This window comes from Rhamphochromis longiceps, linkage group LG11 (assembly GCF_057381845.1).
Source record: "Rhamphochromis longiceps isolate RC_006_pf linkage group LG11, R_longiceps_female_GT1.1, whole genome shotgun sequence".
NCBI lineage: Eukaryota > Metazoa > Chordata > Actinopteri > Cichliformes > Cichlidae > Rhamphochromis > Rhamphochromis longiceps.
The window spans coordinates 37625285-37686232 of record NC_140567.1 but is presented as its reverse complement, the minus strand read 5'-3'; the positions used below and the strand labels follow the sequence as shown (position 1 = coordinate 37686232).

At 41.3% G+C, this 60948-nt stretch overlaps 2 protein-coding genes and 1 long non-coding RNA gene across 5 annotated transcripts; 1 reads left to right on the top strand and 2 right to left on the bottom strand.

The window, feature by feature from the left end:
- Window positions 1-4716: 4716 nt before the first annotated feature.
- dnajc28 (DnaJ (Hsp40) homolog, subfamily C, member 28) lies at window positions 4717-7658 on the bottom strand. Of its 2 annotated transcripts, none has more exons than XM_085423939.1 (2): window positions 7630-7658; window positions 4717-6306 (listed from the first exon to the last, which is right to left on the bottom strand). In XM_085423939.1, the coding sequence occupies exon 2, from the start codon at window positions 6291-6293 to the stop codon at window positions 5142-5144; it is 1152 nt and encodes a 383-aa protein (XP_085280065.1). In that variant the 5' UTR covers window positions 6294-6306; window positions 7630-7658; the 3' UTR covers window positions 4717-5141. The 2 variants fall into 2 exon arrangements, with proteins under 2 accessions (XP_085280065.1, XP_085280064.1); XM_085423938.1 differs by having other exon boundaries at window positions 7560-7646.
- A 24478-nt stretch (window positions 7659-32136) lies between these two features.
- LOC146659951 (uncharacterized) lies at window positions 32137-56003 on the top strand. 2 transcript variants are annotated; one of them, XM_085423925.1, is made up of 24 exons: window positions 32137-32295; window positions 32803-32846; window positions 36485-36737; window positions 38652-38680; window positions 39260-39551; window positions 39778-39818; window positions 40127-40400; window positions 41253-41300; window positions 41588-41631; window positions 42005-42287; window positions 42660-42703; window positions 43261-43546; window positions 44056-44099; window positions 44405-44678; window positions 45061-45110; window positions 45199-45272; window positions 45449-45663; window positions 45776-46026; window positions 46129-46257; window positions 47154-47289; window positions 48306-48335; window positions 49936-49983; window positions 52361-52408; window positions 55092-56003. In XM_085423925.1, exons 1-24 carry the CDS (start codon window positions 32175-32177, stop codon window positions 55352-55354), a joined length of 3321 nt encoding a protein of 1106 aa, XP_085280051.1. In that variant the 5' UTR covers window positions 32137-32174; the 3' UTR covers window positions 55355-56003. The 2 variants fall into 2 exon arrangements, with proteins under 2 accessions (XP_085280051.1, XP_085280050.1); XM_085423924.1 differs by lacking the exons at window positions 32137-32295; window positions 32803-32846 and adding an exon at window positions 32865-33670.
- A 1528-nt stretch (window positions 56004-57531) lies between these two features.
- LOC146659950 (uncharacterized) lies at window positions 57532-58274 on the bottom strand. The gene is made up of 2 exons (XR_014913841.1): window positions 58086-58274; window positions 57532-57576 (listed from the first exon to the last, which is right to left on the bottom strand). It is a non-coding gene; the product is annotated as an uncharacterized LOC146659950 (long non-coding RNA).
- Between the last annotated feature and the right edge of the window lie 2674 nt (window positions 58275-60948).

Below are 60948 nucleotides of genomic sequence, written 5' to 3'. Positions count from 1 at the left end.
TTATTTCAACCATTTATGGGTATAGTTTTGTACATAATATTAATTTTTCTATTATCACTAATTATTGTTAATTTTCCCACCAAGAGCCTTGTGGGGAACTTTATTTCAGCCTATTCACAGTTCTGATGATTGGAAGCAAATAATTGAATTTTAAGAGGATATTTACAAAATTACACTGCAGAACAGCATTCTGGGTAATGCTAGCTAGTCAGCTAACACTGTGCAGCGTGAAGAACAGTGAGGAGGTGGAGGCTGGAGGGAAGAGAGCAGAGACCAGCAAAAGCAAAACGACGACGATGTTAACTCTGGTTTAAAAGCACACACAGTGACGTCTAATTAGACAAAGGTTGTACAATCATATTTTTGTTAATATTTGTCCACTGTTTTTGCTACACTGTTTCTAAACACACACACACATGTGTGTATTTATATCCTTGTATCGTCTCATTGATAATGCTTTCCCTAGCTGCTTACCCTAACCATCAAAAATGAATGCCTAACCCTGACCCTAAACCTGACCATAACCTAATTGTAATCCTGACACTAAAACCACATTTTGAGTCTAAAAATGCCTTCAAACTCGAAGGGACTGGCGTTTTGGTCCCCGCGATGGCTGTTTGTCCCCACAGTATAGTAAACTATCCATCTTTGGTCCCCATGAAGACGTTAAACCCGTCCACACACACACACAGTGGTGAGAGGACATTTGGAGGTGACTGTGCTGTAACTCAATCTAGTCTGAGCTGTGCTGCAGACGATCCAAACTGCCTCTGGTCTGAAAGCAGCTTTGTTCTTCCTGCTCGCAGCCCGGCGCCGTCCCTGCAGCGACACACGCTCCCTCTGCAACACAACCCGGCCGAGCACATACACATCTGACAAGCTGCTGTCTGGATGCTCAGAGGAGCATGGATGGCGATCGTATGAGCAGCACTGAAATGTTCATATCTGACATGCAGTCAGACTCATGATACATAATGAAAGTAGTGACATTGTACTGGGTAACGCTGCCTAAACAAGGCCTGATGTAAAGATAATAATCTTCCTGCAAAGCTGCTGCTTGGACCAGCACAGGGGAGTGAAATTAGGACACCCCTGCTGCCTTTGACCTTGCCCTGTGACCTCCTGGTTTCATTAAACGTGTTGACATGTTGAGCATGTTTATGGGTGAGGACTGAGCATTAATACTCAGGGTTCAGCGACTAGCTGCTTCTTTCCTCGCTGGAGACGCACAGGTTGATGTGAGTCCTTCTCAGGTAAGTTTTTCTCTCTAATGCATGAAGATTCAGTCAGGATGTGTGTGCACAATGAAATCTCTAAACATCAGTAACGATAAGACAAACTCGATCATCATCCCCGAGAATGTGAGAACCCTGATATTGATTTGAAAAATGTGAGCTGCCTCTCAGATTACACCTGATTACACCTCCCACTTGCCTCCCTTGTAGTTTATTTTAAATCTCAGGTGAACGGGCTGAAAACTGGAACTAGACCTCTCAGGTTAAGATGATCAGTTTTTTTTATCACAAATTTTCTTCTGATGATTAAATATGTAAATGAGCCATTAAGTATTTAAATCTTTTCACAACACATTTCTTCATACTGCATAAAGTCACATTGAAATGAGTGTTTTCATTGGGCTGCTGCACAAGGGAACAAGAACTAAGCTGAGGGGCTGAAAGATTGGAGAGTCGTGCAGAAAACATTGGGACAAGTTTTACTTTCATGGAAGAGCTGAAGTTTGTTTTTAGGTGAACAGCTGTTTGTAAATGTGATGACAGAAATATTTAATCACTTTATTTAAGTAATAGTCATAATCGTAGTTGAAGAATAGAACAAAAGTTATGAAAGTACTCATGGAGGATCCTAAACATGATATTAGTGATTACTGTATATATCAGTTCAGTCACTTATATAATACCTGACACCGTTTCCCCTAATAATACATCATCATATAATAATAGATTTATGTTTTAAAATCTGCCAAATAATAAGCAAGTAAAGCTGAATGGCTCCTCGTATGCGAGGCCCCACTGGGACGACAACCCACAGAGACGTTCTGCAGAGGCTGTGTCTCTGCGGTGTCCCTCTGGAAGAGCTGGAGAAGGTGGCGGGGAGCGGAAGGCCTGAGCGTCTCTGCATGACCCCGACCAGAGAAGCAACAGAAAATAGATGGATGGAGTGCAAGTAATATACAGTCTCTGCAAAACATGGAAATACTTATATAAAGTAAAAGTATATTAAAATGTACTTTTACTTGAATAAATCTACTGTTCAAAATCTGAAAAATCAAGTGAAAATTTTACAAAATTAAAAGCTTTTTAGAAATATATTGATTGGTTGTAAAGACTTGAAAACTGAAAAATCTGCACAGCGTGCGGAGCACTGCAGCCCTCGCTGTGGGAATCACGACTCCTCTGAACGACTCACTCAGAATTTTTAAACATGAGTTTTTAAAATCACTCCACAAATGAAAAATTATTATTCATTTGTCGTGTACCAGAGGCATATATCGCATTTCTAAATAACTGCATTTCTCTATAAATTTATCTTTTTTCCTAGTTGCAGTTTGCTGAGTGCCCAGCAGAGGTCAGCCATGTCCCACATCAACAGTACCGAGCTGCAGTCTCTCCTCCTCTCCGTCCTGCAGCACTGCCTCAACAGCACGAGCTTTCTGTCTCCTGCAGGGCCTGCTGAGAACTTCACTACCCAGCAGGCTGTGCAGCACGTGGCTGCAGGCAGGGCCCACACTGAGTCTCAGGGAATCATGTACATCCTGCTGCTGGTGGGCATGTTCAGCTTCTTCACGTTCGGTATCATGCTCAGCTACATCCGCTCAAAGAAGCTGGAGAGCTCTCACGACCCGTACCACCAGTACATCGCCCACGACTGGAACGCGGCCACGGCGCCGTCCAGGGCCGTCGCTCAGGCTCTGCGCAGGGTGGCCACGGGTGATGGAGCGGGCAGCAAGGAGCCCGTCATCATCTGCAATCCTGCGACGCAGGAGCAGCTGACGGACTAAACGAAGACAATCAATGACTCAAATAATTTAAATTGCAACACTCTCCACATTTAATTTAATCACATTAACCAAAAGTTACAGTGTCGGGTTTGCATTTCAGTGATTTCACAGAAATAACTCCAACAGTTACTCACACTTTGCACTCTGATTCTGATTTCTTTTAAACTTTTATCTGACAGGAAACACCTGCAGCTCTGAGCTGGGCTCTGATTGGCTGAGCACTAAACAAACAAATGAAAGTCTGGATCAATCTATCAGCTCTGCAGTTTAATGCAACAAACAAGGACATGGTGGCGGTGTAGGGCTGCCACGATTAGTCGACTAGTCACGATTACGTCGACTATTAAAATCGTCGACGACTGATTTAATAGTCGACGCGTCGTTTGAAGCTTTGTAAGATCCCAAAAGCAGGAATAAGTAGCAGGATTTAAGAGTGTAATAACGGACTGAAACAGAAGATGGCAGCACTGCATGTACAAGGATGCCAGCTGCCGTTAAACTCCGAAGAAGAAGAAGCAGCTGTGTCCCAGAATTCATAGCGCAGCCCAGCTTAGTTTCCAACAATGGCGGCAGCTAGTTAGTTTTAATATTACTCTTATTATTCTTTCTGGGTCACAAAATAAACGTTTAACATGTTTTCAGGCGAGAATGTAGCTGTGTAAACCTCAAATATCTGCTCAGTTTATCAAGACACCGCATATTTTCAAAAGCGCTCCGACGTTTTCAGAGACGTCTGTTACCCACTAGCTTGATAGCTAGCCGGGGGGCTAGGCTAACTAGAGCCGTGAGAACACCGGACTCCCGGCTAATCGTTTTCAAACCCACCGCCATCTTTCCCTACTCAGGTTAAACATGATATATGAGTCACTTAGATAACTTAACAATGTTATTGTTTGGCTTTTTTTAGTATTTTATTTGTTCCTGAGTAAATCGGTTTGGCTGAGATTAAAGTTATAGTTTTTACACAGCTGAATAAACGTCAAGCAGACAGCTGATCATCAGAAGTGTGAGATGCTCGAGAATTTACTCCGGTGTCCTGTTAGATTTTAGATAGCAAGGAGTTTATTAAACTTCACCGAAACAATCTGCAAATGTCATTAAAATTGAATAAACTATCATCTTGTCTTTATTGTTAGTTAGCACAGACCTTAAACACTTAAAGCTGTAAGCTAATGATAGTTATATAAGAGCAGATGCTGCTGGTGCAATAAGCTGTACGTTTTATGTCCAATGGATGATGATCTGATTAGTCGACTAATCGCAAAAATAATCGGTGACTAGTCGACTATCAAAATAATCGTTTGTGGCAGCCCTATTGTGGTACACAATCCAACCACTTACACTTTGTTACGGATACCCCGACTTCTGGACATCTACAGAAACCAAGGACCACAATCCACAGTGATGAGCCTTTATTAAAGTTTGAAACCACAAGTTTCCCTACATCACCTTACATACCACCTATCTTTTAGCTATTAGCTATACCAGGTGTCCACCACCTTTGGACTGGAAGATGCTTTCACCTCCTTACCATGAGGAGGGAAAAGCATCAAGTCGAGAACGGACCGTTTAATCTTTTTGTTATTGAGCTGGAGGAAGCTGGGCACTTAACTCATTCACTGCCATTGACGTCTATAGCCGTCAGTTGCAGTGAATGAGTCAATGGGTTTAACTCATTCACTGCCAATGGCTGGCAGTGAATGAGTTAAAGTACTCATGGTGAACTTTTTAATTCAGAAACAGTTTAAAATCCTTCAAACCAAAGTATCTGATTGGTCAGTGAATGAGGGTTTTTATGTTCTGTTTTTCCCAGTATAACCAGTATAACCACGACCTGATGTGACGTTCTACCTGAAGATGCTTTGTACTTCAGGCCTCTGAACAGAAATCTATGGGAAACCATCCAACAGCAAAGCTGATGTTAGAAACATAACTTCCAGGGAAAATTAAAGATTTTAAATGCTTTTTTGGGGCAGAGTCAGCTGATTTGACACATGCAGTGTTTATGTCCTGGTGACCACTGAAATTACTGTAAGAATTGAATAACTCAGATGTAGCTTCAGTGCCTTCGGGCAGACCTTTGGTGCTGGTTAAATTAAAAAACATAATTGTTGTTGTTTTTTTATCGGAGCAAATTCTGCATCCACGACACGAGTCCGTGTTTTCTGTTCTTCGTCATCGCTGCGGCGTTGGCTCGTTTCTTCTCCTCCTTCCTCCTCTCGCGCTCCCTCTCTCTCTCCGTTTGCTGCTGCAGTCGGCGTTGGCGAGCTCCTTTCACGGCACACTCGATCTCTCGGGACAAACTGAAGTGAACCATCTGCATGCTGAGCATCGGCACGATCAGGTTATAATTGTCTACCAGCTTGTTCAGTTTGACTAGCTCCTCCTCCACTGACGCACACAGCTCCTCCCACTCCCGGCTTTCTCTGGGAGTCACGGGGTCACTGAGCCGGGCCTGCCCGTCCAGCAGCCTGTTTCGGATCTGAGCGGTGGCCTCTCTGATGTCGCGCTGCGTGACAACCCAAGGGGGCTGGTAACCGTTGTCTACGAGGATGCGGTTCAGGTTGTGGGTCATGGGGTCGGTGTAGGGATTGTGCTCAAACTTGTTGAGGGGTTTTCCGGCGCCGCTCAGGTTCCTGAAGTCTCCGCGGGCCATCGACTCCTGAATCAGATCCTCCACGAGCCGCTCCACTGCCTGGGTGATCTTGATTTTGCGGCTACGCTGGCGCATGTCTCGTTCCACCAGCGCCCCCTCGCCCGCCGCCGCCCTCTCGTGCTCCTGCTGTCGGTAGTTTAAAACCTGCTCGGATGCCCGGTCGACACGAATCTGACGGTACTGACGCTCGCGCTGGCTGGGCGTGCCTGTGCCCACGCCCTCGTAGCTGAGGTAGTGTCTGTGCTGGAGTGCTGCACCTCTGGACTTATCCTCATCTTCAGCTTCAGCTTCCTTCTCTCCGCTCAGCTGCTTGACTTTGCTCTGATGCGCCAGCACGGCACGGTACGCCTCCTCGACCCGTGCAAACAGCACCGCGTCTGCAGTTGGCACCCCTGAGTCAGGGTGGTAGAGCTTGGCGAGACGCAGGTAGGCCTCTTTCACCTGCACAGGACTGCTGCTGCCCTCGTCAGGCAGCTGCAGAAGCCGGTAGCTCTCCCGCAGGCTGCGGCTGATTCGAGGACCAGAGCTCAGCGATCGGACCGACTGAGACCAGATGAGCAGAAGGCGTCCATGATAGCAGTCGCCGCAGGAAACCAGGAGGCGGAGAGTGAAACTCATCTCCAGCACACTCCTGCTGACACAGAAGGTTCAGTTACACGTTGAGCATGTTGTGGCTGTGTACTGTCACCAGGGTTCAGAGTGAAGAATAATGAGGGCTACTGCTGTTAAGAATAATAAGTCATAATAATTTAGATTTGTAAAGCACCTTTCAAGAAACTCAGAGACACTTTACAAAAGAACTCTAGAAGCTGAAAGTGTTGTTGAAAAAGTGAGTTTTAAATAATTACCTAAAAATGCCAATCGATTCAAATCAGTAAGAACTATTTAATTAATAATGATATAATTCAATTAGTTCAATTCAATTAAAAAACTCATTTATTTCTGCATATATTTGGATTTGGGTTACATGGCTGACGCTATGTTTCAGTGATTTGGTGCTTGTTCACCTGGATCACCACCTTGTCTGGAGCAGATCTACAGGTTATGGTGATGCACATGAGAAACAAATGAACCACCTTTGTAACACTGACAACCGAGCTAAACGCTGACGTTACCTGGATGAGCCACAATCCTGCTTCATATTTCAGACTTCTGGTGAGGCAATGAGTTACTCAGTTATAGATGCGTTTTTACCCAAACACAAGCCTGCCACAAACGTCGAGAGTCTACATGGAGTTTGTTTCAAAGCCGCACTTCACTAATGTTTGTGAACAAGATCTTTACTGTGTCTGAAAACAGCTGTAACAGGAAATAACATCACAGCTTCACCTGAAAGAAGGGCTCGATGTTGCGTTTATTGCATTGGTTGTATGAGTTTATTTTATTAAGATTGTCTATTTAAATCTGGCAGAGAAATAATATAAAGGCCACATATGCAGAAATGATACAGTGAAACTGACGGATGTTGGATGATACCACCCTAAACGAGGCCATTCATATAACTCTAACATACTTTATACAATATACATGCATAAATACAAAGAGTGCTGTAAAACTTCCTAACTCTGCATATATTCATAATTAAACAAAGACAGCATGCACTGGTCTTAGCACTTCCACTGCAGCCTCTGAATCCTTATAACAGTGTTGGAGGTGTTAACCAGAACGGGAGGTCCTCACAAGTGAGCACAAAATGCAAATTAGCCGTTATTTAATAGTTTAGAGCAGCTCGAAGTCTTCTGTCAGCCAACAGCTGAGATCAGTGTGCGGAGGAGGAGAGGCTACCAGCCAGAATGACTGCTAGCTGCTGTTTTACAACTAACATCGAGTTAATGGAGACTGATTTAAAACATTTAGACCCCAAAACTGAACGTAAAACCAGACCTGTTTATTCACCAGAACACGTTATAACACTGCATGACCCACGGCCTCGCACAGAGAGAAGACAGGTCACCTGTTTGTTGTTAGCAGTGGATCTTCTTCTGCTTCCTCAAAGGTTACGACGTCTCTGTATTCACCTGCGATAGCGCCCTCTGTCGACCCAGAGACGACCAGCAGCGCCTTCGTGTTATTGTACAGTAAGTGGCTGCAGTTCAGCCAGCGGCCAGCAGGGGGACACTTCTCTATGAAAGGCTGTGGAACTAAACGACCTGCTCTGCTTTAAGAAAAAAAAACAAAACACTTACGCACTATAATGTGTCAGAATTAAAATGCATTTATTTTTAATTACAGTGAAGCATTCTATCAAAAACATGATGAAATTTATCAAACGAATAAAGTTAACCCAATAAACTGAGTTCAAATTCAAGTTCAAATTTTATTTGTCACATACACAGTCATACACGATATGCACAATATGCAGTGAAATGCTTACACAACTGCTCGTGACCTAAAGAAAAAAGAAAAGGCTATGAATAAGATAGGAAATAAATATGAAAATTAAAAAGGGTAAATTTAACTAGGAAGGAATAAAATTGGGTTTGGATAGTCCCCTTATGTTTCCTGTTCTTAGTTGTTAAACATTATGTGCTACATTTCTGCTTCTCGTTGCTGCTCCAGCAAACCACAGGTCTTCCTGTCCAATGACAAACAATTAGTAAATGAAGACACACACTGCATATGATTTACAATATCTTTAATGAGTTACAACCAGAAAGAAGAAATATACGTCTGGTTAGTTTGTGAATGCATATCTGAGAATGTGATGTGGAGCTTTTTACTGAAAGTTAATGAAAAAGCCTATTATTTAAATTCTGTTTCTGCAGCTGCTGTTTTGGGGAGTGAAAATGTTGATTAAAAGGAGACATCAGATTTGAGGATCAGCCCCAAATAACAGTGCCAAAAGAGGCCAAGGGGCACGGCTATAGGCACTTTTTTTTTTACAAACCTTAAAATAAACCCCAGAAAGATCAGAGAGAGCGAGAGAGAGAGCTAGATGGAACTAGTTTCTCACACTGAGAAAAAATACGTTGCATTAAACCACAGACAAGCTCCTGCTCACGCAGCAAGAATGATTTACCAGGTGGACAAATTTGAGATGAGTCCTCAAAGGTAAGCAAGGATTAAGTCACTTTTTAACTAATGTAATTGAGAATAGTTTATAATTATAAGTTATATAAAGAGCTGCTGGTTTTTAGGTTCATGTTAAGTCAGAGCATGAGTGTTCTTGTGTTCTTGCATTGCTGATGTTATTGGGATATAATTATAAATGAAAGATCGACCGATGAGGCTTTTTTATCCACTGTAACTTTGTGTAGTTTCACTCACTCCTCACCTTCTCTGTTGTTGTTTTTCATGTGGAGAGCATGTTTTAATTAATAATTAGAGCAGAGTACATTACAAATACAAATATTTTTGGTTTCTTGCTGCTTGGTTACCACACGGTCAGAGGTCAGGTTGTTTTAGTGACAGTCCATTTGAGAGGAAGCAGCCCTCATCTTTCATTTAGTTGAAGCTTTGTGCCGATGAACAGAAGCAGACTTTCTGGGGCCTGCTTTTCAGACTAGGATACAAAATGTGATGGAAGAAAACTATATTAAGGTCAGACGTGCTTATGCCATGGCTAATGCATGCATTCTAGACTGAGAAAAAGTTTTCACAAATATTTTACATAAATTATGGGGAGCATATGAATTCTGATAGATTTCAGCAGGTACTGTGACACTGATGCTCTGGTTTGTCATTAAGGACGTTATAAGAAGGATGAGACTTGATCTCAAGTTCATCAGAATCAGAAGACTTTATTTATCCCCAAGGGGCAATTAACAAACAACCGTGCAGCATACGTTGAAGATAAGGACATAGGAGTGAAATAATAAATACACAGAATATACAGTTTTAAAATGAAAGTGACTAAAGGTGAATAAATAATTGTAAGTGACTAAAAATGAATAAAGTGTCAGTAGAATAAGAAGACTGTAGTTTATGTTTCTGTTGTGGGAAATGTTCTTATCGGCTGGAGTTAAAAAGCAGAGTGGCTTTGGGGACAAAGGTGGCGCTCCTCCTCCTCTCAGTCCTGCAGGAAATGCAGCAGAGGCGTCGCCCAGAGGGGAGCCATTGAAATGCAGGGTGAAGAATGTGAGAGGGGTCGTTGAGGATTTTGGCTGCCTGTCTTTGGGCCTGTTGGCTGAAAACCTGCCAGAGTTCTGACAGGCAGGCCGATGAGATGAGCCGCGTGGAAGTAATAAAGGAGGATCCAAACGCAGGCACTTGTAAAGGTGTGAGGGTGGTTTATTAAACACAAAATAAAAATGGACAAGTGGCAAACGGAGGAAGGACTAAACTATACTGGGAACAAACTGACTACTGAACACGAACCTGAACGAGAGCGAGCAGAGGCAGACGACGGTTGACAGCATGGAAAAAACCACATGCGTAAGACATGATGGATACACAGACAGACCAGCAACCACAATGACAGAAGATGCGACTTAAATACACACAGAGAAACAAAGGGAGATTACACACAGGTGGGAGTAATTAACGAGACGAGACATGGGAGGTAAAACTGAACACACATGAGACGCAGACCTTCACAATAAAACAGGAAACAAGAAAACACTACACAAAGACGCAGACTCGACACTGAGAGACAGACAGAATATAACACATGGAACCTGAACTAAACTAAACGTGAGACACAACCGAAGAACAAATCCTTTAACATGAATAAACAGAAACATAGAATTCAAATAATTAACCAACAATTCACAAAGGTAACAAAGCAATCATTCAAGAATAAACCAAAACATAATGAACTCAAAATGCTGGGTCGAACCGACCCAGAACCGTGACAGATGATTTTAGAGCACAGTGATGCCGTGTGCTGCAGTCTGTTCCTGTACAGCAGGTGATGGAGAAGGTCATGATGCTTTCCAGGAAGGCATAGTAGAAAGTCATCATGATGGCTGTGCTGACTCCAAAGGAGTTTAGTTTCCTAAGGAGGTGTAGCCGTTGGTGGCACCTCCTGAGAATCTCCTCTGTGTTGGCAGAGAATTTCAGACTTCTCTATTCCAGATACATACTCATCCAGTTTCTGTTTCACAAGTGTCCAGTCAGATACTAATGACTGCTGAAAAGGCAATTTATTCTTTCTCCAGGCAGCAGTACCAAACCTGTGCTCCATGTACCATAGCTACAGCAGCCATGCAGGTAAATAGAAACATTTCATTCATTATGGGCAAGAGTGTGTTTTCAGTCAGTGTGAGGGACCACGCAGCCAAGGCATAGAGGACACAGGAAAAAAATGTCTTCAAAAAGGGTTTTCTTTATTTTACCCTCAAAAAGGTTCAAAAGACAAAATTCAAAAAACATAATTAGCAGGCCCAGAAAAGAGGTCAACTAAATATAACTCTACAAAAAGTCATTTCCAGAAACTTAGACAAACAAAGTGGAAACAACTTAACCCACAAACTGGCCTAATTACAAATATATAAGAGGGTAGCTTTTATAGTGGTTTGGCCAACCCATTTACCCACAATAGGGGGAAAACAAAAACACACTAATATTAACTAAGCACAGAATAACATAAGTAAACCTAAAACACCCCTGTTCCTGATAAGCACATGGTTGTTCCTGCTAAGCAGGCATTTTGTTCTCACAGGCTGTGTCCCAATTCAGGGTCTTGAAGTACGCATTTCAAGTGCGATTACGTCACCGCCACGCGACGACGGCTGTCCCAATTCGAAGTGTGCTTCAAATGCATACTCCAAATGCGCCGTCGATTTCCCCAAATATCAAGCGTGGTCCGGTGCACGCTTCGTGGTCCCATATATCCCACAATTCATAGCGCGGCAGTGGGTGTGGATAATTTTGCTGCAAAATACGGCAGAAGGGAGCGGCCGAAGAGTGAACTGTCAAAAGTACTGAACATCATGTCACTTATTTATGTGCGAATGTTTAATAACGAAGAACATTAAAACATTACTGTTCCCACATGTCGGCAAAGTTGTGTGACATCACTAATGTCACATTAGTGATGTTTGTACTTTCAGCGTTAACATGGTTTTAAAGCCTCTACTTCTAAATATATATATAGTTGACCTTAATCTTACAGAGAATGTGATGATTTTGTGGATAATTAAAGTCAGTCATATATCCACAAACACAACAAGCTGAAAGTCAGTGATGCTGCTCGGTTTGCAGTCCTGAACATCACGGCACAAGCAGGATTCACTGCACTGTTAATGTTAGCTATGTTATATTGCTGCCTCTGTTCGGTGGTGTCGAGCCAAACGGTCTTTAACGTGTGTTTGAACGAGCTGACGGTTCACTCGTTAAGCTGAAAGAAAGATGCTTTAATCACAGCAGTCACACATGTGTCCACTGCACCATCTGGGACTCTTCTTGTTTACACTCGTAATAACACAAACACTAAATCCTGCTTCTCTGGTGCTGTTGTGTAGCAGTGTGTACACCTGAGACTGTCACCTGTCTGTCTGTCCTGCACTCTCTCTCTGTTTCTTTCTCTCTGATTGTGGAATAAAAGTATGAACGTGTGTTTATAAGTTACACTTGTGTTTGAATCCTGCAGCTTATCACACATTTGATTTCCATGTGTGACGACTGCAAGTGTCCAGAGTGAGGACAGACTGAGGGACCCACTGCTGCACATCATCTGTGAGGCTTTGCAGCCCTGATGATCCACCAGGACAAACTCAGCAGTGTGTGAGGAAGAGGAGGAGGAAGAGCCAGCAGCAGCTGACAGATGGAGAGAATAGACAGACTGTTCCCTGTTTGTGAAGGACTGCTAGGAAAGTTTAACATAACTGTCTGTGCTGAATCAGTCTTATTAGGTAATGTTCAAATAATGTGATCATCCCAGTGTTTTCAGTGTGGGAGAAAGTACTCAGGGCCTTCAAGTTACACACTATGAAAGGTGGTACATACCGTGCAGGGGCACACTGAACAAGTTTAATGTTCAGACACCTAAAGTATGTATCAGCAGCAGGATGGAGCTAAAAATAAATGTTGGTTTCAGTTCTATGAAGCTTTGAGTATTTTGGATCAGCAGCTGCTGTGTTTTTTGCATCATATTGCTGTAATTGTTTATATGCTTTATATATTCTGAGCTAAGTTGATCTATAGTGTTACATCATATTCTATAAGGATGTTATGTGTTTGTAGACTTTCTGCCCAGTTTGACCCATTTAGCAGAAGTCAGCTTGTTTAAGGCTCTGATATCTATTCTGTGTGACTTAAAGCAGTTATGACATGGTCTGATTTTCTCACCCAATAAAGGAATATTTCATATATCAGTCGACTCTTCATTCTATCAGACACACTTATCACAGCTCCTACATTTTCCTTTTTACACATATATGTAAGCATTGAGCCAAATGTAGTAATGCCAACAAATTAAAAGAACAAGATTTGTCTCTTATGCATAATACATCTATATATACACTGTCAAAGATACTTGTCTTTGAGTGAAGATTTAAGGTGATAGGAAATATAAGTAACTGCAACTTGAATCTTTGAGCCAGAGTTCAAGCTCACTGCTGTAATATAATAATAAAAAAAAAAAACACCCAGCACGCCCATGCGGGCGGTTTATCCTTCAAGCTCGGGTCCTCTACCAGAGGCCTGGGAGCTTGAGGGTCCTGCGCAGTATCTTAGCTGTTCCCAGGACTGCGCTCTTCTGGACAGAGATCTCCGATGTTGTTCCCGGGATCTGCTGGAGCCACTCGCCTAGCTTGGGAGTCACCGCACCTAGTGCTCCGATTACCACGGGGACCACCATTACCTTCACCCTCCACATCCTCTCGAGCTCTTCTCTGAGCCCTTGGTATTTCTCCAGCTTCTCGTGTTCCTTCTTCCTGATATTGCTGTCATTCGGAACCGCTACATCGATCACTACGGCCGTCTTCTTCTGTTTGTCTACCACCACTATGTCCGGTTGGTTAGCCACCACCATTTTGTCCGTCTGTATCTGGAAGTCCCACAGGATCTTAGCTCGGTCATTCTCCACCACCCTTGGGGGCATCTCCCATTTTGACCTCGGGACTTCCAGGTTATACTCGGCACAGATGTTCCTGTACACTATGCCGGCCACTTGGTTATGGCGTTCCATGTATGCCTTGCCTGCTAGCATCTTGCACCCTGCTGTTATGTGCTGGATTGTCTCTGGGGCATCTTTACACAGCCTGCACCTGGGGTCTTGCCTGGTGTGATAGACCCCAGCCTCTATGGATCTTGTACTCAGAGCTTGTTCTTGTGCTGCCATGATTAGTGCCTCTGTGCTGTCTTTCAGTCCAGCTTTGTCCAGCCACTGGTAGGATTTCTGGATATCAGCCACCTCCTCTATCTGCCGGTGGTACATACCGTGCAGGGGCCTGTCCTTCCATGATGGTTCCTCGTCTCCCTCCTCTTTCTTGGGTTTCTGCTGCCTGAGGTATTCACTGAGCACTCGGTCAGTTGGGGCCATCTTCCCAATGTATTCTTGGATGTTCCTTGTCTCATCCTGGACTGTGGTGCTTACACTCACCAGTCCCCGGCCCCCTTCCTTCCGCTTAGCGTACAGCCTCAGGGTGCTGGACTTGGGGTGAAACCCTCCATGCATGGTAAGGAGCTTTCTTGTCTTTATGTCAGTGGCTTCTATCTCCTCCTTTGGCCAGCCTATTACCCCAGCAGGGTACCTGATCACGGGCAGGGCGTACGTGTTGATCTTGTTCTTACCATTCAGCTGACTCCTCAGGACTTGCCTGACCCTCTGCAGGTACTTGGTGGTTGCAGCTTTTCTAGCGGCCTCTTCATGGTTCCCATTCGCCTGCGGGATCCCCAAGTACTTGTAACTGTCCTCTATGTCTGCAATGTTGCCTTCTGGTAGTTCAATCCCCTCAGTTCTGACTACCTTCCCTCTCTTTGTTACCATCCGACTACACTTCTCCAGTCCGAACGACATCCAATGTCATTGCTGTATATCCTGGTGGTGTGGATCAGTGAATCGATGTCTCGTTCACTCTTGGCATACAGCTTGATGTCATCCATGTACAGGAGGTGGCTGACAACTGCTCCGTTCCGTAGTCGGTATCCGTAGCCAGTCTTGTTAATGATCTCACTGAGGGGGTTCAGGCCTATGCAGAACAGCAGTGGGGACAGAGCATCTCCTTGGTAGATCCCGCACTTGATGGTGACTTGTGCTATGGGCTTGGAGTTGGCCTCTAGTGTTGTACGCCACATCCCCATTGAGTTCCTGATGAAGGCTCTTAGGGTCCCATTGATCTTGTACAATTCTAGGCATTCCAGTATCCAGCTGTGGGTCATTGAGTCATAGGCCTTCTTGTAATCAATCCAGGCAGTGCACAGGTTGGTCAGTCTGGTCTTGCAGTCTCGGCTGACTGTTCTGTCTACCAGTAGCTGGTGTTTTGCGCCTCTGGTATTCTTGCCAATTCCTTTCTGTGTCCCGCTCATGTATTGACCCATGTGCCTGTTCATCTTAGCCGATATGATGCCTGACAGGAGCTTCCATGTAGTACTGAGGCAGGTTATTGGTCGGTAGTTTGAGGGGACCGGTCCCTTCTTGGGGTCCTTGGGGATCAGGACCGTCCGGCCTTCAGTTAGCCATTCCGGGTGTCTCTCTTTAACTAGCAGCTGGTTCATTTGTGCTGCCAGACGCTCGTGGAGTGCAGTCAGCTTCTTCAGCCAGTAGGCGTGAACCATGTCGGGCCCTGGTGCTGTCCAACTCTTCATACTGGAGACCCTTTTCTCTCTCTCTCTTATTGTTCCCTTGCCACTGAGAGTACACCTTTGCTGGTTCTGTGGAGAACAGCTGGTTTATTCTCCTGCCTTCTATCTCTCTGGTGTACCTCCTCAAGCGGCTGGCCAAGGCTGTGAGTCTTTGCTTGGCAGTTTCCAAGGCCTCAGGTATGGACAGCTGTGTATATGTCCACAGCTGCTATACATATGTATATATACATATATATATATATATATATATATATATATATATATATATATATATATATATATATATATATATATATATATATATATATATACACACACACATCTGACAATACTATAATATTGTCCATATTATATTTACATTACACAGTGAGATGATTTTAGTCTCATGAACAGCATTAACTAATTGTTATTTACTAACTAATCTTAAATGACTGTTCAGTACAGAAATGAAGCCCAACAACCATGCTTTACAGTCCTGTGGTTTCAGCCTCAGATACTCAACTAATCAAAGTGATGTCATGACCAACAAAACATTTTTCTCCTTCATTTCTGTCAAACAATGCTGTATGTAACGTGTCTTGCAGTTAGTATCATGGTTGCTAGGCAACCTGAACAGCGCAACGAAGGCTAGACCGTCCCATTTCACAAGCCTCTCACTTCAGCACTTCTCGTACTTATAGTACGCACCGTACGTAGTGCGCGTACTTCAAGCGTGCAGACCCTGAATTGGGACACAGCCACAGTCCTCACTTGCACCTTTTTCCCAGACAGGAAACAGCCACCGCCCAAAACAGGAAACTCAAAGAAAGAGAAACATAATTAATATAACAGAAAACATTTTTAGAAAAACCACACAATGCTATTATGCGCATCATAATATCAGTGTTAGGTTTAAATAAAATGATTATTGAATTATATTACTGAAGAAAACTGCAAACCAAACTAATAAAGTGAACAAATGGACTGATTTGTATATTTGTACATTTTATATATTTTTGTCTGTTAATACTGTTCATATGTATATACTGCTGCAGAACTGTGACCTCGGGACTTCCAGGTCATACTCAGCGCAGATGTTTCTGTACACTATGCCGGCCACTTGGTTATGGCGTTCCATGTATGCCCTGCCTGCTAGCATCTTGCACCCTGCTGTTATGTCCTGGATTGTCTCTGGGGCATCTTCACACAGCTGGTCTTGTCTGCTGTGATAGACCCCAGCCTCTGTGGACTTTCTGCTGAGGACTTGCTCCTGTGCTGTGATGATTGGTGCCTCTGTGCTGTCCTTCAGTCAAGCTTTGTCTGCCATTGAAAGGATTTTTTGATATTAGCCACTTTTTCTGTCCTTCCTTCACTCTCGTTACCATCCGACTACACTTCTCCAGTAAGAATGACATCATGATCTTGTCGCTATAGATCCTAAAGGTGTGGATAGTGAGTCTTAATGATCTCACTGACGGGGTTCAGGTTTATGCAGAACAGCAGTGGGGATAGAGCTCCTTTGTAAATCCTGCACTTGATGCTGACTTGTGTAATTATCTTGAAGTCGGCCTCTAGTGTTGTTCGTCACATACCCACTGAATCCTCGATGAGGGCTCTTAGTGTGTGTGATCTTGTATAGTTCCAGATATTCTAGGATCCATGTGTGGGCATTGACTCTTAAGGTGTTTGTTTAGTCAATCCAGGCAGTCCACAGGTTGGTCAGTCTGGTCTTGCAGTCTCGAGCGACTGTTGCATCTACCAGATCTGGTGTTTTGCACCTCCAGTGTTTCTGATCATTTCTTTCCGGGCCCTGCTCATGTATTGAACCATATGTTTGTTCATTTTAGCTGCTGTGATGATTGACAAGAGCTTCCATGTTGTGCGGAGGCAGGTTATTTGCCGTTAGTTGGATGTAACTGGTCCCTTCTGGGGATCCCAGCCTGTCCGGGCTTCAGTTAGCCATTTCAAGTGTGTGTCATTCATTAGCAGGTGGTTCATTTGCTTTGCCAGACATTCATGGAGTGCAGTTAGCTTCTTTAGTGCTTCAATGCTGCAGTCTTCTTAATTTTCTGCCGACTCACTCTGAAACTGAAGGAGAAACAAAAGGTTTGGTTGGAAAAATACATTTTGTTCTCAAAAGTATTCACTCACCAACTAATTTAGCCGTTCCAAACACTTCCATGGTCACATGTGTACAAAACCAAGGATCTAAGCATGCAAACTGCGTCTACAAACATTTGTGAAAGAAGGGGGCGCTTTCAGGAGCTCAGTGAATTCTGGCTTTGGACTGTGATAGGATGTGCATTTGTGAAATTTCCTCACTACTGAATATTCCACAGTCAACTATTACTGGGATTATGGAAAAGTGAAAGCGATTGAGACCAATAGCGATCCAGCCTCAAAGTGGTAGGGCGCTCACAGAGCGAGGTCATTGGATGCTAAGGTGCAAAGTGCATGGAGGTTGCCAATGTGTTGCAGAGTCAGTCAGTACAGACCTCCAAACCTCATGTGGTCCTCAGAATGGCTCAAGAACAGTGCAAACAGAGCTTCATGGAACGGGTTTCTTTTCCCAAGAGGCTGAATCCAAGCCCTGCATCGCAGACCTTTCCAAAGTGTGGGGCCCGCCCCCTAGGGGGGGCATAGAGCCATGGCAGGGGGGGGGGATGAAAAGGGGGGGAAAAAACAAAACGCTTGGACACTGCTAGCACGGGCGCCTACAGAAACGCAAAGCAGGAGATCAAGCATCGCTGAATATGTTTCCAAACCAACTTCATTCTAAGCCAAAGACTAGAAAATATGGTGAAGCAAATCTTCCCTTTGGCTTCACCTGCACAAGTGCCGAGGTAGGTCTCCCTGCAGGATTGGTTTCCCCTTCGTCGGGAGCAGCAAGGCTGGACTGGGACAAAAAATCGGCCCGGGCATTTTGACTAGAGACCGGCCCACCAGGATAAAGATTGGAAATGTGATGTCATTCAGGGGTAAAACCGCAATGGACTCTGGGAATTTGTGGCAAGAGGTACTAGCGCACGCAGGCTTTCAATTGAAATCAGTTACACAGCGATAAAAAGAAACCCAAAAAATGGCAAGAAGCTGTTGTATTATTAACTGCAATAGCCGGTCGCATGACAGCCACGGGAAGCCGACGGGTAAAGAGATCTTTTTTTTTTTATCGGATTACGTCGTTGAAGAGAAATTTTTAAGCCATGTTTCCGAAGTAAGAGCCGAGGGATGGCCTGGATATACCAAATATAACGTCCCAGAACACTCCAGCTCACATGTTAGTCTGCTCCAAGCATTCCCACAAAGATCAGAGTTTTGTAGTAGTTAATACGTCATTTTTCTTAACATAATTGGTGATATAGGTTACAAGCAAGTCTGGCGCTGAACAGAAATTGTCGCGCTATGCTCCTTTGTTTATTGTGCATAAATAGTAAATTGTCCTGACACAATATTGCGTTTCGCTTCTGTTATTATGGTACACTGACAAAAACATATACTTTTATTCACAGGATAAAACAGTTGTTTTGTATCACTAATTGTCCAGTACGATTACAGCGTACAGTATTATTGTCACTGCTACATTTCTGTAACGCGTACCAGAAATTATTTCCACTACTAATTAATTACCGTTGAGCTCAAAGGTTATATTAATAAACTTTTAACGAATGTGTATTTATGACGACAATTTGTGAGACTGGTAAACTCACCTTTGTTCGTACGATGGTCTTCCGTTCTACACGGTGCATTTCAAGGTCCTGTACCCATCCGTCGGTAAACTGTACCTGGGCTTGTTGCAGTGACCTGAAGTTACTAAACTTCATGAGTGTATGCACTCACTCCAAGAACCGTATGATTATAAATCTGAGCGTGGTGAAAGTTGGGCAGCACGTTAACGTCTTTTGTCCACTCTGTGTGCTGTAAGGATCACTCTGATTTTTCCTCGTATCTTTTCTTTGTCTTTTCGTCAAGTCTGTCTTTGTACGGACCGGCATTGTTCTCCTTTTGTTTTGTACATTTCTTTTTTGTGCGGCAAAGAAAAAACAAGAAGGTATTGGAACCGGAGAATGAACGTTTTGCGGTGCTGCAAATTCTTGCATTTGATGCGGTACTTGGATTGTTTTGCCACGAGTTCCCGGCATGCAAAGTGCGAAAATCACGTGATTGCTAAACAAGGGGGAGGGTGCATCCGGCCTCCTCGGCTGTAATTGGTCCAGCCCAGAGTCGATCATGACCAATTGGCCAATCCAACACCTTTCGTTATATATAGGGCTTTGGAGCGTGATGTCACGGGGGTGGGCGTGGAAAGGATTTTGGCCCGATCCGCCATTCTGCTCCTGTTAAATATTCTTAAGTCTTGTGCTGTTATTTTTTCAAAAGATACAGTAAATAAAGTAATGTTAGTAGTGGGTGATATCATGTAAACACTCATGATTTGGTGTAAACATTTTGTCATTTGTAAACTGTAAATGATATGGATTCTACACTGTTACTGATGTGATGTTCTATAAAGTGGTTTTAATAAAAAAAAAAGGCAAAATTATTTTGTTTCTTTATTCAACTTTTGAACAGCAGGACTCAGTCAGTACATATTCAGTAAATGCAAATTATTTACACAGCAGTGCACTACAGGCATAAATCTAGACCCCTAGATAAAACATGGCATTATAGCAGTGACGACTCCTCCACAGTAGCAGGTGGGGTTTTTCTGTTTTGGGGACGGCTCCTTTTACCTGTCACTACAGATGGTCTGTTTATGTTTTGATCAAGAGCCTTTTTTTGGGCAGCTGAAGAGAAGTCGTCTATCTTATGGCCAACCTCTGGCTGTATCTTGGTCATATTACCAGGCAAAACCCAGTATGCAGGTTCATCTGTAACAGTCCTTGTGCCACGGATCAACACTGTTCCGTCTACTTTAGACAGAAGAGCAGCGACGTGGGTGCAGGTCTCTGCGACTCCGGCCATACAGGTGCAGTGGGCGACTTCAACCTTCCCTGTGATGCTCTCAGTGACCCATGGCTGCAATGCTGGTTCATTCAGTCTTTGAGAGAGCAGCACCTGAAACACACACAGACAAAGTTCATTTAAAGACAAGAACTATGAGCCAAGGCCGACACAAATGTGTTTTATCTACTTTATCATAAATGTAACAAAGTGTTTAGAAAGTTAGCACATACATGTAATTATGCATTTCTTTATGTGTCCATCTATAGAACGCTGCAGGTTATAGTCTAAATCTGTCTGTTCTCTGTCAGAAACCTGCCTGCAGAAAATGAACCTAAAGCATGTAATGCAAGGATGTCATCACTTTAGAGATGGAGAAAGCATAAAGTGACAATTATGAATCACTTAATATGATAAGGAGATTCTGCAGGTCATTAATCAAAGTATAAAACTACAATAAAATGTATTTTTAGTGACACAGGATACAAATATGGAAGCAAGATGTATAATTAGAATTATTTATAATAAACATTAATAAATTAGTGCAATTTCTTTAACCATAGAGAATAACTAAATCCTTCAGGACAATGTCACATCAATGCACTGAACTCACTATGTTATCCCTCTAACAGCCTCCACATGTTCTCACTGTCATTTCCCCTCATGAATGAATTTATGCTGCACTAATCTGAATGTTTGCAGGGAAATCAAACGCATTTCACTCGCAGTACTCGAGCTGACTTACCTTTGTTTGAATGACGACTTGTACGCGCTGACTCCACAGATAAGGTATGAAATATATCAGGCTACGTCAATAGCGGTTGGTCTTCAGGGTTTCTACTCCACGGCCGTATTTCATACGGGTCCACATTTCCAAGTACCGCCGCTTCGCCTCTGGACGCAATCGGTCTCTATACAGTCCATTCTCGTTTGAGCTGCTTTTAAGCATCTTGTAATCGTTGTTCCAACACAGTGTGTTTGATTTGATTCGTAGACCCCGAAAATGGTGCCGCGCTCCCACAATGCATTGCGGCGTGACGTCAACTCCAAAGCCCTATACCCTTCCTAAAAAAAAAAAAAAATCCATCGGCCCATGAAAACAAAAAATCGCCAGCGGCCCACCGGGCAAATTCCCGGTATGCCCGATGGCCAGTCCAGCTATGGGGAGCAGCGCTGGGCTGTTCAAATCACGGACAAACAGGATCCCACAGCTGTTTATGTTTTTAAACCTATTTTGCACAGAGAGGCATTTTTTGAAAAATGTATTGACAGCAATGTTGAATATTATTACACAGGAAGAAAAACAACTACATGTAAAATAATCACATGTGACGCCTCTGCCTTTGTAAATGGAGGGACAGTAACTGTGTAAAACCTGCAGACAGTCAGATTAACAGTATTGTGTCTCTATCTGCCATTCTGCAATTCATCTCATGTAAACAATAACGTGGCCACAGCTGACGTGAAAAAAGGCACATACCTTTGACGTTGTGTGACCAACTCTGTATTCCTCGTCCACACATAAAAGGAGTTTTAAAGAATCTCCGTTTTCAGTTATTCAAAACGCCGTTTACGTGTGGATGAAACAGCTGCGTTGTCAAAAATACCCGTGTAGGTGTGGACGTAGCGTAAAAGAAAGTAGTTTATTTTATTACTACCTGTAATTTATTGCAGATTATTTGTATTTGCTTAATTGTTTACTAAATGTTTGAGGTGTGAAATAAACCGCATTTATTTTGTAAAACAAAGGGGGGGAACCACTGGGCTACGATGACCTGGATGACTGAGAACCTTCACAGACAATAATAATAATAGTGAATACACAACAAGGTCTTCACACTGTGAATGCTCAGGCCCTCGTTACTAAATGTATCTGTGTTTTAGGTGATCATCAGAAAAATCACACATTATCATAGAAATGCCAAAAAATGTCTTAGTGTTGAAGGATATAAAAAAAACAACAACAGCAATAGAATAATATTAAACACAAAGTGAACCCGTCTTCCTTCATTAAATAGGTTCTTTTAGATGTTAAGGAGGAATTGACTTAACCAGGCTGGCGGAGAATGAAGACAACCGGACACCTGCAGCAGATGGGGAATCAGTGAACTTTTATTGAGACAGAGACAACCTCTCAACACAGCTCACATCAGGAGATTCCTAATATTTGCTGTGAGGATGGGTATATATTCTCTAAAACTTACAGGAGGGGGTTGTGAGGAAAGTGCTGCATTAGCAGAAAAACAACTCCATAAAAGGAAAGCGGCCTTGGGTGTTCTAGCCTCTTCGCTTGCAGATATCTTCCACCTGCAGGATGAGGCGATCGCTTCTTATCGCTCTCAAGGCCAAAGTCGTGAGCACACATTTTTATTACACAGTTGCACAGTAACTTTAAAGCTGAACAATATTTAAAGCTGAATAATGTTTGATCAGATTATATTTTCTTCAAATCCCCCTTTTGACCCATCTTAAATGGGTCAACACACAAAAATAAGTAACATTCAAAGGAACACAGAGACGTGTCGAAGCCTGGCTCGAAAAACTCCTCGGGTCTTATCATTTGTCTTTATATGTATGAGGAGAAAAGAGTCCAGGCACCACCCTGCCCAGGGGTCGGCTGCAAGCAGTCTCGGTTCCCGATGAAAGCAGTAACAGCTGTCCTGCACACACGGATACAACGAGTTAGTGCAACCAGGGTAGTGACACAAAATTAACAGTTCCTGTAACCTAGCAACCAAAAAGCATAAGTAATGATAAAAATGTGGAGAGTGCAGAGTATACTATAATAATGAGAGATATAAACGTGAAAATGTGAAAGAATAAATCAACCGTAAAATAAACTCAGAACGGTAACTGCTAAGGACATTCAAAAGTGAATATGGTAAAACGTGAGGAAGGGGTGTGGAAAAAAACAATTTATATCCAGTGGTGGGAGTACACATTCGCTCAGGCTTAAGTCCGGAGACCCTGAGAACATCGCTTAACCCTCACAACCCGACCAGACACAGTTCAACCAGATATATCCTTCAAGAGGAAGTGGGTGAGGGAAACAATTAATAACAAACCTAATACAAAACACCACAGAGAAACAACCAGTCTAGAAGCATTTAAACAAGAGAAAGACGATAATGTTCGTCACCCTCACGATCAGGATTATGCCAATGGGAATGAGACCCAGGGCCAGGAAGCAAATAAAGACGCAACATCTTTGCCTGCCTGTCATTTCAGGGGGAAAGGGCCAAGACATGTTTACTTAGCTTGGATGTCTTCCAATAGAGGATGATGGGGCAGAGAAAGGTGGTCCAGTTCCCCCCACCTCGCCAAGGGCGTGTTCTAGGAGTTAAAGAGCAACAACCTGCAATCTGTACCAAAAAATCTTCATAGTCCCACCGGAAAATCATAAGAGTAATAAACGATTCAGCTCAACAGACAAGTATCATGTTCAGGTTTCTCCAATCATTAAATCACTATTATTGCCACAATTTGCTTTATTCACCCTTTGGGCAATGTTATTCCAAGAGAGAGAGAGAGAGAGAGAGAGAGAGAGAGAGAGAGAGAGAGAGAGAGAGAGAGAGAGAGAGAGAGAGAGAGAGAGAGAGAGAGAGAGAGAGAGAGAGCCCCTAATGGCCAGTTAGTGGGCTCTAGGTCAAACTGTCCCCAAATTTGTTATTTGTTATTATTACTTGTTTTCATGTCACTTGTCTGTTTTCTACTGCACCCCTCTCACCAAAGCAAAGCAAACATTAGCAGCACATTGACCGTAGTCAGGCATCCTCATTCCATAGGTGCTATAAAACATTTCCTGTAAAAGAATCACAGTTTTCAAGACAGGGTGTGTCTCCCCCAACACTCTCACCAGAATACAGTGTAATAGCATCCCCAACTCCTAACCCATAAACACCGTTTCTTCACACATCCGCCCAGAAATCCTGTAATAGAAAAACATTAAAACTGTAACCCTGTAGGGAAGAAAATGTAAATGGTAACGCTGCGCAGTCACCTCTGTAAGCAACACAAGACACAAAAATGGCATTTACAGGTTCACTCATCCTCGAATATTTTGTCATCCTTCTACTCCTGTAAAAGAAACCCACATAAATTCATCCACCCTTTTATCCTATCTAGGTGGAGGTGGTTAACCTTGAGTCATGGTCAAGTCTTGTCATCTTTTACCAGTCAGTCCGTTTGTTTTTATTCCCAGTCTTTCATCCATTCATCCGTTCTTTGCTGATAGTGAAACCTGTCGTCGCATCTAGTTTCCACACTCAGCAAAATGACGTCATCTCAAAAAGAAACAAGAACTTGAGTTTGGATTACCTCGCTGAATCCTTTTTTAAACAGGGACTCTCTTTTCTAATTGTCCCCACAAGTGTTTCCTCCAGAACCCATTTCAATGCGGAGAAACTCACTTACAACAATTTTCTCGCCGACGTGTAATGCTTGTAATTTCCGATGTGCAGATCTGCTTAAAGAAAAGATTCACAAACAAAAATCAGTAAATATAAAACAAAATAAAATGAAAAATAACAAAAACAAAATGCAGACGCCCGGGTCTTAGGACTTGTCACTGAATATTCTTCCCATCAATAAAAATACCAACCTAAACCTACACAGAGTCAAATCAACACCACCTCAACCTTTTCATATTCATAAACCTATATGTTTTGCGTTCGTGAAACAAAATTGAACCATTAAGTAAGTTGAGCTCTTGAAATGTTTTAATTCTCTTAATTCTGCCAGTTTATTTCAACACTTATTCAATGACTTTTATTCAACTGCTACTTGGTCACTCGACTTTTACCTGTTCAAATTGCCTAGGGTTCAACAAAGTCTAGATCCCCGTTATCATGAAACTTGAACGGTGTACGATGATTTACTTACAGTAATTTAGCATCATTACTCAACCTAGCTCTACTACTGGCACTGCGTGACTTTTCTCACACTGGAAACCAGAATTTAGTACAGAACTTTAATGCCTCAGGCAATCGCGTTCAAGGGCTGCCCCCCCTTCTCTTCTTCTTTGTCCGTGTGTTCCTCCTTTATTAAATCTCCATCACAATGACGTGGCGCTCTGAAATAAAACTCACACTGTTAATTCCTCGTTTTCACTCTGCACCACTGCTCAGAGTGTTTTCTTTTCTTTTTAGTGTAGAGTAAACAATTAAGTCGAGGCCTTAAGCCCCAGATATCTCGCACGGGCATCATTTTCATAACCAAACCGCTCCGGACTCTGCTCCCCAGACCACACAAATGCCCTCTGGGCTTATTATTATAGCAAATTCTGTATTTGACTTTGTTGTGTGCAGCATTGAGCCTTTGTCAGTAAAGCATTCTTCATTGCAGCAGCTGGAGCATTGTGTGTCACTTCTTAGTAAATTAAATCAACATTTTGATTTTAGTGCATGGGTATGTATCAGTTTTTACTCCCTCAACAAGTGCATAAGTGTTCATGTGTGTGTTTCCCTTCATTCTAAGTAGGCGCATGCAGAAGTGTGTGTTCGTGTGTTGGTATATGTTTGTGTTCATCACCTTCCTGTTCTGTAGTTTAGGTAAACCAGCGGCCTGACGCATGGCCTAGGGTCCTCCCCTCCTCTTTGGGTCTGTTTTCATCCGTTGTTGCAGCTGCCTGCATCTTCTCCTTGTACCTTGACCCTTTTGCTTCTGCCTTCTGCAGCTCTGCTGTTCGGCTCTTCTCAGAGGTCAGCATCCTTCTGCTCACCGTCCCTTTTCCTCCGGGCTTAATGCGCGTCTCGTCACAGCTCTGTCAGCTGACGCAGCCTGGGAATTTCCCCCGTGTAGTGAAACGGGCTTTAGGTTTAGTGCTCTCCGTCTCTGCTGCATGAGATCACTCTTTTGCAGCACTGTTGACATCCTCAAGTTGTTGTTGTGAGTCCAGCTGCTGTGGCCTTCAGGGGTCAAAGGGTCAAAGATGGTCGCGGAGAGGGCAACGATGGTAGAGGGGAGGGTAGGAGTCCAGGTCAGCTTCGGCTCTCAGAAAAAACAAAAACAAAACAAAACAGGCGAACAGGAAAATGATGTTGTGTTGGCTGTGCTGTGTTGGCTGTGTTATCCCGAGAGGGGAGAAACAACGAGATCTCGTCTCCCCCCTTTTTTTGTTTTTGTTTTTTTTTTTTTTTTCACCATATAATCAACTCATAACCCCTCAAGTTGACAGGACAACACAGGTACGTGTTAAAATTCTTAAGATCCTGTTTAGAAACCTAAAAAGGAATTTCCTATCATTCAGTAGTCATTTGTCTTAAACAATCAACAAAAACATGTCCCAAGTCGACCCTTTTAACCACTAAATTTGTCGTGTCCTCACTTAATCCTCAGACCAGTGTCTTTGTCTTTTGACGTTACGTTGTTGTCCTGCAACCCAAAGCGTTTAATTGTCAGTAATGTATAAACTATATCATTTAAAAACAGGTGTATGTTAAGTGTCGCTACTTTAACCTTGCATGTACGTGCACATGTATGTAAGCTGTTTCTTCATTGCATGTATGGGTGCGTCTGTATATGGGTTACTTTAACTTTTTCTCAAACGAGGCATTTCTCTAACACGCACATGTGTCTGTTCCTCACCCTTCTCATATCTTTCTCTGGTTGTGTGTGGTTTTATTTGTTTCAGTGATTTACCAGTAACATCTTTTCCTTTTCTCCATGTCTTCCGCCAGAGGTTAACACTGGTGAGATTCAGGGACACAGCACCCAGAGCAGTTCAGCGAGAAAAACCCGCCTCAAACTACATTCTCTCTTTTTTGTTTTACCGGGAGGGGTGAGGACAACTCTGGTGTCCAGCCGTGAATTATAGCCAAAGCTTGGCCTGTCTTCTGCTGCCGTACTCAGGCTTCCAGGTTAAGAAAAAACACCTGTATGAAGACACTAAACATACATTTAGTATTTGTATAAACATAACTGCCTAAATCATTGAACTCTTGAGGAGGGTGTATTTCAGAATCAGAATCAAAATCAAAAACTTTATTGTCATTGTCATGAGACCGACGACATTAAGAATGGTCCCCGATCATTGCATCATCCCTAGTAATATCAAATATAAAAAACAATAAAATTCAATCAATAAAATAGATAGAATACTTAAAATACTAAGTATTCCCACCGTCATGCTTCAGACCGTGCATAGATTAACACAAGAGTGGCATGGTGGACATTTTTGTAGTATTCAGATGTGTCATTGCAGTTGGATAACAGCTGTGTTTGAGTCTATTAGTCCTTGCTCTGATTGCCCTGTACCGTCTGCCTTAGGGCAACAGTTCGAACAGGGAGTGGCCAGGATGTGAGGTGTCTTTTATGATGTTTTGGGCCTTTTTAAAACAGTGGGCGTTGTTTGACTCTTTACTAACTTTAAAACCCCACCATAACAATTTCTCACTGACAAACTTCTATGCATCCATTTAAACATGCCAAGCCAGCACAAAATCACACACATACCCCTACAGCAAAGCTTTAACATAACCACAATGCAACTCCTCCCTTAAACGGGAGAAATCACCCTGAATCAACCAACTCTATATAAAACGTCAAACAAAGATAAACCACAAACATTTCTACACTTCTGTGTCTTCCACGCAGCACAATAGGCAGAAAAACACCGATTACTCACAGTCTACAACAAAAGAAAAACCTGCTCTTTTCACAACTCTCACAGCTAAAGTCAAAACTCTTACCCAGTGCCTCTGAAATAATAAAAAAAATCACCAAATACTCGATTACTCTTTTCACTCGCTCCCTCTCACTCCCTTCTTCCTCATACAGCATACACGCTCGCTCCCGCGGACCCGCTCGGCCCCGCGGGCTCACTCGGCCCCCACCTTTTTCCTCTCACAGAGACAGAGAGAGAGACCCTTTTCCTTTTTTTTTTATTTCTCCAGCACACATACACACACAGAATCCCAACTGAGAGAAAGAGGGAGAGAAGAGAAAAGAGTTGTAGAGAGGAAGTTTTTTAGCAGGAGTTTCAGATCTAACAGATTTATACAACTTATTTACACACACCGGTAATTTATGTTCTATTTATTGATTTTAAAGGAGAATTTGGGCCAGCTGGGTTTCTGCCTCTGTTAGGCACTAACAGCTGGGGCGCTGCTTTAAAGGTGAGTCAGCACTGAAATATCCCTTCAGGTGTTACCAGGCTTCTACCAAACCGGAGTCTGGCGGGTAACCTTGCCTAGAGCTTCCTGATAGGGGTGCTAGTTGGTTGTCACCTTGTTCACACGTCTCATTCACACTTCATACATTACCTGCAGTCACTCATTACCCTCCTTATGTATGTAATAAATGTGTAAAAAAAAAATTCTATGTGTGGTGTATTATTTTAACCAAAAGAGGAACCTAGTTCCTTTAATTGTGTAATCTGTGAACAACGGAGAACCAACTGTCCTGCCCAGTGTTCCACAGCAAGCATTCAGCGTGTATTTATGTGTGTCCAATATCAAACAGAACATCAAAACATTTAAAACACTAAAATCATCGGGGTTTTAAGAAGAGATCCGTTTTCTCCTATTGATCAAAGGGACCCCTCCTTTGGACTCCAACCAGTACTTCTCCTTTTTAAGTTTTAGAGGATCTTTTCTAATAAAGTCCTCTGGGCCTTCCTAACCCTTCTGTAGTTTAGAGAATATTACTAAAAAATATTCTCAAGGCCTTTAACCTTTTAATTTGTTTAGAAAGGCGTTACTAATAAACCCTTTCAAGGTCCCAGACCTGCACTGAGGTATGTATCCGACACCGGAGAGCAACCCGTCGGCTGCAACCGTGGTCAGACCTCAGTTCACTCTTATCTTTATTCACTTATTCACTTATTTCTTATTCACTTATCTCTTATTCACTTGTCTGATTCTCAACAAGCCTTAAGTAAGCCAGACAATTTTGGTTATGAATTACTAGGAGTTTGGACACTAAGTATTTTTATAATGTTCAATATAGCAGAAATAAAAGGTCTGCTTACCTTGTTTTTGTGTGCACACAGCTTTTGTCCAAACTCCGTTCACTCAGACCACGGCCGATTTCCTCCCATCCGTTCCAGTTTGGCCTGGAGCGGATCCTGTTCGTGACGCCAATTGAAGGATATAAAAAAAACAACAACAGCAATAGAATAATATTAAACACAAAGTGAACCCGTCTTCCTTCATTAAATAGGTTCTTTTAGATGTTAAGGAGGAATTGACTTAACCAGGCTGGCGGAGAATGAAGACAACCGGACACCTGCAGCAGATGGGGAATCAGTGAACTTTTATTGAGACAGAGACAACCTCTCAACACAGCTCACATCAGGAGATTCCTAATATTTGCTGTGAGGATGGGTATATATTCTCTAAAACTTACAGGAGGGGGTTGTGAGGAAAGTGCTGCATTAGCAGAAAAACAACTCCATAAAAGGAAAGCGGCCTTGGGTGTTCTAGCCTCTTCGCTTGCAGATATCTTCCACCTGCAGGATGAGGCGATCGCTTCTTATCGCTCTCAAGGCCAAAGTCGTGAGCACACATTTTTATTACACAGTTGCACAGTAACTTTAAAGCTGAACAATATTTAAAGCTGAATAATGTTTGATCAGATTATATTTTCTTCAGTGTGGAAATGATATATTTTCTTTATAAATGTTGGCCTTTTTATCTTTAAGTTTTTAGAGAAAACATGATTTAAATGTCTTTAATTAGTTTTAATATTTAAAACAGCAACAGAAACATTAATATTTAATTTTTCTTTATGAATGTTTGAATTTTCCAGGTTGCAACAATGGCAGCTGTTAAAGATCTGCTTCTAGAAACACGGGAGGATTTGAGTGATCAGGGTCTCAAGGAGTTCATGTGGTTCCTGCAGTTCACATGTTTTCAGAGGGGCCTTCCACAATTCCCACCGAGTACAAACAGAAAACATATAGTGAACGCGATGGTGCAAACATGTGGCCAACAGTCTGTGGAGGTAACCATTGATGTTTTCAGGGACATGCAGAGAACTGATCTGGTGCAGAGGCTGTCAGAGAGCAGCTCAGGACTCAAAGGTAAGAGAATAATTATCCCTAATAAAAAAAAATTATCAAGAGTTGATTCAAAATCTTTGAACCAAGTCACAAAAACTGAACAATGGAAGTTTTTTTGTCTTCCTGAAAGAAGGCAGGAGGATTTTCTTCACTGAAGTGTTTAATAATAGATATTGTTAAATAAAACACAGACATTAATATTAAGATTACAAACGACTAAATTCTTTCCTTACACACTTAATTGTTTTCTGATCATTAACCCTGACGTTAAATAAGTTATGAATGGATTTAAGGTGGACGACAGACACTAGACAGACAATCATTGTGGAGCCTAAAGAGAGCAAATGAAGTAATAGATAGATGAGGTGTTGTTCACAGCCGGCACCTTTCTAACTTTGCCAGCATCAGCTTTAAAATCTGTACCTGATCCTGAGAGTTGTTGTTGTGGCGGCTGAAAAGCTGCAGCCGTGTGTGTTTGTAACAGCAACCGAGTGTAAGTATGAATAAAGATTGTGCTGAAAAGCATTAAACTGTGGACGAGTCTGCTGTGGGGATACTACACTTTCTTTTCTCATGGTAACCATGATATTGTAATATTTCTCCCAGAGAAACTTTGTGGATGAATGCTGGGCTGCGCTGAGCCAGAAAGTGAGTAATATCACCTATGACTGTATTTAAATGATGCAGCGTTCACTGAACATGTTCAGTTTAAAAAACTCCTACATGTAGAAAAGATAAACAGAAAGATTAAATTCATCAGGTTGGAATAAATGTTAATCAGGTGTGTAATTATCACTTACATCATTTGCTTGTAACTGTGTCTGGTGTAATCTAAACATTTATGAGACGTTGATGAGATAGAAAAAAAACCTGGAGAAAAGTCGCATTTACCTTTTTTTTCTCAGGTAGAAACGTTGGCGTCTGTTATTGAGCTGATTTTGGAAACCCTGGCTGGTCTGAGTTACTGGGAACTTGAGGTTTTCAAGGAAGTCCTGCGTAAAATTCATTACAAACATTAGTCAGACATCCAAAGAATCATCTACATGAGGACAGACCTGCAGGACACGGTGTTTTTCATGGTCCTGACTTACGGTGAGCGGTCAGTGGAGGAGACCATGGAGGGTTTAAACGAGACGAAGGGGGCTGATCTGGCTCAGAGGCCGTCAGACTGCAGCCCAGAACCCAAAAGTAAGACAACAAAGAGGAAATAAGTTAAATGAACTCTGGTGGTTAAGATGTCTCATAAGTAAAGTTTTTGTCTTTCATAAAAATATTGTAGAGAAAAGACAGATTGTTGTCCAAATCAGAATTTATGAGTGTTCAAGGAACAAAAAAATGACAAAAAGTGACTCCTTCAGTCTGAGAGACTGAATAACACAAACAGTGTCTATCATAGTTGAGCTTTAAATGTAATGTTGAAGATTATACAACTGTCAGTTGGTAAGTAAGTCTCTTGTGAGTGACTTTGAGCACTTTTCTCCTCAGAGAAACACTCTGTGGACGAACGACGCTCTGCACTGATCCACAAAGTGAGTCATGTCACATCTCTGATTCAGTACAAGACAGCAGGCTGAAAGTCAGAGGACTAAAGTATCATCAGTTCTCATGTTGAGTCATTTTTCTCATGATTTCTGCTTTTTTGTGATTATGAGAAATCATACTGAACTTTCTAAAAGAGCTTATTTGGATAAAATGGATAAATAAATAAATGTCCTGCAAATTGAATGACTTTTCCAGGTGGCAGTGGTGGCAGCTGTGAAACAACTGCTTTTGGAAGCTTCGAATGATTTGAGCTTGAGGAGTTCAAGAGATTCCTGGAGTCAATTTTTCTTTGGATGAGTCTGTCATACAAATCACAGAAGCTGAGTCCATCATCAACCAGAGCAGATATAATGAATCTGATGGTGGATGAACTTGGTCATCAGTCTGTGGAGGTGACCAGAGAAGTTTTCATGCACATGAACAGAACTGATCTGGTGCAGAAGTTACCAGAGAGCAGCTCAGCATCCAGAGGTAAGACCAACATGCATGAGTGTAAACTCTGTGTCATCAACAGGTTTTTGTGTTGGTGGTGTCATGGTGGTGCAGTGGTTAGCACTGTGTCCTCACAGCATGAAGGTTGTGTGTTTGAGCCTCCTGGTTGGCTGGAACCTTTCTGTGTGGAGTTTGCATGTTCTCCCTGTGCCTGCATGCTTTTCCTCAGAGTGCTCTGGTTTCCAGTCCAAACACATGCTTGTTGGCTTTATTGCTGGTTCTAAATTAAATGTGGGTGTGAAAGGTTGTCTGTCTGTTTAAAACCTGAGGTGGACAGGTGTACCCTCTCTCATTATCACAGCTGGGAACCCCCAGTTACTTTGGTTGGACAGGATGGAGGGTTTCTTTGTTGGGTTCTTATGTCATTTTATAGTTTCACATGATTTTCTCTTTTAAATCATCTGTGTCGTCTGAAGGCTGATTCTACTTGGATGTGTGATGATGTTTGAATCCTCAGAGTTGATGGTAAATGTCTTTCCTCCTCAGAGAAACACTCTGTGGATGAACATGGAGCTGCACTGTTGAAGAGAGTGAGTGTGACTTTATCTCAGCTTTCATTCAGTAGATTCAGGCTGTAAATCATCCTCATCTTGAACATTAAACACGATGAAACAGACGAAGCATCTTTGAAACTGGATGCTTCTCACAGTGTTAATGTGGAGTCTGCAGCAATAATGTTTCCACTGACGACAGAGTGAAGGACTCCGCCCTCAAACCAGCGTTCGTCCCTGTACCATTGTTAATTCAGTGGGTTGGTTTCGCCCCCTGTTGGCTCTCCAGGAAACTGCAGGTCTTCCTGGTCGTTGACAAAAGTTTAGTGAATAACAGAAACACACAGTATTAAAGATTTATACCGTCTGTGGTAAATTACAGCTTAAGAGTGTTCAGTCAGACATAAGTAGCTCTAGTGAGCATGTGAATGTGATGCTTACTTTGGATTATGGAACTTTTTATTATTATTAACGGATTCAGTATTTATTAAACTCGGTGTATCCGTTGTTGCTTTGGAGATGCAGAGACTGATTAAAGAGACACGACGTCACTCTTTCTACTCATACCTGAGCCAAAGGTAACGTTGATGGAAAGGCGGTAACATCTATTTCAACTCGGTTTATTTCTATGGCGCAAAATTAGAACAACAGTCGCATCAAGGCGCCTCCGGTATTCAGGCGGGCTGACAGCTGGGAGGAGAGAGACGCAGAAACGCGGAAGTTGTTCCGCCTCAGCGTTTACAGAAAGTGAGAGAAAGCAGCGGGAGAACAGTGCCTCACACTAAGCTGCTTCACAAACACTGAAGAATGATTTTCCATCAGCAGTGATTCCAGGTGTTCACATTTTACATGAAGTATTGAAGGTAAGCGCGGCATTAAGTTCTGCTTCCTCCTGGAAGTTCACGTTCGTAGTTCTGCTTCCTTGTTGGAGTTGTTTTCATATGTGTGTAACAGGGAATGAGATACAATAATAAGTTATATTAGATCATGTGACTGTTGCTGGTTTGAAGCAGAGGTGCAGAGCTCTGTGGGAAAGAACCGGAGGTCTCGGTCACGGTAGAGTTCTGGTTGTGGCGGTTTGAAAAGGCCACGATAGTCACGTGATCTTAACCCTAGAACACTATCGCTATAAACAGCAACACAATCACTAATGCCGGGTGATTTTTACCCGATATAATATGACCAACAAAAAGTACTTGTCATCAAAATATATCAAAATTTGACAACACATGACAAATTAGAGTTGTCTTCTTTTACTTTCAACTGTGCCATGTCTAACAAAATGAAAAAAGTGTCATGTGGGGACCCTAAAATAATGCTCCAAAATCACAGAAAAATTAGGGCAAAGAACAACAAAATTCCTAAAAAAGATAATGACACTGGAAAGCTGGTCTTTGGTCCACCCATTCCTGGGACATTTGAGACTTCCCTGGTGAAGGCACAGTCTCCTCGACACACTAACAGCTGCAGGAGAGAGAAATCATGTAAATGCTGAAAATCAAATAGCGATAGTATTCTAGGGTTAAAGTTATCTGTGCGCAGCTTAATCTCTCATCTTCATCAGACACCAGATCTTCCTCACACACTCTGCTTCCTGGATGGTGAATGTCAGAGTCACAGATATAATGACACAATAATTATTATAAATGTTATTTAAAGGTTTGTGGTTTTTTTTTACAATAAACAAATAACAGTTTGTTTATTGTGTGTTTCTGACCAGTTCGAATTGAGATTTTTAATTTGTAAAGTTTATATAAACCAGGGATGGATAATTAATTTTACCGGGGAAAATGAGACTGTTGTGCATTGTACTGGTTCTCCAAAAGCTGATTCTGTTCATCTGGTCGTAGCGTTTTGTGGGAGAAACGTTTCGTCGCTCATCCGAGTGACTTCTTCAGTCTCAGCTGACTGCAGGTTTCCCCAAATCTTATAAACAGTACATTTGCATAATGACTGAAACCAGCCCAGTGAAGGAACAATAGGCTGGGAGGTCAGTTCCTTAATCATAATTATGCAAATTCTCATGACCATTGATCAACAACCACTGACCAAAACCCACTGATCAAAGACCACTCAGGGCCTTCTTGATGTGCTGTTCTTCTGCCTCCCTGGCCGCTGTGTCAGTGGGGATGGTGTTCGCTCTGTGTTGTAGCGTCCTGATGATGCCCAGTTTGTGCTCCAGTGGATGACGAGAGTCAAACCTTAGATACTGATCCGTATGTGTAGGTTTACGGTACACGTCATCTTTTAGATGTCCCCCATTACTGATGGAAATCTCACAGTCTAAGAAGGCTAACCTGCCACTTTTCATATCCTCCCTGGTGAATTTGATGTGTCGGTCCACTGAGTTAATGTGATCCGTGAAATGTAGTACGTCCTGGGATTTCATTTTCACCCAGGTGTCATCCACATATCTGAACCAATGGCTTGGTGGTGTTCCAGGGTAGGATAGCAAAGCCCTCTTTTCCACTTCTTCCATGTACAAACTGGCCACGATGGGTGAAACTGGGGAGCCCATGGCACACCCATGTTTCTGCCTGTAGAACTGACCCTTGTATGTGAAGTAGGTGGAATGAAGACACAGTTCCAAAAGCAAACAGACTTGGTCGGTGCTGAGAGTGGTCCTGTTGCTGAGGTTGGGGTCATCCTGTAATCCCTTACGGACTACCTCCAACGCTTCCGTGACTGGGATGCAAGTGAAGAGAGATGTAACGTCGTACGAGACCATGGTTTCGTCTGCCTCCATGATGACATCTCTCACCTTCTCAACAAAATCCAGGGTGTTCTGGATGTGGTGTTCAGAGCTGCCCACCAGCGGGTTGAGGATCGAAGCCAGAAACTTGGAGATGTTATAGGTGACAGAGTTGATCATGCAGACAATACTTCTTAAAGGTGCACCCTGTTTATGTATTTTTGGTAAACCGTACAGGTTTGGTGTAGACTCCCCTGGGTACAGCCTGTGGTATGAGGTCCGGTCAACAGCCTTGTCTTGTTCTAGCTGCTTCAGACAGTCTATCGCCCTCTTGCTGCAGCCACTTCCTGGGTCTCGTTTCAGGGGCTCATAAGTATTTTCATCACTGAGTACTGACAAGATCTTCTCATGATAGTCTTTCTGGTTTAGCAATACTGTGCACCTACCCTTGTCTGCTGGAAGGAGGATAATGTTGTTGTCATCACTAAGTGATGTGAGTGCCTTCCTCTCCTCCATGGGGATGTTGGATGCTGGGGGCTTTGCATTGCTGAGACAGGCCGAAACTTTCGTCCGTAGTTGCTCTGCTTCCACTTCTGCAATATTGTTGTTACGAATTGCTGTTTCTGTGGCTGTGATCAGCTCCACTAGCTTGGAGATTTACTTTCCTGGATGATTGAGAATGCATCAAGACATTGTACTGGTTCATTTATTACTTCCCAGTGAAACTTTTTCAGCAGCTATTTAGAAACAACTCAACGTCCTTTTGGGGACAAAAACTAATCCTCTCAATTTTATTCAAGGTTCAAGATGATGTTTGACGTTCACGTCCAATCACAGCTTTCATTTGGGTGATAGAAAAGTAACAAACGTCCATGTCAGTAATGTTGTCATTAGTGAAATACAAAGCAGTCAGTTTCCATCCATCAAATGAACAAACAGCAGACATGCTGTCCTTCATGTATAATATGATTTCTTCATTTTCCAGGTGGTAACTATGACGACTAAGAAGCTGCTCATTGAAACACTGAACCAGTTGAGTCCAGAGGACTTTGCTGAGTTCAAGTCACTCACTGAACTGGAGAAAGATCTATCATCCGAGCCAAGGGGCCGACTGAAAACGGCAAACACACAGGATGTAGTGGAGCTGATGGAGGAGACGTACAGAGGAGAGAGTGTGGAGGAGACCAGAAAGGCTTTAATGAAGATGAACAGGACTGATCTGGTGCAGAGATTATCAGGTATCACCTCAGGAACCACAAATAAGAGAACAAAGACTTAAATATGTGAGAATACTGCACATAGTTTATCACATTCATATGAAACCAGGTGCTGACTGATAGAAAAATCTCTTGACTCTGTGTTGTGTAGTGAATGATGAACAAAGACGTTTATATTTTCGTGCTGCTTTTTATAACGTGGATTAGAGCAGAATATGTGCAGGTCAGGCAGGCTGGCTCATTACAGGAGGCTCAAACACAGCACACTACAAAATAATAGCAGCTTATAGCCGGTGTGCAGTGATATTATGTGACTGTTTCAGGACTTCACAATTACAACAAACCACTGAAACTCTTCTTATTAACAGTTAGACAGCTACAGAGGTCACGTGCTCTGTATAGTGGTCGCACACATGCTGATACCTAATGATCCCACACAGTGCAGTGATCCACTGCCTCTGAGAGAGGGCGCCATTGAGCCAATAAACATCACAAATCCATTGTGGTTATTATGGAATCACACACACCATAAACACTGTTACACAAGCTCAGTTACAGTATTTTGATCAGATCAGAACAAAAACATCCAACATCATTCAACATGGTTGGAAAGTCTTCAAGCAGCTCTACAGGTTATAATTATGTCACTATTAACCCTCATCATACTGACTGAAGTCTGTGGTAGATTTTTGTCATACCTCACAGATGTGTTTTTTTCTATCATTTAAATTTTTAATGAATTTGTCAGGTTGTTGCTAATGTTTCACACAATTTTCTATTTCTGCTTTGATTGGTGCTTCTTTAAAAATACAAATGTTTGTAGGTGTCAGAGGACTCCAGTCAAACAATTCCACCTTTACAGTTTTAATAAATGGGACTTATTAACTGTATTGTGAATTTATTCAGTTGCAGCTGGTCCTAAATTAAAGTAACACACAGTATCTAGTATCTGTCAGTGTTTATAAAGAAGAAAGACTCAGATGCCATCACTGCCTTCATCGTCTGGATGGGGAACTTTCCAGACTAGAAGTCATCAGAATGTTGGAGACGTAGCTGCATCTACTGTACCTGAGAGAGCTGGAGTTCTCTGGTCACGCAACCCATATCAAGGAAGCATGTAACAGACACGCATGTGCAGCACGCTTTGGAGAGACAAAGCGCTTCATGGTGTCATGACCTCCAGCTCTCACTGGGGCAGTTTGAATCTGAATGTGCAACAAGTGGGTGAAAGTAGCACCTCCAAGTTTTAGGCCATGGTTCTCAGCTGGTAAAGGGTGGAGTGCTCACTCCAGGTCACGGACGAGTTCCCCCATTTGGAGGAGTTTAAGTATCTAAGGGTGTCGTTCACAGGGGAGGGGAGAGTGGAGCAGGAGACTGACAGATAGATTAGTGCTGTGTTTGCAGTGATGTGGATGCTCTGCTGATCTGCCCTGGTGAGGAGAGAGCGGGCCCTGATGTTTTAGATTTGTAGGTGGAGCTATGTTCCTGCCCATGCATATGGTCACAAGCTCTGAGGACTGAAAGAATGAGATTATGGATACAAACAGAAATGAGTTTCCTTTAAGTCTATCTGGGAATGTCCAAGTTATGTCCAAGTTACGGTTGGTTAGCATGGGAGAGGCAGCCTGGGACCCTCATTGGACAGAAACGCCCGGTCTGGAGTCGACTCCCGTCACGTTCAAAGACATGTAGTGTATATTTATATATATGTGTGTGTGTGTGTGTGTGTATATACACACATGAAAGTGATCAGCGATCAGAGTATCCTGTGTGTGCTCTCATTCACAAAGTTAGGCCTCTCTCTAAAATCATTATTAACGAGTTAACGAGGTTTAAGTGTCACTTTGATGTGAAATCTTTCATGTTCTAAATCCTCATAAAGCCTGATGATAAAACAGTTTCTAATCTGACTTTTTCTCTTTCTTTTCTCCTCAGACAAACAGTTTCCTCCACTGAGCCAGAGAGTGAGTAACGTCACATCAGTCGACTTCACACAGTTCAGCTTTGATTCAGTAGATGAAGACTGAAAATGATCTTCATCTTAAACACAAATCATACACATGAAATTCAAGCTGCAGCTTTGTCATGTACACATGAGTTTTATACATGATTGGTAAAGATGCGAGCAGTTAAAGCTCCCCTCTGTTTGTAAAATCAGGAGACTCACTGCAGTTTTTGTAGCTCAGTCTTTGACAGAGTTACAGTCAGGCAGTAAAACAGAGTCACAAACCTGTTCATGAAAATTAAATCCTTCAAAAAGAGGAAAAAATGAGCCAAGAAATAAAAAACCAATCCAAGCAGGTACCCACCGAGCACCAGATGTTCATGGAGGTTATTTTCTGCTCTACGTCTGGTCGACCGGTCATGACCTTAAAAAGACGCAGCTTTATGTCTGAAGGTCAAAGGTCATCTTTTCAGGTTTTTAGAAGGAATTGGATTCAAACATGAATTTATTTTTAGCACACTAAAATGTTTCTGTTGATTAAAAATCAAACAGATATTTGAATGGTGCATCGCTGTCATGTGACCTCTGTTTTTACCAGGTGGAAACGATGGAGTCTCTTATTGAGCTGCTTTTGGAGACACTGGCTGATCTGAGAGGCAGCGAGCTCAGAGACTTCATCGAGATCCTGAGAAGAAAACGTGGCTCAATGAGCCCCATGAGTCTGCCTGAGATGTCAGACCTGCAGGACATGCTGGACGTGCAGGATGAGGTGTTTTTGATGGTGAGGACTTTTGGCCAACAGTCAGTGAAGAAGATCGTGGAGGTTTTAAAGAAGATGAAGAGGAGTGATCTGGCTCAGAGGCTGACAGACAGCAGCTCAGAAGCTCAAAGTAAGATAAAGACAAAACATGTTAAAATGATAAAAGTGTTTCTGCTTCAGTTCATATTAGAAACAGTCAGATTTACAGAGCAAAGAGAGCATTGTTGACGAGCAGAAAATGATGTTCAGCAGGTTTAAATGTAACTTTGTTTTGTTGATCTCTGTGTATTTTTTTAAAGCTCGATTAGCTTTTATTAAACACTTATTTCTATTTCTGTTAATTTCTCTTTTTTCAGACAAACATCTGGATGAACATCTGTCTGCACTGATCCATAAAGTGAGTAACGTCTCATCTGTCTGACTCTGCAGAGTTCAGCTTTGATTCAATAAGATGCAGTTTGAAAATCATAATTTCATCATTTAGATTAAACAGTTGTCACAGAAATGTTTTTAGATTAAAAATCAAAGATTATTAAAAAGTGTGTTTACATAAATACATCTTAATAAATAAGATAATAAAAGAAAACAAAGTGTTTCAGAGAAAACATTGAAAACATTCAAAGTTTAAAACAGCTACAAAAACATAAATCTGTAATTTTCTCAGTGAGGAAACATTTTTTCTTTATGAATGTTTGAATTTTCCAGGTTGCAACAATGGCAGCTGTTACAGATGTGCTTCTAGAAACACTGGAGGATTTGAGTGATCAGGATCTCAACAAATTCAAGTTGTTCCTGCAGTTCACTTGTTTTCAGAAGAGTCTTCCACAAATCAAACTGAATAATGGCAGAAGAAGAATAGTGAATGAGATGATTGATAAACTTGGTCATCAGTCTGTGGAGGGGATCAGGGAGGTTTTAACAGACATGCAGAGAACTGATCTGGTGCAGAGGCTGTCAGAGAGCAGCTCAGGACTCAAAGGTAAGAGGAAATAATCTGTCAGAGTTTCTGTAATAACTTTAATACATTTTATTTATTCATTAAAGTTTATTTAACCAGAAAAAAATAAACTTGTGACATTAAAAATCTGTTTTACAAGAGTGTCCTGGCCAAGAAGGACAGCTGTACAATAATCATAAGCTGCATAAATTAATACAACAGATATGTTGGGATTATTCTTAACTGTGTGTGGAAGGATTTTAAATATAATATTACACCTTACAGTAAAAATTAATTTAAAGAATTAAATCAGAGAAACTCACAACAAGAACTGCATAATATAAACTTTATTATCATTTATAAATGGATGAATGTTTCCTCTGATTTATTTTGGACAGACGTTGATAAATGAACACATTCAGGTTGTACAAACACAGTAAAATTAAACAGATTTGTTTTCATATTTCAATGTTTAAAGTAAAAATATTCAGCTTATTGAATCAGTGACTTTCTTTAGTAAATGTTGTTTTAAAGCTCTTTGAACTTCTTTCCTTTGAAAATATTTTTCTTTGTTTTTTGCATTTTGAGCTCATTAATATCAGTCTTGTGTTGTAAATGGATCTTTATGTTAGCTTTGATTGAAACTCCACTATGGAGACAGACGACCTGTATGAGGTAAATGATTCAAAGTCTTTTCAGTGATTTCTCTGTGATTGTGTAACTATGGCCTCCTCCTGCCTTCAGTCAGCACAGCTGAAAGTGAAATATTAAAGCTTTTTATTGTCAGGACTCAGTGTTATACTCAGGATGAGCACACATAAAGGACACACACACATAAAGGACACACACAGTGTCTGTATCATGTAGTTACAGTTTGTATTCAATGTGTTGCAGCTGCAGGATCATCAGCTGAAGGATTTGATGTGGAGGAAACAGAGAAAGGTCAGTGTCCAGAAAACACATGAATCAATAAATGCACTCATTGATATGAAGATGAAGAAGATGAAGAAGAAGAATTACTGAATGAAACAGAACTGGATCATTTCCTCACACGTTGATAGTTTCCCATCAAATATGACTTCATGTTAACAAGTTTAATGTTGTTATTAATCCAACTTACAAGGATCATCAGAATGAAATCAAAGCATCAGTTATTTCAAAGTGTCTGATTATTAACACTGATGTTAAATCAGTCATGAATGAAGCTTTTAATCTTTCTTTTCTGTCAGAGAAACACTCTGAGGATGAACGTTGGCCTGCACTGATCCACAAAGTGAGTCATGTCACATCTGTCTGACTTCAGATCATCCAGCTTTCATTTCATAAACACAGGATAGAAATCTTCAATAGAAACAAATGATTTGATTTTGATTGGAAAAGTCAAAGTTTGATAAGTTGAGCGTGTGCAGTGAGGGAGGTCTGCAGCAGGTCAGAAAAGTCCTGAACTTGTTAACAGAAGCAGAATAATTGTTAATCAGCTGTTTGTGATCATTGTGACAAATATGACCAATGACATCATCACCTTATGTGATGGATGATGTCATCTAAACACATCTACATTTGTAAAGTGTTGATGAGAAAACAAACAAACCTGAAAGTGAGAAATGTCACATTTATCTCATGAACATTTTCTTTGAATTTTCCAGGTAGAAACGATGGAGTCTGTTATTGAGCTGCTGCTGGAAGCTCTGGATGGTCTCAATGAGCCGGAGCTAGACAAGTTCAAGTTGAACCTGCTACAAATTCATCGCAAATATGACTCAGGCCTCTCATTGATGTGGTACATGAGGACAGACCTGCAGGACACAGTGTTTCTGATGGTGCAGACTTACGGCCAACAGTCAGTGGAGAAGACCATGGAGGGTTTAAACGAGATGAAGAGGACTGATCTGGCTCAGAGGCTGTCAGACTGCAGCTCACTGCCTCGAAGTAAGACAACAAAATCAAAACTCATTAAAGTCATAAAACTGTTTTCATGTCTCATAAATGTCTGACTAAAGTCTTCTTTGACTTTATAAATAATATTTGTAATAAAGACAAAAAAACACATCTTTAAAACATATTTTATGGCTGTTCTGGAAAAATCTACTTCAATAAATACATAAAAATGAGACCAGATTAAATCCAAATACTTTGTGAGGAGGAGTAAAAATGACTCCTTCATACTGTTTATTATTGCTGAGGAGGTTTCAGTGTAATTCTGCATATTGTCCATTTTTCCAAAGTCATATTTCCTGAATAATTGTCAGTTAGTTGTTAAATGTGTTTGTCATGAGTGACTTTGAGCACTTTTCTCCTCAGAGAAACACTCTGTGGATGAACGACGCTCTGCACTGATCCACAAAGTGAGTCATGTCACATCTCTGATTCAGTACAAGACAGCAGGCTGAAAGTCAGAGGACTAAAGTATCATCAGTTCTCATGTTGACTCATTTTTCTCATGATTTCTGCTGGATGTTTGTGACAAACTGAAGCTTCATTCAGTTTGACTTCTTCAGCAGTAATTTTCTGCAACACTAATGTCAGGATGTCTTTACCACTGAGGATGAGCTGAGGAAGTGTCAGCATGTACATTTGTCCTGACTCTTCAACAGGACAGAGAAATCTGAAAACATCAAACACTTTCAGCTTAAACAGGAAACTTTATTCTACTTACAAATATTAATAAAGAATGAACGATGATGTGAAATCAGGGAAAGATTCTTGATGGATATATTTCAGTTTTTATCTGCACAGTGAGAGAAGAACTGCAGCCTGTAAAGAAAAAGTATTCAAACCCATAAAAGTGGATCACAGTTTTAGATTTTCTTCATTTTTTTGATAAACGTACCGCAACTAGTAAATAGATGCTTGTGTTTGGCTAAATAAATATGTGACCCCGTGATTGTGTTTATTGTTCCAGGCGGCAACAATGGCAGCTGTTAAACATCTGCTTTTAGAAACTTTGAATGATTTGAGTGATGAGGAGCTCAAGAAATTTAAGAGGCTCCTGCAGACGATCCTTCCTTGGAGGAATCTGTCATTCTTCTCATATAGGTTGAGTCCATCATCAACCAGAGCAGATGTAGTGAATCTGATGTTGGATGAACGTGGTCATCAGTCTGTGGAGGTGACCAGAGAAGTTTTCATGCACATGAACAGAACTGATCTGGTGCAGAAGTTACCAGAGAGCAGCTCAGCATCCAGAGGTAAGACCAACATGCATGAGTGTAAACTCTGTGTCATCAACAGGTTTTTGTGTTGCTGGTGTCATGGTGGTGCAGTGGTTAGCACTGTGTCCTCACAGCATGAAGGTTGTGTGTTTGAGCCTCCTGGTTGGCTGGAACCTTTCTGTGTGGAGTTTGCATGTTCTCCCTGTGCCTGCATGCTTTTCCTCAGAGTGCTCTGGTTTCCAGTCCAAACACATGCTTGTTGGCTTTATTGCTGGTTCTAAATTAAATGTGGGTGTGAAAGGTTGTCTGTCTGTTTAAAACCTGAGGTGGACAGGTGTACCCTCTCTCATTATCACAGCTGGGAACCCCCAGTTACTTTGGTTGGACAGGATGGAGGGTTTCTTTGTTGGGTTCTTATGTCATTTTATTTAGTTTCACATGATTTTCTCTTTTAAATCATCTGTGTCGTCTGAAGGCTGATTCTACTTGGATGTGTGATGATGTTTGAATCCTCAGAGTTGATGGTAAATGTCTTTCCTCCTCAGAGAAACACTCTGTGGATGAACATGGAGCTGCACTGTTGAAGAGAGTGAGTGTGACTTTAACTCAGCTTTTACAAAAAATAGTTTTTAGTATTGATAGAAATGAAATAATGTTTTCTTATGAAACTTGAAGTTTTGCAGTTCATAAAGAGAGTGAAGTAAATATCAAAACCGCCAGCTGTCTCTTCAGTGATTATTCTAAAAAATATAAATATTAATGAAGACATCTTTTTTTTTTATTAATATTTGATATTTCTACTACAGTTTCTCTGGAAATTAAATAAAAAGAAATCTTTAAATCGTCCAACAGAGATATTATACAGTAACTTAATACATTGTTTTGGTTTTACAGGTAAAAGAACAGAAAGCTGTCAGACAGATTCTCTTGGAAACACTGAATGAATTCAGTCAAAAGGATCTAAAGAAATTCAAGCAGTTGCTGCCGTTCACGTGCTTTAAGATGAGCCTGCCACAAATGGAGAGGTACTGGTGTCAAAACAGGACAGAAGACCTTGTGTATGTGATGGTGGATAAACTTGGTCATCAGTCTGTGGAGGTGACCATGGAGGTTTTAACAGACATGAACAGACCTGATCTGATGCTGAGGCTGTCAGAGAGCAGCTCAGGTGAGACCAAACAAAGTTTAATAAACAGATTTTCATAATTTACAATAAACTTGTTTAAACAACTTCTAATCAACAAACATTAAAATAAACAGGAAACACAACAGACGTCCGAAAGTAACTTTGCATAAATGATCAGAGCTGAATCCAACCTTTCTCTCTGTCTCTGTCTTGTTCTGACATCACTGGTGAGAATATTTGGATTCATCAGCTTTTGATCATCTTAGACGTCACTCAGCTGCACGTCCTGCTGAACATGTTGTTCTGATGTTGAAGCAGCACTGCACAGCATAAAGTGATCAAACAGCAAACATGTGGACAGTTAGAGGATGATTTTATATGTCAGCATAACATCATTCATTTGAATTCTTTGTGTCTCAACAAGGACGAAAAACTGAAAGAAGTTCAGAGCTTGAAGGTTGTCAGAGCCTGACGGTAATCCCTTCCATTCATCCATTTATTGCTAAAGTTTCTTTCTTTATAAACATGTGTACTTATTGACTAAAGAGACTGTCCTCTGCAGCAGGACTGCAGTGATTGGACTAATCTTGAACCTGAGGTGAACAGTACAGATGCAGACGAGGCTCCAACTTACAGGTAAATCAACTTCCTGAATGCTGCAGCACAGCAAACTGGAACTACAGGAAACAGTTCAGCTTTGGATTTATTCCCAGAGGAAATTCTTCATTTTGCATCCGATTCACACGACTACTCTCTGTGTTTCCATTCACTCTGTTGTTCCTTCATGGGTGTGTATTTAATTCCTGTTTCAGCCTTCAGTCTGCAGCAGGACACTTTGAATGCAGAGTGTCGGGCTTGCGCTGGGTCTGTAAGGGAAAGACCAGCTTTCAGTACCAGTTTAGATCTTGGGAGGGACACATGGAGAGGATGGAGAGCAGACAATACATGCCTGCAGGTCCTCTGATGGACGTCACAGTCACTGCTGGGAAGTTAAATGAAGTTCACCTGCCACACTGGATCTGCATCGGTAAGAGGACATGAAGGAAGACTTTCAGATGTTTGACATTTCTGACAGTGAGCGCACAAACTGTTATAAACTGTTCTTCTCACCATGTTTGTGTTGTTGTGTTCTCCTGCAGATGACATCCCTGACATATTGGACACGTTTGCAGTCCTTCACATAGATGACTGTGGAGATGTTGTGGAAAAAGTGTCTGAGGTCACACCAACACATGTCAAGTTAACTGAGCCGATTTTCTCTCCGAGAGCGGTCCTGATGAAACTCGGCGTTCCTGTGAAAATCGGCTGCAACGTGTTGATCTATCAGACCAACACAGCTTTCCTCACACTGCATGTTTATCTGATCCCACGTGATCCTGGGCTACAGCAGGTTATTACATGTTTCACAGTATAATAGGCAGAATTCAGGAGAATGAATAAATTAATATATAAAACATGGCTTTTTAGTATCTTTGCACTTTATTCTTCACAGGTAATAAAGCAGAGGGAAGTGCCCCATGGATACAAAGCTATCCTGAAGCCAGATCCAGAGAAGTCCTTGAAAATTCTTGATCGTTTCACACTAACAGCAGATGTGGATGGTGCAGAAATCTGTCCTGAAGTATGGTTTGAAATGCTTTCATTTCTTTCCAAATACATATTTGCATAATAGGCTGAGAATAAATAGTCCAGCTGTCTTCAGCAGCCTTCATGCATTTTACTGAGCAAAGAAAGGATTCAGTAAATATTCAATAAGAAGAGCTGATCTGGAAGAAGTGAACATGATTTACTGAGATAGAAAAATGAACGAATCTATTTGGTGATTTAACGCTGATGAACCTTGATTGCAGTGTTAGGATTTAGGACAGGACCCCCCAAAACAGTAAGAGCAATCTTACTGTGGCAGGGAAGTTTGACTCTATAGAATGAAAACAGTATTGTTAGCTCAAGCATGACCAAAGCACAGAAAATGAGTGTAATATATTATAATAAATAGGATATACTAAGTGATCGTAGCAAAAAGAAGGTTGGGAAGGGTAGGGTGAGGGAAAAGCAAGCACAATAGAGACCGAGCCTACATCAGAGGCTGGAGTCCTGGATGGTGAATGGAGAGCAGACAGAAGAGATTGAAGTTTGATGAAGCTCAGAGAGTGAAACGCTTGTTAGCAGGAGCAGAAACATGACAAAAGATACAAAAGGCTTTGATACACCACCAGCTATATGCTGACTTACCAGGACTTTAACATTTGAGTGACTTTGAACCAGGAAAAGAAAAAACATGAATGATGAGAGAAAACATGGATACAGGATGATGCTGGAACTGGATCAGATGCATGAACCATAGGCCGGTGCAGACCAGCAGTCCATTTGTGGACGAGAGAAGGTGGAAAGCTTTGAGAACCTGCTGAAGCTGCAGCTTTTGAAATATCACTGTGGAGTAGTAAAGGCAGAAATAGTAACTTACAAATATCCATACCATACCTCTCTCTTTCCCGTTGCTCTTTCTTTCTTTAACAGGATTTAAAGCTCAGATATCCAAGTGGAAAGCCAAATTTCTTTGAAGTTTACACTGAAAGTCCAGATGGAAACTTCCACCTTAAACTCACATCAAAAAAAGATCTTCAGCCAGTATGGACCTGTACAGTTCGAAAAGGTTAACTTTACATTTTCAAATTTATCATCACTTTATTGTATTAAATGAGTACAATTACATGTTAGCTCAACATTGTCAGTAAGCTATATGTAGCAGCAATCTTCGGTCCTTCTTTGCCGCTTCTGCAGGACGTACATTTTCTGACTCGTCCTTTTCTAAGATAGTTTGTGTCTTATTCTGTAGGAAGAAACAAGGCGAATGTAAAACAGGAAACATGTTATTTATTCCACGCAAAACCCAAAACTACAGAACAGATATCTCTGGTTGGAGCCCCGTTGACATTTTCCTGATATTATACCTAAAACAGCTATAAACAGTGACGGTCAGAAAAGTGTTGCCCATGACAGAAAGATGCAACGATATCTTCTATAAAATCCTTTTGGAAAATGAGAAACATCTAATCGATGAATTCAGTGCAAAGTAAAACATACAATGGTGAAAAAACCTCTTTAGACCAAATAATCTACCTGAGCATAGATTCTGTTGGAAATGTCAGTGTGCAAGGATTTTATAAAACGTTATTTTACACTTATATTTGGTGAGATGTTTATGGTATGTGGGGCCTTTCCTGATCACCGAGCCTCTCATTCAGTTTCAAACTAGAAATGTCCCAAAATGTTCATGTAAATGTGCTGTATATCATGCAGAACAATCACTGAAAATACCAGATTTCCTCCACCTAACAAATATCAAAATGATCACAACTATACTTTTTGTGAAGATTTATTATTTGTTACATTTGAATATGAATTAAGTTTAAATTGAAAACCTTTCATCACCACACGGTGGCCCAGTGCACACCGTTTTATTACACCTACCAACCACACAATAGAATAAAGCGGGATGAATTTATAGAGCGTAATATATTAAATTACAACATAAAATATTGAAGATTAAAATGAGAAACAACACAAATTAAAGATCATAACAAAATACTTAAATATGGCCGATGGATTGGAGTAAAGTTTCTTTAAAATTTTATATTTATACGTTTTATGTTCCTTGATTATTTTCAGCCGAATACCAAAGCACTGATCAAGCACAAGGTAAGATATTTCAAATTATTTGTATAATAACTGCATTTAACATTTTACAGTAGTGAGTTTTCTTTGGTTTAAATTTCACAAGTTTACCAAAATTTACCAAAATTTGTTGTTAATCCAGAGACGTTGCTCATCCATGCCATAGCCCAATTGACTCCACTGTTAATTGTTGGTCGTATTTCATACTGCTGCAACTTGTGCCTGAGGAGGAGAGGACTTCCTTTAGAATTCTGAGAATTTAAATCAGGGGTGCACACACTTTTTCAGCATGCGAGCGACTTATGAAATGACCAAGTCAAAATGATTGACCTACTATGAAAATGCAAAACATATATTTATTTATAAACATATGGAGTATTCATTCAGGCATGTTGCATAACTGTATGAACCCATATTACACAACACAACTCTGTACATTTTTGATATTACCTTACTCTGATGACTTGCACTGAATGGAATCAACCAGGGATGCACAGTCTGGACGGTAGCTGCTGATAGTCAGCCTCAAGTACACTTTCAAATAATCATCAGTCATGGTGGAACGGTATTTGGACTTAATAATCTTCTGGGAAAAGGCTGACTCACATGAATAAGTGCAGCTGCAGTCAAGGAGGTAACACATTTCCTAATGTTGGGGTACTTTTCCTCTGCAAGTTCCAGAACTGTCCGTTAGCCCTGGACTTAAACTCAGCTTAGTGTCAAAATCTCATCCTCTATTTCAGAAAAGTTCCGGTGAAACAGTGTATAATTCACCTGTTTTTCTTCATTGGTTCATTCGAAGACTTCTCTCCTAAGCCACTGTGGAAACTACACAGCATTAAGAAAATAAACACTCAACGTAAGACACAGCACCTAAAACGACACTGTACAAGAAAACAAAGATAAAATCAATAAATACCTTGTTGGCTGCATGCTGCAAAAAGGGAAGTACTCCCCATTCTTCTGAGGGTTCCTTATAAGTGTCTAGTTAAAGTCCATTCCACTTAACTTTCAATAAAGAGCATTACGGCTCATTCTTGCTACCTGCTTGCAGGTGTTTTCTTAGGTTTCCAAAAAGGAGACAACAAGACTTGTAAGCAGGCTTGACCTTAAAAATAAAAGCACCATAACTTGAACTACATAAAATAACATAAATAATGTACAGCTTAAACAATTTACAACGATGACATGGACCTTGACAAGATAAAGAAATGATCTAAATTATATAAACAATATCATCATGCCAACAGCTACACAGTGTTTCAAATTTTGATGCGAGTGGATCAACCTCTGCATCTTCCCAAAAAGGGTAGCATGTGAATGTATCGACTGCATCCATTATCTCTTTCATGTGGAGCAATTTTGCGCATAACGCTTGTTGGTGTATTATGCAGCGGTAATTGAGGAAATCCGGAATAACATTGTCCTCCCTGCACCTGGCAGTCAATCCATTTGAGTGGCAAACCATCCGTGGTGATGGACACCAATTTGTATACTGGGAGCCTGGTTTTCCCAATAAATTGATTGAAAGACTGAAAAATGTTTCAGTTTGCTAGCATAATGAAAGTTAAAAAGTTTGAACATTTGTTAAGAAATTAAAAACTTTCCTTGTTATTTTTAACAGCTGCAGGATCCTCAGTGGGAGCAGCTGCTGTCAGCTCTCAGTCGGCTGGTAGGTTCATCAATATTACCTGTTCTGTGGTTTTATATAATGTGACACATAGAACGCTGATGAATCCTAGTGAACAGTCAATCACACCTTTTTTCCCGCCACAATTTTACTTTTCGTTAGCTTACATACTTTGTTCTGTCTTCAAGTTTTCATTCTAAAGGAGGAGCTCTCAGTCTCTCAGCTCTCGGTGGCAGCGAGTCACTAAACTCAATCCTGCTTATATTTGTTTCTTTACAGAGATAAATATAATATTCATGTATTCAGCCCTCTGTGAATCACTTCCTTATCATGCTGGAGGGGTTTGTGAGTCCCAGGCTTTTTCCTGAACAGCTGATTTCCTCCAACAGAGTGATGATGGTTGTGTTGTCTTCTAACTTCATGAAGATTAACAATCTGAACAGCAGCCTGTTTGACAGGAAGTCCAGTATCCAGTTGCACAATGTGTTCCTGAAGACCAGAGTGACGAGTCTGCCAGTCAGCTTCACAAACAGCCTGCTGAGAGAGAGTTTGTTATATTTCACATGTATGAAGAGAGAGTGCAGGGCAGTGAAGACGACATCATCTGTGGCTGTATTCAGCTAGACGACAGTTATTATTAAAGCTAACGCCTACTGGTAGATCAGCCCAGTAAATACGGTGTTTCTGTGTTTTTACTGGTTCATCTGTTTCACTTTCAGATGAATCCCAAAGAAGTGGTAAAGTACAAGCTAAGATGTTTCACATGATTTGTGTATAAAAAGAACTGCACTTTGTGTTTGGCTGTGGTGGGTTTCCGTTGGTTGCTGACCTCATATTTGAAGTACTGCAAAATGCCAGGGAATGAATGAATAAGCTCTTGTTCAACAATGGCACCAACCAGCTTTTCCAAATCTACTGATGCTGTTGACTGGACTGTCAAAATGCATAAATCGAGTCAGTTCTACTTTTACCACCAGATTTTTAGCACCAGTTAACGAATGTTTCTAGATGTTAAAGAATTCAACAGAACTTGTGGTAAAATACCAAATATAGAACTGTACCACATAGTGCCATTTTCTGTATGAAGCTGCTGGCTCTGTGGACATGAGGAAGATCAGTTTGAGATATTCTCAGATATCTATTGTTTGCAGCACTGAACTGGTGTCCCTGACTTGACTGAAGACAGGTGGGATAGAGTTTTATCCTTAATTGGGCATTTTGTGACAGAGAAAAGTTGTTTCATTTATTATGTATCATGTATTTATTTTTGTTACATCCCCACGATGAAGGTCTAGGGGTGTGTGTGGGGGGCCTGGTAACAAATGGGTCCAGAACAGAATGAAAGGAGAACAGACAAAAATGTGTAGTAAATAAGGTAGTTTTTATTATAGAGAACCTTAACATAAAGAGCCGGCAACGCCGTTTTACCAATAACACCAGAAAAAGAAAAAGGTTGCGAAAACAAAGAACACAACAACCAAACAAAAAACTCCACACCACGAGGAGGCACTTCCAGGGGCCCACAAGCTCACCCTGTCACTAGCAGCAGCTAGCTTTACTGTGTTGAGGCCAACAAGCCCACACTACTCACATGAAGCAGCTACACTGCTTCCACAACTCCACACATCAAGAACACAAAGCGGAGAAAACCACACTCTCACATCCAGTTCATCCCCAGCTTATATGACCTCAGAGAGGTGATTGCTGACCGGGCCCAGGGTGTAAACGAGAACGAGGCCAATGAACAGCAGCTGTGTCCTGGGGATAGAGGAGCGAGAAAGGGTGGAGCAAGAGGAGGCGGAGAGAGAACACCACACCCACACAAAGCAGTTAGAGGCTGTATCCCAATTCAGGGTCTGCAGCCTTAAAGTACGCAGCCTCAACGATCCTGAAGGGCCGCGTACTCAAAGACCGCTAAGGCTGGAAGTGCGAGGCTTGTGAAATGGGACGATCTAGCCTCCGTTGCGCTGCCCAGGTTGCCTAGCAACCATGATACTAACAGCTGGAAGCGTGTCATACAGCTTTGTTTGACAGAGATGAAGGAGAAAACCTTTTGTTCATTTGTTTGTTTCTTTCTACATGAGCTTTGATCATTCTCTGTAAGATGAAGCTCAGCTATTGGACGGCGTATATTTTAAAGTAAAGGCTTTAAAACCAAGTTAGTACATCAGTACTAACTTTGTAGTTTGACATTTCTGACAGTGAGCGCACAAACTGTTATAAACTGTTTTCTTCTTCTTTTTTTTCTTTTTTTTTTTAAGTAGACCAGAGTTTAGTGGAATATTCTTTGGTGTAGTTATTTAATTGTTTTAATTTGGTGGCACTGAGTCTCTAATGTTTCAGTTTGCTGGCATAATGAAAGTTAAAAAGTTTGAACATTTGTTAAGAAATTAAAAACTTTCCTTGTTATTTTTAACAGCTGCAGGATCCTCAGTGGGAGCAGCTGCTGTCAGCTCTCAGTCGGCTGGTAGGTTCATCAATATTAACTGAGTTTTATATAATGAAACAGAAAACTGATCAATACTAACTGTGCTTATGTTCCCCAATGACTAAGATGTTGCTTTAAATTTTAGAGATGATTAAATTGAAACTGAAGCTTTGTCCTGTATGGCATGACCCTGACCTTTGACCTTGAAGTATTGCATACTAAGATGGTGTATTTGATCATCTTCACCCATGTGATTGGAGCAGAATTGGCTGAAATCTTTGGCTTCTATAAGCCTTCAAAACTTTATGGCATCATTGTGAACTGAAAAAATAAAAAGTGTGTTGCACATCTCCTTCCATGCTGCTCACATGTCGTATTACTGGATATTGACTTTTGTTTTTTTACTTGATTATGGTTTGACCTTAACCTTCATTGTTAGCGTCCAAGGTCAAAGTTACCAGTGATGGTCAAGGTTATATGTTACATATAACCTTGACCAAGGTTCTTTGTCAAGGTTATAAGAACCTTGGTCAAGGAAATAACTTCGGAAATGGTGTGTTTTAACATTAGTAAAGGAAAACTGTTGGAAAGGCTGTCAGCTGTGTGTGTGTGTGGGGGGGGGGCCCTTGTGGCGAGAGAGCACAGTTGCACTATTGAGCACATGTTCCAGTGATCAGAGTTGGAGCTAACACATAGCAAGAGCCGCCTGGCAGACTGACTCTGCAGGGGATGTCTACACACGGTGGGAGTTGTGTGCGTCGCTAAAGAACTGTGAGTAGACGTGGAGCCATGCCTGGAAAGGACAGTTTTAGTCTTTTATGCCAATTAGACATTTAGTGGATGTAGAAGTGCAATGTGTATCGACCCGTTCGCTATGTGGCTAGTTCATGCTACTAATGCTACCTGTTATGCTACATACCTGCTAGCTGTAAGCTAAACGATTTGGTGTTTGTGATATATTGTTGTTGGGGGTATTGGCAATCAATGTCATGTACTGTAAGGGTTTGGAGTAGTGTATGAAGCTCGTGCATGTAGATGTTCATATAGGAATTCCCATTTGTAGTTCTGGTTAGATTCGAAGAACGCTAATGCATCATAATTCATGACTTAGATGTTTATTACATTCAGTATTCTGTATATGTTCTGTTCACAGACCACACACACACACCCACACCCCTCACCACTCTGTAAGCCTGCGGTTGCATTACTGTGTTGCTGTACTGTGCTGTTAAGCTGAGGAATCACAGTAAAGACGGTATAACCTTTATCTGTGCGTCCTGTGTGTTCTGACCGACACCCCAAGGTGAACACCACTGCTATTCAGCCAACGCCTATACAGTCCTGGGTTCAACCCAAATTAACAAAAACTGAAGGAGGGACAAAGAACAAACTAGCACAGACAGACAGGATGATCTGGAGCTGATGCTGTTAGGTATCAGCTTGTGATAAGAAACAAAAATGGCACCATTTATTACAGAAAGGTTTTAGAAAAGAGCTCCATAGAACAGAAGTATGGTTTACTTGGAGAGGAAAGGATGCTGGTTTGATTCCAGTCAGAGGCACAAATCCCCCTTTGTGTTATGTCAGGAAGGGTATCGGCTGTAAAACTGCCAAATCAAACATCTGCAGTGACCCCGTATGGCAGGGCGCAGTTGAACGTAGCTTATTCCAGATTTCAAAACATATTTTTCAACATTATTCTGAAATTGCATTGAAATGGTCTGAAACCAAATCTCAGACATGACGGCTACACCTGTTTAATCAGATGACACAGCTCATTATTAAACTCTGATGCATCAAACAATGACATCAAGCGTCCATATTCCAATTTTTCTTACATTAAACGTGTCATCCAGTTTCTGGCCACGTTGCAGGTTAGAGAATTACATATATTACATATATATAATAAGTATTTATGTTGTGTTAGAGCTGAGATGACCCCTTATACAGGAGATACTGGACTGGTTTAAAGGTTTGGGGTCTCTTTTACTGTAGAGTATTACCCCACTAGTAATCACCAGAAATTAAGCTGCTGGTGGGGAGACTCGCCTCCCTGTAACTGCCTTTGTCTGTATCTCTTTCTTGGCTCTTGACGGAGGCAGTCGCACTTTCTCTTTTTATCATTCACCATCCTCTGGTGAATAATAATCGAACAGGACCGCCTACCATGTGTTTCTCTTCAGGTTTAAATCGTTTGGATGTTTGGAGGCTCGCAGTGACGAAATAATAACTCGACTAAAATGCGTTAAGGCAAAAGTAACGAGCCGGTTTAGAAAATGTGAGAAGTAGAAAGTACAGATATTTGTTTATAAAGGCAGGGAGTAAAAGTAAAAAGTAGTCAGAAAAAATAAGACTCGGGTAAAATACATTTGTATTTGTACTTCGTTACTTCTCACCTTTGTGCCCGAGGCCTTGAAACTGCCAAGCAGATGCACTCTCATGCAGCTCCTCATTTCCTGATAATAAAAGAGAAGACTGCAACATTAACTAGATACAATAATCTTTAAATGTCTGGATGAAAAAAGGAAAGATGTCATTTATGTTCTTTTTAAATAGTCGACCAAAAGGAACGAATGTGTTTTTAACATTTAATGAATTTTAATTATGAAATAAATGAATTTTTTAAAGCATTTTGTTATGAAAGCTGAGAATAAAGTAAATAAAATTTTCACATGATAAACAACCCTTAACTTTTTCCATTTCTTTCCCTTTCTTTCTCCAGACAAGAACTTTGTGGACAAACACAGAGTCCAGCTGACCAACAGAGTGAGCAACATCGCACCCATTTTGGATGAGCTCCTAGACAATGAAGTTATCGACCAAGAAACTTATACCAGAATTAGAGCTCTGTCTACCACTCAGGACAAGATGAGGGAGCTCTACATTGGTCCCCTGCAAGCTAGTGCAGCCTGCAAAAAGATCTTCTATGACATCCTTTTGGCAAATGAGAAATTTCTCGTTAAAGAGCTCAGTGAAAAGGATTAAATGTGTTGAAAAAACAGTTTTTAGACCAAATATAGATCTACCAATATCTACCAGAACATGACATGATTACATTACAAAGGTTTAGATGCCTTTTCTTTGTGGGGGTTTTATTTTACACTTACATTTTTGTAAAAACTGTTCTATGTGTTGCATTTGCTCCTCAGTGGCTCCTTTAATTGATCCATTTTACAGGAAAAACTATGGATATTTGAAAGTTTTATATTAAAAAATGTAAATGTTATATATGTTAAAAATGAATCAGCGATGTCATCAGCCATGTTTTTATTCAAACACATTTCATCCCAAAACGTAACATATATGTGACAAATCGTCGCTATGTTACTCGTTCCCAGGCGTGAGAGCGGGTTGAAATTGATAAATGTAAGGTGATGGTTAATGCTAGGGTTAGGGCCGCGAAGAGAATAAAAAGGGGAGTGCTTCAATTAAGAATCCTGAGCGTTCATAAGGACGCAGAGGGGTACCTTTCGCATTACTATGAATCCTCGGGGCCGTGAAGCTGAATGAGTTTTATCCATAAATCATCCAAAGCCTCATTAATCTCTTTTTCAATGTCATCATCTTATTGTAACTTGAAACATAGTGACAAAGATTTACTGTCCTTTAAAAAAATAAACCAAAATTAAAGTCATGTTTTTCTTGTTCATTTTGATGATTAATTAAAACGTTTTATAATTTAATCTTTGAAATAAAATCTTCATTTTTATCAAATGATTTATTCAAATAATAATGCAGTGCACATTATGGAGGGAAGGGGGAGGCAGAAAATCAGAATATTCATTCAAAAATATGATGGTAAAACACGGAACAATTTCTGCACAAGATTTTAAATTATGTTTTGCATTTGTTGTCCACATATGCGGACATCCCATTGTAACCGAGGACAAGGGATGAGTAAACGGGGCAAAGAAATAAATCGATCATTTATTTATTACATGAGTTAGAGATACTTATTCCCAGTCATTTCCAGACAGGACTTACAACACATCCTGCTGATATCCCAGCTGCACATGAGACTTGCCACACAAACTGTGCGAAAATAACAACACTGAAACCCGTCACACCCCGCTTAGCGACACTGCAATCGTGGCACACACTGCAAACAATTCGGGTCTCAGCGCAGCTGGGAATCAGTGCTATGCATGGCCTGCGATTGGGAGATGAAGGGAAGTGGCACAAACAATTAAACAAAAAAAACAAAAACAAAAGGGAGGTTAGTCCGCCCTTACACAACTTACTCTCAATCAATAACCGCCTTTACGGCTGGACGGACTAACCAAAACAAAATTACAAATCAATCAAAAGAACGAAAAAAGGACAGCAGAGACAGCACAGCTGAAAAACAAACAGCATTATCAATTAAAATATTACCCAATAAAATATCAATTTTATAAAACCATTCAAAATCATGAAGCTAAAACAAACACTCAATATACCTACAATATTGATCAGTTTCCCTGCGCGCAGTCGATCTAGGGCTTGATCAATTCTTCTATTAAAATTCGTGGTCACACTAAAAAAGTCCAATGACACATTAAAAATAGGCACATGCAAAAGCAAACGATCCAAACAAAAATGGCAAAAGTCTCTTACCGACAGTATACCCACTCGCACCCGAGTGAATTAATTGCCTCTGGTTTTTTCCACAGAAGAGCGCTGACTTCACCCCACACACCCACTACCTTTTCACAGCTCTTCAGCCAATCACCTGGCAGAGAGCAACAAACTGCCAGGTGACACTTGTTACACAAAGTAAACATCACATTCACATGCTAACTAGAGCTACTTATGTCTGACTGAACACGCAAGTTTTTAAGCTGTAATTTACCACAGACGGTATAAATCTTTAATACTGTGTGTTTCTGTTATTCACTAAACTTTTGTCAACGACCAGGAAGACCTGCAGTTTCCTGGAGAGCCAACAGGGGGCGAAACCAACCCACTGAATTAACAATGGTACAGGGACGAACGCTGGTTTGAGGGCGGAGTCCTTCACTCTGTCGTCAGTGGAAACATTATTGCTGCAGACTCCACATTAACACTGTGAGAAGCATCCAGTTTCAAAGATGCTTCGTCTGTTTCATCGTGTTTAATGTTCAAGATGAGGATGATTTACAGCCTGAATCTACTGAATGAAAGCTGAGTTAGAGTCACACTCACTCTCTTCAACAGTGCAGCTCCATGTTCATCCACAGAGTGTTTCTCTGAGGAGGAAAGACATTTACCATCAACTCTGAGGATTCAAACATCATCACACATCCAAGTAGAATCAGCCTTCAGACGACACAGATGATTTAAAAGAGAAAATCATGTGAAACTAAATAAAATGACATAAGAACCCAACAAAGAAACCCTCCATCCTGTCCAACCAAAGTAACTGGGGGTTCCCAGCTGTGATAATGAGAGAGGGTACACCTGTCCACCTCAGGTTTTAAACAGACAGACAACCTTTCACACCCACATTTAATTTAGAACCAGCAATAAAGCCAACAAGCATGTGTTTGGACTGGAAACCAGAGCACTCTGAGGAAAAGCATGCAGGCACAGGGAGAACATGCAAACTCCACACAGAAAGGTTCCAGCCAACCAGGAGGCTCAAACACACAACCTTCATGCTGTGAGGACACAGTGCTAACCACTGCACCACCATGACACCAGCAACACAAAAACCTGTTGATGACACAGAGTTTACACTCATGCATGTTGGTCTTACCTCTGGATGCTGAGCTGCTCTCTGGTAACTTCTGCACCAGATCAGTTCTGTTCATGTGCATGAAAACTTCTCTGGTCACCTCCACAGACTGATGACCAAGTTCATCCACCATCAGATTCACTACATCTGCTCTGGTTGATGATGGACTCATCCAAAGAAAAATTGACTTCAGGAATCTCTTGAACTCCTCGAGCTTGGAATTCCTCAAATCATTCGAAGCTTCCAAAAGCAGTTGTTTCACAGCTGCCACCATTGCCACCTGGAAAAGTCATTCAATTTGCAGGACATTTTTTTATTTATCCATTTTATCCAAATAAGCTCTTTTAGAAAGTTCAGTATGATTTCTCATAACCACAAAAAAGCAGAAATCATGAGAAAAATGAGTCAACATGAGAACTGATGATACTTTAGTCCTCTGACTTTCAGCCTGCTGTCTTGTACTGAATCAGAGATGTGACATGACTCACTTTGTGGATCAGTGCAGAGCGTCGTTCATCCACAGAGTGTTTCTCTGAGGAGAAAAGTGCTCAAAGTCACTCCCAAGAGACTTACTTACCAACTGACAGTTGTATAATCTTCAACATTACATTTAAAGCTCAACTATGATAGACACTGTTTGTGTTATTCAGTCTCTCAGACTGAAGGAGTCACTTTTTGTCATTTTTTTGTTCCTTGAACACTCATAAATTCTGATTTGGACAACAATCTGTCTTTTCTCTACAATATTTTTATGAAAGACAAAAACTTTACTTATGAGACATCTTAACCACCATAGTTCATTTAACTTATTTCATCTTTGTTGTCTTACTTTTGGGTTCTGGGCTGCAGTCTGACGGCCTCTGAGCCAGATCAGCCCCCTTCATCTCGTTTAAACCCTCCATGGTCTCCTCCACTGACCGCTCACCGTAAGTCAGGACCATGAAAAACACCGTGTCCTGCAGGTCTGTCCTCATGTAGATGATTCTTTGGATGTGTGACTAATGTTTGTAATGAATTTTACGCAGGACTTCCTTGAAAACCTCAAGTTCCCAGTAACTCAGACCAGCCAGGGTTTCCAAAATCAGCTCAATAACAGACGCCAACGTTTCTACCTGAGAAAAAAAAAGGTAAATGCGACTTTTCTCCAGGTTTTTTTTCTATCTCATCAACGTCTCATAAATGTTTAGATTACACCAGACACAGTTACAAGCAAATGATGTAAGTGATAATTACACACCTGATTAACATTTATTCCAACCTGATGAATTTAATCTTTCTGTTTATCTTTTCTACATGTAGGAGTTTTTTAAACTGAACATGTTCAGTGAACGCTGCATCATTTAAATACAGTCATAGGTGATATTACTCACTTTCTGGCTCAGCGCAGCCCAGCATTCATCCACAAAGAGTTTCTCTGGGAGAAATATTACAATATCATGGTTACCATGAGAAAAGAAAGTGTAGTATCCCCACAGCAGACTCGTCCACAGTTTAATGCTTTTCAGCACAATCTTTATTCATACTTACACTCGGTTGCTGTTACAAACACACACGGCTGCAGCTTTTCAGCCGCCACAACAACAACTCTCAGGATCAGGTACAGATTAGCCGATGCTGGCAAAGTTAGAAAGGTGCCGGCTGTGAACAACACCTCATCTATCTATTACTTCATTTGCTCTCTTTAGGCTCCACAATGATTGTCTGTCTAGTGTCTGTCGTCCACCTTAAATCCATTCATAACTTATTTAACGTCAGGGTTAATGATCAGAAAACAATTAAGTGTGTAAGGAAAGAATTTAGTTGTTTGTAATCTTAATATTAATGTCTGTGTTTTATTTAACAATATCTATTATTAAACACTTCAGTGAAGAAAATCCTCCTGCCTTCTTTCAGGAAGACAAAAAAACTTCCATTGTTCAGTTTTTGTGACTTGGTTCAAAGATTTTGAATCAACTCTTGATAATTTTTTTTATTAGGGATAATTATTCTCTTACCTTTGAGTCCTGAGCTGCTCTCTGACAGCCTCTGCACCAGATCAGTTCTCTGCATGTCCCTGAAAACATCAATGGTTACCTCCACAGACTGTTGGCCACATGTTTGCACCATCGCGTTCACTATATGTTTTCTGTTTGTACTCGGTGGGAATTGTGGAAGGCCCCTCTGAAAACATGTGAACTGCAGGAACCACATGAACTCCTTGAGACCCTGATCACTCAAATCCTCCCGTGTTTCTAGAAGCAGATCTTTAACAGCTGCCATTGTTGCAACCTGGAAAATTCAAACATTCATAAAGAAAAATTAAATATTAATGTTTCTGTTGCTGTTTTAAATATTAAAACTAATTAAAGACATTTAAATCATGTTTTCTCTAAAAACTTAAAGATAAAAAAGCCAACATTTATAAAGAAAATATATCATTTCCACACTAAGACATTTTTTGGCATTTCTATGATAATGTATGATTTTCACCTAAAACACTCAGACACTGTGCAAACGAGCTGGCCCCAGTGTTTTCTGGCATTTTTAACTCCTCACTGCAGGCATGTCATGTGCCTGCCTGCTTCAAGTCCTCTACCATAATCCCTGTCCCCAAGAAACCTAGGATCACTGGACTAAATGACTACAGACCCGTGGCTCTGACATCTGTGGTCATGAAGTCATTTGAGCGCCTGGTTCTCTCCTATCTCAAGACCCTCACGGCCCCCCTCCTGGACCCCCTGCAGTTTGCATACAGAGCCAACAGGTCTGTAGACGACGCCATCAACATGGCCCTACACTTCATCCTGCAGCATCTGGACTCCCCAGGAACCTACGCCAGGATCCTGTTTGTGGACTTCAGCTCTGCCTTCAACACCATCCTTCCAGACCATCTCCGAGGCAAGCT

Excerpts from the sequence above, each read along its gene's own strand:
- LOC146659951 (XM_085423925.1), top strand. The coding sequence starts at position 32,175 with ATGAATCTGATGGTGGATGAACTTGGTCATCAGTCTGTGGAGGTGACC. Across the intron at positions 38,681-39,259 it reads TTCCTCCACTGAGCCAGAGA|GTGGAAACGATGGAGTCTCT; the intron begins GTGAGTAACGTC and ends TGTTTTTACCAG. Across the intron at positions 52,409-55,091 it reads TGTCAGCTCTCAGTCGGCTG|ACAAGAACTTTGTGGACAAA; the intron begins GTAGGTTCATCA and ends TTCTTTCTCCAG.
- dnajc28 (XM_085423939.1), bottom strand. The coding sequence starts at position 6,293 with ATGAGTTTCACTCTCCGCCTCCTGGTTTCCTGCGGCGACTGCTATCAT.